Here is a 72089-nt window from a genome sequence, read left to right on the forward strand (position 1 = left end):
AGAACAATTTATCTTATACTTTTGCCTTTAATCTTGTAATAATTAAAGACTTAATCTTTCTTAATTTATGCTAATCATTCCTCAATTTGTGGGTTGTAATAACAAGATTATGGAAAGCTAAATCCTTCTCTACTTGGTGTAATTCTTTCTCTTTGTATGAACCTATAATCCTTTGTTTAATTTAAGCATTTCCTTTGTTCTTATTGTCGTTCATGTTGAATGGATGTGTGTTAGAATTGGCTATTCTCACAAATAGATGTTGAACTATTGCATATTCTAAGCTTGTTAGTCTAATATTGCTTCGAATTAGTAGAAGCACTCTCTTTTGTTGCATACTTTGATTAAAGTTTGTATCTTTAGGGAAGGGTTATGCTTATATGTTCTTGTTATGGTGGTTTCATCTAACTTGGAACATATTCTATCAATAGCTCACTTGGAATTGTTCTTATTGCTCCAGATTGCTTGGTATGTGTAGGTCTTATGCATATTTCCTTTCTAGAAGGGCTTCTTACATGGGATCATGTGTATAGTCATCATCTTGTGAGTTACTATGTTGGATTATTAGAAAAGGAAGAGGAAGAGGGGATTACTAGTTGAGTTTTGGTACAAGGTTGAGTTACACCAAGTCTTTCTCTAATTATTGTCAGAACTTGCACAACAAGTGTTTAGTGAATTGTTTTCACTAGTAAAGCTTTGAACTTTAGTTGTTTCCTTTCTTTCCGTCACATGACAAGCTCCTTTATATGTTCATCCTTGTTTTCCATTGTTCATAACCATAGTTTGTGATCAAGTTGTCGTGTTAATCCTTTGGTTGTTATTAGCATCTTAATTAGTAGTGACATTTAGTTTAAAAATCGAGTCTTTAGCTTAACTTCCTTCCCTTGGGTTCGACCCTTACTTGCACTATATTACTAGTCTAGAGTCTAGTTTGGATTATAAATGAGAATTTGGAGGTTATACCATTTATGTTTAGCATCCCACTGTTATTTTGTCTGCATCTTTATTTGTTAAGAAATGGTCATCACCTTGGATGTTACTGTTGAGTGCTCTTCTTTACAACCCAGAGAAAGAATCATATTTTATAACATACAATAATTATTGCAGACTAACTTTGGGATTTACTTGTTGCAGTTGATGCTTTAATTTCAACCATATTTTGTACTACGTAGTATTGTATTTATACATACACATACTCCATCATCATATTCATCTCCTCTTTTTGCATGTTATACAAAAAGCAAGCAAAAAATGGAGACTACTTTTAGCATCTTGTATCTTTTAATCATATCATTATTCCTCCTAATAATCCCTCCAAATCATTGTTTTCCACAATTAAAACATGATTACTACCGCAAATCATGTCCAAATATTGAGTCAATTGTACATCATGCTGTCAAGAAGAAGCTCAAACAGACTTCCGTCACTGCCCCAGCCACTCTACGACTCTTCTTCCATGACTGCTTTGTGCATGTTAGTTTTCTTTTCTTTTTTTTTTTTTTTTTTTTTTGTTTAATTAATTATCAATTTAGTTGCGAAATCATGCATGTGGGTGTATGTAATATGTATAACTACTTTGTTTCAGGGATGTGATGCTTCTGTAATGATAGCATCTCCAAATGGAAATGCTGAGAAGGATGCACCGGATGACCTTTCTCTCGCTGGAGACGGATTTGACACAGTGATCAGAGCAAAAGCAGCGGTTGATAGTGTTTCTCGATGTAAAAACAAGGTTTCTTGTGCTGATATTTTGGCCTTAGCCACCAGGGATGTGATTCTTCTGGTAATGTTATTTATACACTACTCCCCAGTAATTTTAAGTGTACTTCATTCTAGCATAGAGTATTATTCAAAAGATAGTACCCGTCTTAAATAAGAAATTGTGATTGTTCAATTGAATAGATCGTAAATAAATAATATTGTTGGGTGCAGAGTGGAGGACCAAATTATAAAGTGGAATTAGGGAGAAGAGATGGTAGGATCTCTAGAAAAGCTAGTGTTAAGGGTCACTTACCTCATGCTCACTTCAACTATAACCAACTCAAAGCTTTGTTCGCTACTCATGGCCTTTCTCAAGTCGACTTAATCGCTTTATCAGGTTTTTTAAATTTCTGCAATATTATTATTTCATTGTTTAAAACATATCATCGGCGTGTCACATAACTAATTCGGCACACAATTTCATTGTTAGACCATTATATTGTAGGTAAAAGTCGCATATAATAAAATGCTCCTAATTCCTGCAAGATCTTGCACCAGATTAACTATAACTAATTAGGAGGGTCCATATTAGTGGTATATGACATTTCGAAACTTAACTATAAAAATCAGATATACTTCCAACACAAAATACGGGCAATTCATGTAAGGGATTATTAGGCTCAAGAAGATACTCCGTAATTGAAAGTTTTCATAAATATTGAAATTCAGGTAACACGCATTAATCAATCTTGTGAATAAGTAACAGGCTCCATAATTTAATACTCCATCACAGACTTGATGATGATACATGTGGAATGTGGTAGGTAGTTAGGTACAAATGTAGAATACAAAGTAAAGTAGCAAGCATGCCTTGTCTTTTTGTACATGAATCAGAACATGCCTGTGACACTAGGGAATCTCAAACAGAATTGATTATATTTGGACTCCTATACTCACATGTTACAAAAAAGGATGCATCATTCTTGATTGTTGACCGGCAAGCCATAACGACCGCAGAAAGAGACGATTTTACACTGTTTTGCTAATGCTTATACTATCTAATTTGTATAGGAGCACATACAATTGGATTCTCTCATTGCAGGCAATTCTCCAAGAGAATCTACAACTACAATAGTCAAAGTAGCATTGACCCAACACTTCACCAAGGATATGCTAAGGAACTTCAGCTTAAGTGCCCAAGACATGTGGATCCTAGAGTAGCTGTTGCCCTAGACCCAACAACTCCCCTAGCTTTCGACAACGCTTTCTATAAAAACCTTCAACAAGGCAAGGGATTGCTTTCCTCCGATCAAGCCTTGCTGGCTACAAAAAAGTCCAAAAGGGTTGTCAACGCCTTTGCGTCCAATAATACTTTGTTTGAACGACTGTTTGTTGCTGCCATTACCAAGCTTGGCCGACTTGGGGTTAAGACGGGGAACCATGGTGAAATTAGACGTGATTGTAGGTTCCCCAATTAGATGTCAATTTTTTCGAGTAATTAATTTGTTAGGCCCCTGTTTCGAGTAATCAATCTTTAAAGCAAGGTATTTGCTCAAAACTGTGTGTTAACGGTAGGATTAAACAGACCTAGCAAACCATAACTTATTTGAGTAGCCTAATCCAACAACCTATTTAGACTTGAAAAGAACAACTAAATGTAATCGGAACCCTGATTGACTCGTCTTTGACGATTTTTGGAATCACAACTAACATTTATTTTAACCAAAAATCTTAGTAAACATGACTTGAAGGACCCAATCAAACATGCTTGACCTGACCAGTAACTACTAAATCAAAATAGCCCTACCCCAAGTGGTCGGTGTATATGAAATGTCCTGGTAACATTACTCTCGAAATAAATCCGAAGCTAAAATGTTTCACGCAGCCCCGATGTGTTTTGCACATGAAAATGGCAACTAACCTGAGCCAAACCCTTTGACAGGTCTGGGGCAAGGATGGTCTGAATTTCACAATATAATTACGTGTACTGAACCATGGTCTGATGTTCGAGTTTGACATACGGGGAAGTCTTTGTGACCTCTAGGCTTTAGCCATAAGCTATATCTGAAGTGTTTATTATCACAGCTTGAATAAAAGAAACAGAAGTGCATCATCTAAAACAAAAGGCTAAACAAATTGCCTCATAATCAACATTTACCAAATCTCAGAAACAAAACGGAAAAATATAAAACATGGTAGCTAAAATACTCCATAGCTAGTTTTCATCGTCATCAAAGTTACAAAAATTGCTTATTTTGCAAGTTACTATCAAGGGACTTGGCATATATTAAGTACTCCGTAATTGTTACATGTTAGGACAGGTTTGAAGAGTAAAGCCTAAAACCTGTTAGGCGCTCCAAATCTCTTAGTTTTGGTGTCTACACAGTGTAATGTTGTTGAATGGTGTCAATGTCTAATCCTTTCAGTTTCACGACCGACTCAACGTGGCCTTTCAATGTGTGGAGCTCCCTCAGCCTGCAATTTGTAGCCAGTACAGAAGTGATTTTATCTAAGGATGCAAAAATATAAGATACGCAAAAATTAGTTACAGCAGAAGTTTACCTTGCAACTTCAGCCCTCCTCTTGGCTTGCTCAGCAATCTCTGAGAGTTCTCTATAACTACTCTTCTCATTAACAATAGAAGTGGTTTCAGGAGGTTGAAGCCCATGTAAGGTCCTTTGAGCAGTTGCCCATTGTGCCTCCCTCTCTTCTCTTCCGTAATCCTTCTTTGTCGTAAATGCAGTCTAAGAAACAAAGAAACAGGAAAAACCTTTCATCTATAATGAAATCTCTCATACCAAAAAAAAACAAAGCTTATGTCAATTTTGAATCACTTATAGGCATTAGAAGATGACAGTACCTTGTTTTCCAGGAGATTATTCCAGGCCCTTCCGCTTAGAGCATAACGGATACCAAATTTGAGGATGTCAAGTGGAATGTAGGTGACCAGAGTGTAAACCCATACAGCTACAGCCCATCCCCATCCCATTCCTTCGATTCGTGCAAATGCCCAGTTGGCATACACAGCTATAAGAGTAGCCACCTGTTACGGATTTCAGCATTTCTGTTAGACTAGATTTTACGTGTTACTTAACTCGGGCAAAGGTATCGGATATGGAGACATAACTAGTAAATATACAAGTGTTGTATTTGTATGATCTAGAATGAGGATATAAGGAGACAGAAATATTTGAGACCTTAGGTGTTAAAATTGTCTAAAATCAAAATCCATGCATGCATGCTTCAAACACACGTCTCCTAATCTAGTTTTTGTAATCTGAGTATCCCTTACCATGTCTGGAAGGAGACCATAATTATGATCCGAAAAGGAATTGGAAAATGGTGTATGTAAACACGAGTTGGTACGAGAAACTAACCAGCTGAGCGGCCAAGAAAGCACCAAGCAACAAGAGGCCAGGGCGCTCAGCGAAGGACCAGCTACGAGATCTCGTAACGAAAATGAGAGCCTGGCTAATAACACTGACTTGAAGGTACAAGGCTGCCATTTTCTGACCATGACTTGGAGTCGTCACATGAAACTTATCCTGCAATCCATGTTTCGGGAGGGCAAATATTGTCAGCATTATTGGAGAAGGGAAGGGATCACAGACGGGAAATAGAGTGACTGATGGAACAAAGTATTAACCTGGAAGAATTGTGTGTCTGACATGAGCCAGAAAAAGATTACTGTCATCAGTGCCATGTATCCTCCCAGAACTATACCGGTGGCGAAAATCTCTTTTAACTTCCAACTGTCTGGCATTGGTGATGGTTTCACTCTGTCCTTTGAGATCGTCATGATTGTACCTGGTTTCAGCATCACCCACCAAAAATTAATAGCTTATAAATAGGCTGCCTCAACATTTTGTTTTAGCCCAAAACATTATGGGTGTGTTTGGATTGAAAGATTTGGAGGGAAAAGAAAGGGAGGGAGAGTAGGGGATTTAAAATCCCTTGTTTGGATAGCAAATGAGGGTGGAGGGAAATGGAGGGGGAGTGATTTGGAGGGATTCAATTTTCCTCCTCCAAGCCTAATCAAAATCTCTCCACAATAGGCAAGATTTGGAGGGAAATTGTATCCAAACACTCACTCCCCATTCCCCCTCCCCTTCCCTTCTCTCACTTTCTCTTCCCTCCTTCCCCCTCCCCTCTCTTTCCCTCCACTTTTGCTATCCAAACACACCCTATGGGTATGTTTGGATAGCAAAAATGGAGGGAAAGGGAGGGGAGGGGGAAGGAGGGAAGGTAAAGGGAGAGAAGGGAAGTGGAGGGGGAATGGAATGTGGTTATTTGGATACAATTTCCTTACAAATCTTGCCTATTGTGGAGAGATTTTGATTAGGCTTGTAGGAGGGAAATTGGATCCCTCCAAATCTCTCCCCCTCCATTTCCCTCCACCCTCATTAGCTATCCAAACAAGGGATTTTAAATCCCCTACTCTCCCTCTCTTTCTTTTCCCTCCAAATACCTCAATCCAAACACACCCTATATGTTTTTATATAAACGTGACCGACACTCTGACCATACCACCATCTAGCACTTGCTGCCAAGTTAGAATAGTATAGTTGAGAGAAAGACAACCGTAGCTAAATAGTTGGCATAACAAGTCCAACATTCTTACCATCATTTAGGATAGCAATGATTAGAACCATGAACGGAGCAAAGTCGAACCTCCAAATCAAAGCAATGAACATGAAACCAAACTGCAGCATAGAAAGAAATATGAGAATATGTTGTTCAATAAGTATCATGCATCATACCAGTTTTTGTACTTGAGTAAAATAAACATACCACAATACGGATGGTGATCGAAACTGCATAAATCTGCAAAAAAAAAAAAAAAAAAAAAAATGTTGGAAGCATAGAAACAAAAAAATAACATTGAAATAAATGTGGAGAGAATATAGGAGGTACAAACTGTATAATTTTTCATCCTTTGGAAGATAGCTCTGCTGGTCAGAACAGCACTAACAATGACGCTCAAACCAGGTTCAGTAAGGACAATATCAGATGCGCTTCTTGCAGCATCAGTAGCGTCAGCCACTGCAATTCCAATATCGGCCTTTTTAAGGGCTGGAGCATCGTTCACACCATCACCGGTCATCCCACAGATGTGTTTCCTTTCTTGCAACCTCTTCACAATTTCATACTTGTGTTCTGTGATGAAAGTTAAAGCACAATTACAACTGTTAACCATTCTACTCACCCAAAACAATGCTCAAGTCGATAGAGATGTGTGAACAAGTGTCAAACTTTGGAAAAATGATACCGCCCATACAGGTCGATAGAGATGTGTGAACAAGTGTCAAACTGTGGAAAAATGACTAATTTTAGACTCTAAATGAAGTGTTGAGTGTCATAATTATGTCCGAGTGTCCAGTGTGAAATACGAGTATGCGAAAAATATGAACAGTTGAAGTAACATAAGTTTAGATGCATTGTGAAGCTAGAAGAAGAGAAACATCCAAGTTTCTTAAGGAATGAAGAGCTCATCTCACTAAGTATTCTTTAATGAGACCCTCTCATTGTAATTTTAGGCTCTTCTAGAGTAACCATTCTAAACCTTGAAGGTATACGACTAAGAGGTTATTTCTATGGTTTTGGAACACCACTTTTCATTTCATGCAAGAATTGGTCTCCATAATTGCGGAATATGTGAAAGTGATGTTTCTAACAAAATTTAAGCAAAAGACAAGATTGCAAAGTTAGTATTTACCAGGGAAGACTCCGGCAAATCCGTCAGCCTTTTCAATTAGTTCATCGACAGGAAGACCTGCAACATTCGAGTCCTTATCTTGTCCAAGCAATGAAGATGACGGATACATATTAGTTCCCATCCCTAGCCGCCTTCCAGTTTCCTTGGCGATGGCAAGCTGATCACCTGAAAATTCCAGGGTGAAGAAGCAATGACAAGCCACATCAGGATAAAAGTTAAGTTTGATACCCGATCTGAGTCTGAAAATAACAACTCGAAATAGAGCTCAACCCTTAACCACTGACAGAAATCCGCAATGACTACCAGCCCTGAATGCCCGATATGTTATAACTCTAGATTCAGAAAATATTATCAAATTGTAAAAGGAAATTTACACTAAATAAAGTACCTGTTATCATCTTCACATTCACGCCAAGGTGCAGGGCTTGTCGAATTGTTTCAGCACTGTCATGCCTGGGAGGATCAAATAAGGGCAATAACCCTACAAATTGCCAAGGACCTCCTGGACTTTCTTTTGATTTCTCAGGTATTTCCTGTGGAAACGATAGCAACCAAAGATAGAGTTACACACAAAATTACAATGGCTTGGAGTACTTTGCACACCGAAAGCCTATTTAAGGTGAGAATGTGAAAAACCTGTCTTGCAACTCCTAAAGATCTAAGCCCGCGTTCTGCAAAGTTGTCGATTACTGCATGAGCCTTTCGCTTGACATCCTCCTTGCAGCCACAGAGAGTAAGGATCTGGAGGCAGATATTAGTAACCGTATAATATGACATTAGAACTTGATCCTTTGTCTGCAGCATAAATCACATTACCTGCTCAGGGGCACCTTTACTTGCTCGATGCCAATTTCCGTTAGTATCATAGTATGTCAAAGCAGTTCTCTTATCAACTGGGTTGAACGGAAAGAAATGGACCTCTGTTATTCCAGCTCGTGCCTGAATGATATGACAAACATACGCAATGAACAATAGTGTCAAGGATACATCTAATATCTTAATGACTACGTAAAGTACATGACAGTGATTATTACCCAAGCACGACGAGAAGAGAGTGGTGTGTTTGAACTTCGAAGTCGTGTACTAAAGCGAATGGGTCAGTAAACGGTTTGTGTACTTATATGTGAAATACCAGCTGATCAATGCTATTCTCCGCAAAATCACATAATTTTCACTATGGGTCAGTCCCTCTTAGCAAGTTAGCATTGAACCAACTCAGAGCGCAAGATTACTTACAATTGACCTTCTATACTGCCCCTAAACTGTGAAATGTGAATGATTAAGCCCCATCTGTCCTGACTAAAGTGCAAAAGATGCCGAAAATGACCCGACTGACTCATCTCGTGAGTCGTGCCTGACCATCCATTTGCAAGGTCTAAGTCAGTGTGTATTGAATAAGGGATAAATTGGTACGTCCAATTTGTGATGAGCTTAAGCTCAAATAATTCATAAATATAAACAATGATACTTGCCTCCTTAGGATCTGCAAGCATTCCTACAATGGCAGCATCAATGGCATCTTGATTTTCAGTTCTTGAAGCCCTAGCAGCAAGAAGCATGACATGATCTTTTTCCACACCCTTTGCAAAGACTTCAATCAGTGTTGTATCAACAGTAAGTTTGTTTAACGTCAACGTCCCGGTCTTATCACTACAGAGCACATCCATGCCTGCCATTTCCTCGATAGCTGTCATTCTCTTAGTAATAGCACCCTGTTGAGACAACCTGTGCGAACCAATAGCCATAGTGACAGACAAGACAGTGGGCATGGCTATCGGGATTCCACCAATCAATAGAACCAGTAAATTGTCAATCCCATCCCTGTACTTTCGACGTTGTATAGGATACATGACTATAACCTCGATCAACATTCCGATAGCAATAGAGCAAATACAGAAGTTACCAATTGCTGTGAGAACCTTCTGAAAGTGTCCGACCTGATTAGTACTGTCAACTAGGTGTGCAGCCTTACCAAAGAAGGTATGAACACCAGTTGCGATTACAACAGCTTCAAGTTCACCTTGTTTGCAAGTTGAACCTGAAAAGACCTCTTCTCCGGGATTCTTAGTGACAGGGAGTGATTCACCAGTAAGAGCAGACTGATCAATCTTTAAAGGGTCGCCCTCGAGGAGACGAGCATCAGCAGGAACAATGTCACCTAACTTGATGCTGATAATGTCTCCAGGGACTAATATAGCGGCCTCCATCTCGCCCCATCGACCATCCCTAAGAACCTTAGTCTTAGGAGCAAGGTTAGCCATGAGGGCAGCAGCAGCATTGCCAGCATTATTCTCTTCAATGAAACTAATAGTAGAGTTAATGACCAAGAGAACCATGATACCAACAAAATCCTGCCAGTCAGGAGGCCTGTGATCACCATTAGCGAGAACAATAGCCATTAATGCAGCAGCTTCCATGACCCATGATAATGGATTCCACATAAACCCAAGAAATTTCAGTAGTTTGCTCTCCTGTCACACGAAAATGTCAAATGAGACTTATACACTAAAGCAGATGGAGATGGATAAATGGATGTCAAATGAGACTTATTAAAAATGTTGATTAGTAGCAAAACAAACAAACACCTTTTTCTCTTCCAACTTGTTTGGCCCAAAAAGATCAAGACGATTCTTCCCTTCATCGCTCGAAAGTCCGTTTGTTGAGCATCGTAACTGTTCAAACACTTCATCGATAGGGATTTTCTCCTGGAAATATCATACACACTTGAGCCAACAATCATATGTTTGTGTTCATCAAAATTTCTGACCTTTTATTTGCTCAACACTACGTTTTCAACCAGAGATATTGCATTTCATTTCGGAAAACCGTGATAAGGAGTAGGGGCCATCAAAACCATATATCCAATTTTTTTTTTTATTAAAAGATACTCCCTCCGTACCACACCAAAGTTGGTAACGTAGGGAAAATTAGAGTATTTAAGAAAAAGTGAAAAAAGTAAGGGTAAGGGAATAAATAGGTGGGGTATGTAATTGGTTGTTTAATTGTGGGTTGGTAGGTGGGTATGTAATGGCATTTTGTGTAAATATCAAATGGTTATAAGGATAATTTGGTAATGTTGTGGGCCAAATAAGGAATGTTACCTTTGGTGTGGTACGTCCGTTTATAGTAAGTGTTACCTTTGGTGTGGTACGGAGGGAGTACCAAATTGACTTTTCCGCCAAAACTTGTCAACATTACATACTCCCTCCTATTCACCATTTTCTTCCCCTTTCCTTTTTTGCACAAGAAATAAGAAATTGAATTTGGACCACATAAAACACACTACCCCACATGCTATTGAATTTGGACCACACAAATCAACCTAAAAAAGGAAATAGGGAAGAAAACGTGAATAATCCGTAAAAGGAAATAGGGAAAAAAATGGTGAATAGGAGGGAGTATTAACTAACGAAATGAATGCTAACATGACTTTGTTTTTTGGAAAATGAAATGACGCCAACTAACGAAATGAATGCTAACATGACTTTGTTTTTTGGAAAATGAAATGACGTCACCGTGGCGCCGATTTTGAATACCACTAAGGGTAATTTTATAAATTTTAATGATATTTTAATTATTTTTAAGATTAGTCAAATAAATTACCAAAGGGCAGGAATGGAATACTACATCTTTATGTTAAACAGCTCCTTCAACTTATGCCCCGTAACAACCGCCATATCCATCTAGCTTCGATGTGCCACCTCCGTAAGTTAATAATACACACCATTTTTTATCTTATATATGAGCGAAACAATGCAAATATTAGAATATGTAAATATTCTAGTGATTTTATTTAATTAAGGTTGAACGATGACGGCTGCAAGCGAAAAAAGTAGCGTCTCCAATAATGAAATTCATGGCTAAAGTCTAGTTTGCTTGTATTAGCTAATTGCCTAATTATAGCTAATTCCGTTATCGAGATCGAACGCCATGGTCAGATGGATACCAATCATACGATTGCATAAACCTTGTATGAGGAAGTTAAGAAACAAGCAAGAGGTCGTGGAATGTCGTAACTATGTAAATTCTATGGCTAACATTAAGGTGGAGATAAACTACTTTACTTTCATGCCCTTCCGTTCAATTAGCCAGAATCTAAACAGATTTTAAAATTTGTTATGATTTAATTATTTTAATAGGGTGGCGCCGAGATTGTGTATCACCCGGTGGCGCCCTATTATTGTCCATGTTTTTCCATCTTTAACCTATCTTTCCTAGCTTCCCTCAAATTTATTTCTTTATCCTAATTTTTCATTTCGCTCTATTGCCTTAATGCTTTAGCCGAGCTCGAACCTAATCCGAGCTTTGATTTTTTAAGTTCGGAAAATTCCGAGCTCGGGCTCGCTCAAGTTTCCGAGCCGATTCCAAGTCAACCGCCCCTAGTCTTAGTCATTGGTCATCACATTTTCATATGAGCAATAGGAATAATGGAGGTTCTTAGCATTGGGTTGTCAGAAGGAACCTCTAAAATAAAGTTTGTCAAGGCTGATCTTATTCTAATACGAATGCCAAGGTTGATCTTATTCCAATTTGGGTGTACGGTTTGGACTTAGTTTTATTGTAGGTTCTTTTTATCAAATTTTTCTTACTTATTAATAAAATCATATACTTTCTTTGTTCCATTGAGGATTTGTTTACATTTGTTTTTTACACTAATAGGTGGGGTTATCATGTTATCAATTGTCATATTTACCCTTCCACTATATCCTCCGCTCTTCAATATATATATATATATATATATATATATATATATATATATATATATATAGAGAGAGAGAGAGTCGGGAACTCGTGAGTTTGGTTCTTACGGTGAGTTGTGAGTTTGGAAAATCTCAGCCATTGATTTAAGGGAAACCAACGCTTGAGATTGAAACTAAAAAGAAAAAAAAAAGCCTGACATAGTATATGTCTTTCTTCCCCATAATTCTATCTTCATTCTCCCTGCACCTCCAAAACCAAAAAAAACCCAAATTTAGGTAAAAAAACGATTCTTCAATCATCAATCAAATACAGAATTAAAAAAAAAAACTTTCTTCAATCACATAGAGAATTAAATTCCAATCATCAACCATGTCTTTCAACAACTCGTCGTCGACATGGTTGATATCAGTCGGTAAATGTCAAAAATGAATCCCCAGAATTTCACTCAAAAATGTCATAGTAGCATGATATCTCTTTAATTGATTGAAGGAATTTCAGTCTTGTGATTCTTGATTTTGATAAATTGAGGTTCTATTGTAGCAATATTAGTATTCTATTGTTGTGTTGCGTTGTTGCTCTGACCTGCTCGATGCCAATCTCCGTATCCGTAATCAATGAGATACGAGGGCCTATGGCTGAGATAGACGGGCGGATCCAAGAGCAGATCGCAAAAGAGCTCCGTCCCCATCAGGAAATTGAAGAATGGCAGCGGATTCGATAACGGAGCTTCGATCTCGATAATCAATTTCAGTCTTCCTTCTAGAAGTTTCCTTCACCCCACTCCCCCTCCACCACACTCCCACCCTCTCGCTTTTCCTCCCGGTTCACAAAACCTTTCAGCTAACCCGGCCCGTGGAGTCCGACCCGGAGGAGGGATCCTTCCGATGTCCTGAGTCCGGACATGCTGTTGTTGCTGGGTTTGTTGCTTTTCTTTCCGAATTACTCGAGTTTTCTTGCGAAACCCGGGTTTTATATCGAGGATGTGTTTGTTAGGGAGTGTTATAGGAGAAGGGGGCTTGGGTTTATGCTGATGAAGGCGGTTGCGCATCAGGCGGTTAAGATGGAGTATTATATAAAATACAATACTGTAGTTTTCTATAACACCCAAAAAATTAATATCATAAATTAGATTTTGCTCAAGCGAAAAATGTCGACCAAAGATCAAGAATTCTACTCTAAGCTCTCACTCCGACCATTCGATCCTGTCGCTGATGTAGACGATTTCATGGTATGGGCATCTGACGATCGAGTGACACAATTTTGCAGCTGGGATTCGTACACGGCAAAGGAGCAATCAATCGAGTACATAAACAAAAATGTCGTAAACCATCCATATTACAAAGTAATATGTCTAAATAAGGGCAATTGGTGCTATTTCTGTTATATTAAATGAAGGAAACGATAAGTGTAGAGGCGAGTTGGGGTATGTGTTGGGGTCCGGGTAAGGGGATCGCCACGTGGGCGGTGAAGATGGTGGTATCGACAATTTTTTAGGAGCGTCCGGAGTTGGAGCGGGTTGAGGCTCTTGTCGATGTGGAGAATGTAGGGTCGCAAAAGGTTTTGGAAAAGATCGGGTTTGTAAGGGAAGGTGTTTTGAGGAAGTAGTTACCAAGATGCACCTAGGTGTGAATGAGGTGTGAATCAAGATGCACCTAGGTCAACTGGGAACCCAAATGTGTATAAACCAAAATAGCGGTAAGCGAGTTGGATTTAAGGAAAGGAGTGGTGTGTGTTGGATTGGAATGTTAATGCTATTAAGTTTTATGAGATGATTGGTGCTGATGTTTTGCAAGAATGGTGGATTTAAGATATCATTTGCACCTTGCTCCATATTAAATTATACAATAACATGCGTTAAAAAAAATCAAAGTGACACCGGAATAACATTACAATAACAGCATAATAACAGTAGAATAACAACACAATAACATGCGGTAAAAAAAAAAGAAAAAAAAATCAAAGTGACCGGAAAAACATCACAATAACAGCAGAATAACAGTAGAATAACAGCACAATAACATGCGGTAAAAAAAAAAAAAAAAAATCAAAGTCGTAAAAAAAATCAAAGTGACCGGAAAAACATCACAATAACAGCAGAATAACAGTAGAATAACAGCACAATAACATGCGGTAAAAAAAAAAAGAAACAAAAATCAAAGTCGTAAAAAAAAATCAAAGTGACCGGAAAAACATCACAATAACAGCAGAATAACAGTAGAATAACAGCACAATAACACGTGGTAAAAAAAAGAAAAAAAATCAAAGTCGTAAAAAAATCAAAGTGGCACCGGATTAACATCACAATAACACCAAAATAACAGCACAATAACATGCGGTAAAAAAAGAGTAAAAAAATCAAAGTAGTAAAAAAAATCAAAGTGACACCGTAATAACATCACAATAACAGCAGAATAACAGTAGAATAATAGCACAATAACACGTGGTAAAAAAAAAGAAAAAAAGAATCAAAGTTGTAAAAAAAATCAAAGTAACAGAAAAATAACATCACAATAACAGCGGAATAACAATAACAGCACAATAACACGTGGTAAAAAAAAGAGAAAAAAAAATCAAAGTCGTAAAAAAAATCAAAGTAACAGCAGAATAACATCACAATAATAGCGGAATAACAATAACAGCACAATAACATGTGGTAAAAAAAAAAGAGAAAAAAAATCAAAGTAAAAAAAAGCACAATAACAGCATAATAACACGAGGTAAAAAAAATAAAAGTAAAAAAAAATTCAAGTAAAAAAAATCTGGTACAAAAAAAAAGAAAAAAAGGTAATATCATGAGAAAATTAGAGAAAAACATAAGAGAAATAAAAATCAAAGTTGTAAAAAAAAACATAATAACACGAAGTAAAAAAATGAGATAAAAAAAATTAAAGTAAAAAAAAAAGAGTTGCACTAGAAAAATAGAAAATAAGTAAATAAACAATGATTTTATATGACAAGTAAGATTAGATCTTGGCCTTCCAAGCACAAACTCACAACTCACCATAAGAAACAAAACTCACAAGAACCTAACTCTCTCTCTCTCTCTCTCCCTCTCTCTCTCTCTCTCTCTCTCTATATATATATATATATATATATATATATATCCTACCTCTAAAAGTAAGGGTACTTTGGTCATTTATAAGCTCATAACTTGTAAAAAATAGAAACGTAAATAATCAAAGGGAACAATCCAACAACTCAATGAAACAAAGGAAGTAATCAATCAATCAATCAATCAATCAATCAATACTATATATATATTTCAGAAATCAAGAGAATTCAATGTAATTAAATAAATCTATACAACTTAATTATACTATATAGTTTTAAATCGACAGTACTATGTGATGGACCCGACCAAGGAACTTCAATGTAAATATTATATAATTTTGGTGAAAGTATAAATTTAGAGAGTATCAAAATATGGTAATTTTTCTTAAAATAAACATGTCTCACTTATGTTATTAATTAGTATCATCAAATATAATATAAGTAGGTCATATTTTAGAAACTATTAAAATGTAAATAAATCAAGCTAGATTTCCAAAAGATATAATATTCTATAATTATTTCGATTTGATTTAATGCATATATGTAATATATTTATATAAATATATAACCTCTTAAAATTATATGGCTAGATAGTAAAATTAGTTATGTTAGACTTATCAACCCATCTACTACAGATGGGTAGCCTTCAAAAAGATAATTATGTTAGTAGTGAAAATAATTGTACTAACATTGGATATAATAATATGTTAGTGATCACTCATTTGAATAGTCAAAGTAACTATATTAGCAAGGAGAGTAGTGAAAGTAATAGAAGCAACAACGGGAGTAGTGAAATTATCAATATTCATGTGGCAGTAGTGAAAGTAACAATAATTACGGCGGGAGTAGTGAAAGTAACCGTAGTAATAACATAACGAATGTAATAAAAGTAACAATACTAACAACAAAAGAAAGCACATACGAACAATTAGCTAACTAATCGATTTAAGTAAAATATTAATAACAGGAGTAGTGAATTTATTTGTCTCATAATTTATTTCATCGTAATTTTAAGATATGACATAGAAAAATATATTAAAGATAAATGTATGAGTTATGCAACTTTAAAGTAGTTTTATTGAATTGAAAATAAATTTTAATGGTAAATAGAGGTAGCCCGGGCGTAGCCGGGCACCAATACTTACTATATATATATTCTAGAAACCAAGGGACTTCAATGTAATTAAATAAATCTATATAACTTAATTATACTATATAGTTTTTAATTGATAGCACTGTGTGACGAACCCGACCAAGGAATTTCAGTGTAAATATTATATAGTTTTGGTTGAAGTAAAAATTTAGAGAATATCAAAATATGGTGGCACATTAGCTGCCGCCGTTCTCTAAATCCTCCTTCTCTCTAAAAAAACAAAACCCTAAATCCTCCCCCTTCGCTGCCGCCGTTCTCCTCCTTCCTCCCACCGCCACCCATCAACCCCCTACCATGTCGCCGGGGATGGGGTCTCTCAAGACCTTTCTCCGTGACGACCGTCTCCTCTCTTCCGATTAACCCTCCTCCCTTTCTTACCCACACCCGATTACGGATCGTGCGGTCCGCACGTTCCTCTCGGTCTGCGTGGTGTATGTGGGCTGTTCGGGTCTTATCGGACGAGTTTGTTGAGGTGGTGTGGCAGGGTGGTGCTTGGATCTGGCGGTGTTGTGGGTTGGTAGGGAGGCGGTGGCTTCCGTTTTTTTTCCTGTGTTCCGCTTTGTTTCCTTTATGTTTTTGTTTAATTTCCGCTTTCGTTTTTGTTTCGTCTCTCTTTCTGAGGGCTCTGTCCCCGTCTATCGGTGGTGTCCTTCTCTCAGTTTGAGAGCTTTCATTTTCGGATTCGTTTGCAGTTTTCTAATAAGTCAGCAGAAGATCAGCGTTGTTATAGATCGTTATATGGTTTTACATATTTTGTCCGATTCATGGCTACAATCAATCACGCCAGAAGAAATGGATACTCGTCAAGGAAGATTCGGAGACCCTCTTATGGATGAAAGCCTTTTGCGGCGAATCGATGATAGAGACTCTGTTGCAGTATTTCATTCTTTGAACAAGATTTTATTTCCTATGATTGTAATCGATTTGTATCCGATTGAGCTTGGCATATGTTGTAGATGTCGTATGACTTTTTATTAATGATAATGATCTTTTCTCAAAAAAAAAAATAAAAAAATATGGTGATTTTTCTTAAAATAAACATGTCCCACTTATGTTATTAATTAGTATCATCATATAATTATACAATTATTTAACATACACAAATATAATATAAGTAGGTTATATTTTGGAAATTATTAAAAGGTAAATAAATCAAGTTAGATTTCCAAAAGAAATAATATTCTATAATTATTTTGATTTGATTTAATGCATATATGTAATATATTTATATAAATATATAACCTCTTAAAATTGTATGGTTAAATAGTAAAAGTAATTATGTTAATAGTGAAAATAATTGTACTAACATTGGATATAATAATATGTTAGTAATCACTCATTTGAATAGTCAATGTAACAATAATTACGGCGGGAGTAGTGAAAGTAACCGTAGTAATAACGAACGTAATAAAAGTAACAATAATTACGGCGGGAGTAGTGAAAGTAACCGTAGTAATAATGAATGTAATAAAAGTAAGTAACAATACTAACAACAAAAGAAAACATATATGAAATTATGAACAATTAGCTAACTAATCGATTTAAGTAAAATATTAATAGCTGTAGTAGTGAATTTGTCTCATAATTTATTTCATCTTAATTTTAAGATATGACATAGAAAAATATATTAAAGATAAGTAGTTTTATTTAATTGAAAATAAATTTTAATAGTAATTAGAGGTAGCCCGGGCGTAGCCGGGCACCAATACTAGTACTATATATATAATCCGAAAACGAAGGGATTTCAATGTAATTAAATAAATATATACAAGTTAATTATACTATATAGTTTTTAATCGATAGTGCTGTGTAATATATTATGTAAATATTATATAGTTCTTAGGGATTTGGAGGAATTTGGAGGGATTTAAATTCCCATTCTTTTTTTTTTTTTTGGTGCGAATTTAAATTTCCATTCTAATGGTAGAGGTACATGTATCATGGTCTCAATAATTTCTAAGTCTGATCAAATTCACATCCTATATTGTCAACTGTAAATTTGAATGAAGGCGTGGAGAGCCGGAGTATTATCTACTTTTCATACTCTCTTCTAAATAAAATGACATTTAAAAGACATTTGGGTGAGATCGCGTATTAATTATAAAACGCGCTAACTAATTGTAAAACTTTGTATATATTAAACAATAAACATATTGTTATTAGGGAAATCTCTAAACAGTGAATTTTCTAATTTATCAAAAGAATTGTTTCAACCTTAGCTTTTTCTAGCTAGGGTGGTCAAATATCATAGTGAAAATAATCCAATAAAGAGCGAAGATTAGTACTACGTTGTAACATTAGTTAGTGAATGTATGTGACGCTACCTTGAGTTAATAATGGACTGTCGTCCCAACTCCCACTAATAAAAAACATGAGCTACAACTTTAGTTTGGATTATTAATCTAAGCAGCCCTAACTCTGAAATCTAACTTTGATTAATGCATTAGACATTGAAATAGAAACATAGAGCGCATGCATACCAGATCAACACTCTCATTTTTGATATCCTCAAGGCTGGACGCCTTACCACGGCCGGCCATCTTTCTCCGCTCTGACCCAAACCCGATTCCCTTCAATTAAATTTCACTAAAAATGGTCGAAGATCATTAGAAATGTGAATACTATATATGACACCTACTTTTTTGGTTAATGTATGTGAAGGAGAGGAAAAGAGTATGTATCAGTATATATACCAGAAGGTGGGACCTGCGTTGCAAACTATTCTCCATCGCTCTCTCTTTCTGTACAGGACTTAGGCTCGCATAGAAGTTCAATTGCACTTTGATTCCAATTCTCTGTGTACCTCTAGTAAAAGCTTACCCGTTACACTATACCAGCAGAATCATAGAATTTTAGTGATTGAAAATGACTAGAATAAAAAATGATAACCTATTTCGTTTGATTTGTGTTATAATAATCCTAACGAACCCTGTTAAGAACGTAACCAAATTCGACTACGCTACTGAATAACTGGGACTTAAAATCGTAGCATTACAAAATTAGGTTTAATTTCTATGTTTAGAAACTCTTATACAATATAAAACCTGTAAAATCTTGCAAATGTTCAAGGACACTAGCTAAGGAGTATATATAAGAATTGGTCACATGGAATTATAGGATCTGTATCGAGATTTTAACAAATAATGCTAGTGATAAATCGATAATAATAATTGAATTAAAAACAAGTTACTCAAATTGGGACATAGCGTACGGAGGAAGTACGTATCAATGCGTAATGTGTGTGTTTTAAAAGGAAATAAATAGAGATAAGGTGGAATCCTATTGTGGAATTTTTTGGTTTATTGGTGTTATTTAGCAAAATAATTAGGGAAGTAGTGTTCGTTTGATAGTATTTGGACTTATGGTGTCCACGTCATCACTTGTATTTTTTTTCGTGTTTTAGGTAAAGCCGCTAAGAACCTTAATGCGCTTTACAAAACGTCATCGTCCAAATATTTGTATCTGTTTAAAAAAAAAAAAAAAAAAAAAAAAAAAAAAAAAAAAATCTAGGAAAGCCGCTAAGGTCCTTAGCGTTTTCCACAAATTTTCACAAATTTTCACAAATTTCCAACAATTTTACATGGGTACACTACAATATGACAGTAGGTAAGCCGCTAAGATTCTTAGCGGTTTTGCCTTTTATATAAAAAAAAATCTTAAGTGAAACCGCTAAGATTCCTAGCGGTTTCATATAAAAATTGGAAAAAATTAAAAAGTGATGACGTGGACACCATAAGCCCAAATACTTTCAAACGAACACTACTTCCCTAATTATTTTGCTAATCAACACCAATAAACCAAAAAATTCCCTATTGTGACTTTCCCAATTCCCATGGGTAACAAAGAACCCGGCCTGCTTCAACAACAATTCTCTCCATCACTATTCACTCCCGTAATTGATTCGTTTCATTTATTTGGGTGACTATAGGGCAGGTTAAGATGCGCATGAGATTGCAAGGCAGGTTAGTTAACGGAACATGATTCTGAAAGACAGATGTAAGTATAGAATAGCCTTAAGTTGCTTAAATCCGACGGACACAGTACAAACGATTAGAGCCACTCAATGTTGAGAACGAGCATGATATACACATATGCGGGTGGACCATTTTACGTTTACCTCAATAGGTGATAGAGGTATAATTCTGTATTGTATTGGAGTTATCGCCTTAGCTTCTTACTTTTACGTACAAAAGAGCATGCATGAGCATCATGCATGGTGCCGAATATTGAAATGCCATGTTACATCCCCACCAATTCATTTCATTTACCTAACATACATAGACCACCCGCTATTTTCGTCTTCAACCAAAACTCATCAGCTTAAAACAAACCAATTAGTATATATTTTATTTATGATTAATTAGGTATGTGTAAGTTAATGTACGAATGAAGCATTATTTTAAGTCGCACATTGATGTTAAAAGAAACCTATTTTAAATTAATTTTGTCCTCCAAGTATCTACTATGATATACCCCATTCGACTCAGTCAATAATTTACACTTACTTAATTTCCCCCTCATAAAATAAAACAAGTGTAAACAATTCACTAGGGCAAATAGAGTAGCCTGTAGTATTGTAAATTACAGAGAGAAGGGGTCTCATGTCCTAATTAACAATATGGGTGTGTATGACTAATAGTTGGTGGTTATTAACCACCCGCTATCTTCAGTGCGTACTGGGTAAACCCTCGTATATACGAGGTAGCTTGTAGTATATCAGGTAAGCCAGTCGAGGCTGTCAGGCTCGAAATCTAGAAGGTATGGTCTCAGGCCATAAATACTCTACAAAATTACTCTGGGAGGCTTGAACCTGGGTTCCATGGAAATTCCACCCAAGTTTTAACTACTAGGCTCCACCATTACGGACAATGGTCATTAATAGGGAAATATAGCAAATCACCTCCATAAGTTTGATACTATGTGCAATTAAGCCCCTTAACTTATAAATGTAGCAAATTAGCCTCATACGTTTCTCTCAATGTGCAATTAACCACATATTATTTTTAAGAATGAATATACTAAATTAAATATTTTACTATTATTGAAAATCAAAATTCTTGATCAAATATTAATTCTAAAATTCTTAATTATTAGAATGCATGTTCAATTATTATTTTTTATTCATTTTGGTGAAAAAATATTCATAATATATGAATTTTTAATGAAGTTACAATGAAAAGTTATATGACTAAATTTTTCTTTATATTAAATTTGGTTCACATTTTTCGTTGAATATGTAAATATTGTATTTAATTTTTATTATGTATATTTTAAATGGTTTTTATAATAGAAAATAATAGGTTCTAGTTTAAAAAAATGGTATAAAAATTTGATTTGTGCATTTTAGAAAACTTATGCGGCTAATTTGTTACAAGTGAAACTTAGGGGGTTGATTTGCACATAATATATTAGTCACTGGGGTAATTTTCTACATCCCCAGTTATTACTAACCTTTTCATTAAAATAAAAAAATTTAAAAAAAAAATATTTTATTGAATAATTATGATAATCAAGATATTTGTAATTTAAGTTGGAAAGTGTGTTATTAACTTACTAGTTTAATACCCATGCAAAGTTGCACGGGTATGTGTTAAAGATTTGACGAAAGAAAAATGAGGTACAATGCCGAATAAAAATTATCTTGATGGATGAGTTAGAAAGTAACTACTCCCTCCTGCCCAATCATTAGTTTACCTTTGATAAAAATACGTTTAACAAAGAATAAAAAAAAGTAAACAAATGGATGAGACGGAGGGAATATGTAGTGTACTCAAATGATTGTTTACGTTTGATTATTATTTTTCACACAAAAGAATAAAAGTATAAAAAGCTTTTTGGAGCCGGAGAAAGTCACAATTACATAACTTCTCTTACATATAAAATATGCTGAAAATAAATATTGACATTAAATTGTCAATGCTAATTGCTAAGAGCAAATGCAATGGAAGAAATTCACATAAAGTTCTTTCTATTTTCAAGTCATTTTTTACTAATTAGTAAGTTTAAGTACTTTACACCACAATGGAAAAACTTTTTCTTAGTTCTTAATTAAGACCCACTATTAATTATCTTATCTCCATTAACCTATTTTATTTTTTGGAAACTAACAAAGAACTTGGTTCTTAAATAAGAACCAAGTTTTTATTTTGAATTCCAACCACAAATAGGAAGAACTTTATTTTTGAAGTTCTTATTGACAAACTGAAGAATAAGAACTCCCATTACGCTTGCTCTAAGAACATCTTAAATTTTAAATGTTGCACAAATATCTACAATGGAACCGAATCTTGTTCATTTTAGTGCTTATGTATAAATATCTTCAAAGTACCATTACCCTATAAGTTACGAAACGCTTCTTTGTACACTACATTTTCAGTAGTGTTATTTACACGACGGTTTTGGTCACGAGAATTTTTAATCCCCTTTCACTTGTGACCCTAGATAAGGCAACTTAAAGTTGACCGTGACTAAAAAATGGTCGCGATAGATACTAACCCACATGTAAAAGTGTCTGACCTTGGCTTTTGTTTATCACAAATTCTCATTTGTGACGGGCATATCCGTCGCAAGCTTTCGACGGGTCAAATAATACCCACATGGGGAGATAAGAAAAAAGCAAAGTGCCTAGGGAGTGACATTCTGTTTTATCTTATTTATCCATGTGGGTAGTATTTGACCCGTCGCAAACTTATGACAGATATATTCGTCACAAGGGAGACTTGTCGTTTGTTTATAGTCATTATTGCATAACATAATAACTGGCACTTGTCTCCGTTGGGATCTGATGGGCAACGTACTGGTATCGGACGGACTTAAAACCATCCTAGGAATGAGCTTATTGCCTATGTTTGTTTCAGATATAATGGTTGCTTGGATTATGTGGTTTCCAAGTTGGTTAACCAATAACCCAGAACCGTTGCACAAACCACCAGACTGATCAAGGTTTCTCATGAGCATTATCGGAGCGCCTATCTTCAACTTTATTATATGATTTAGGAGCCCAGAGAAGTTTATAAAGTTTAAGAACTCGAGTTCAATTTACATCTCCGTAATTACCCACATTCCAATCGGCTTTGTTTATACTATCAGAACTCAGCTTGATATTTTTGCAATCAATTTAGCCAAATATGTCTCTAGCCATCCATCCTGAATGCGGCGGCAAGAGAGTTATGTTCATCTTACATGTCCCTTAGTTTAGAGATTACCTCTGAAGTCTGAAGTTATATGATGTGTAGTTATCAATACTATATATTAAATCCAGAAATCAAGGGACTTCCATGTAATTAAAGAAAGTTATACAAATTAATTATACTATATAGTTTTAAATCACTAGCACCGTGTGATGGACCCAATTCAGGGACTCCAATATAAATATTATATCGTTTTGGTTTAAAGATTAATAATATATAAGTGTGCTGTGATACATATTTAAGGAAATCCCACACAGAAATCATTAAATTAAAGTATATAATATAATATAAAATTAATTTACAATTCTTGGTAATTTCCTAAATATTTAGAGAAGAAGAGAATATAGTTAATTACCATAAAATAAATTAATATATCGTAGAACCATAGAGAACTACTATACGTTTAATTATAATTGAAATCAATACTCAAGTAAACTTTACTAAAAAGTTCTGTTATAGAATTAGGAAATAGGAAATCTAATAACACTATATAAGAAATTAAACATCATTGAGACTATTCATTCAAACAGATCTTCATAGAACGTCAATATACTCTTCTCCATCTTTGATCAAATCCCCATTCACGTTTTAAAACCGCAACACCTGCATACTCAACATATTGAAGATGTCAGCTAATCTTGGAAAGCATATGGCCAACACAAACAAGAAAAGGTATCTTATAATAATTAAATTAGACTATTCGTTCTTTCCATGTGATATAGGCAGTTCAATTAAAGCATAAATTTGTTCGCCTTTTTTTATACTAAACAGGCCAAGAGAATCGCTAGATGTATCAACATATGACCTTATAGGAGATTTAGCAAAAAAACAAGCAAGATTGGAAATTAAAAGTAAGGGTGGTTAGAATGTGGGACAATATAACTTGGTTAAAGAAGTTTTTCATGGGAATTGACGTTATCCTTGCTGATGAAACGGTAAGTAACCTATCAACATTTATTACTTTATAAAACTACCATATCAACTATATATTATACAAAAAAACTGACAGCAACATGTGATACAGGGAAACGCTATTCAAGCTTCAATCAATAGGGATGATGCCCCACATTATAAAGAGAAGCTGAAAGAAGGCCACATGTATTTAATCAAGAACTTTGAAGTGAAAGATAATAAACCAACATATAGATGTGTCGCAAACAATCTCATAATAAATTTTATATTTGCAACGTTTGTCCAGCCTTTAGAAGAAGATGTAAGGGTCCCGCAACAAGTTTTTGACCTGGCTCCCTACGACACAATCAAGCTTCGTGCTGATAAGGATATTCAACTAACAGGTATCGTTATCGACATTTGACTATGCTATCTATTATATAATAAAATTCGTTTTTGCTAAAGATTACTTTGTGCGGTAGATGTTATTGGTAGATTGAAGAAACCGGAAAATTGGAAGAAATATGGGGAGAAAGGGAAGGTTCTCGGAAGGGCCATTGACATCGAACTTAACAGGTAAGTTTTACAATTTAAAATAATACATTGTGACAAATAAATTAGTTGTTGTAACTTACAGATATAAATTTTGTGCAGTGGAGATGCATTGAACATAACTCTTTGGTCCAATGTTGCCAAAATCTTCAGTGATCACCTTGACTCTGACACTACAAAAACGAATGTGGTCATACTAACGTCTCTCACAACGAAGACTTTTAATGGTATTACAAAGCTTTGTTATTTATAGCTCTCTTATTTTCAAGACAAAATAGGCACACAAATTGAATAATATGTCTACTGCAGGAAATATTACAATGGGTTCAACAGATCAAACTAGAATATATGGAGATATAAACCTGCCTCAGATAAAAGAGTATATTGAAGGGTAACTAATATTCTCTTTAGTACACTTTTAAACTACGTACTGAAAAATAAACCCCTAACTATTATCTTACGCATACAGGATTGATAATGCCAATTTGAATTTTGAGTTAGACACCTATGGTTCTTCCGAGGACATAGAAAATCCACTCACATTGACAATAAAAGAACTTACCGAGTTGATATATGCTAGCAATGTTGCTGATGGGACAAAGGTCATATGCAAATCGACTATCACAAGAATCAATACAACAAAGCCTTGGTACTTCACTTCCTGCCCAAGCTGTCGCAAGAAGTTAATATATGAAGACGGAGACAAAATATGCCGATTTTGTAAAAATCCAGCAGATATCCCGATCACAAGGTAAGAAACATGTTCTTCCTATTAATTAAAGTAAAGCTTAACATACGAATATATGATACATCTATTCATCATCAACTATATAGGTACAGAGTGGAATTTGAGGTTGAAGATCACACGGGCAACAGCACATTTGTGTTGTTAGACAGATTGGCAGAGAGTGTTATACAAGTACCAGTTACTACACTTTTGAGCGACAACAGTGAGGTATATAACAAACACTCTTTAAAATTTTGAAGTACCTAAATGTTTAAATAAATGAAATTACTAACTAATCATACATTAAACTATTATCAGGACGGAATACCTGAATTACTCCCGGAGCCCATTGGGAAATTGGTCGGAGAAACCCATGTCTTTGAAGTTAAGCTTAACAAGTCCAACCTGATAGAAAAAAAGGAAGGATTCACAGTCAACAAAATCAAAAGTCAAGACATGCTTGGCTACCAAGACCTTGGAGATGTAACTTCTTTCACCTTAATTACATAATAACACTTAATTTAAGCTTTGGCTACTTACCTGACACCGGGATTCTGAACAGGAACCAACAACCTCCTCTGCCGAAGGAAACACGATTAATTATACAAGAGTTCCAAGCTTTCCCCATGCTGATGGAAAAACTATTAATGATACAGGAATTCTGAACTTAGCATATGAGCGTGAGGCAGTACAAGAAGCTAATGTTCAAACACCAAAGAAAAAGAGGTGGTAAATCCTGAATAATTTATGAATAACAAATTATTCATATTAGAAACTAACAAATCTAATAAAATCATGTCTTACTGCAGCAAGAAAGGCAAAAGCTAAAGAATCGCAGGACTACCGTAATCCTTACCGAAGGCACAGATGGAGACACCAACATCAAGTCAACGAAACAAGTTTTTAAGTTTTATTTTATGCTTAGCAAGAATAATAAAAAATAGATTATCAAGTATACATGTATTAAGGCAGCAACAACAAATCAATGAGACAACAAGTTATTAATATTTTATTCTCAAAAGATATTGAAATTGTTTTTTTTTTGTGCGCTAAAGATATATTATAATTGTTAACATGAGTTATCTATAGTAGACAAAGATTCCTATTTAATTAATTTTTGTTACAAGTTTCAAAGAGCCAGTGACTTACAAAGTAAGATAAATCGAGTGACACCACCTATACACGTGTGTTTCAAGACAACCGGTGCAATACAACCCATGAAACGAAATGGAAAACATGCACCAAACATTGAGGATCTTTTTCACCTTCAATGGCTTCACATACACCATATACAAGGTGATCATCCTAAAGCATATTGACAGCTCATTTACTTAAGTATCAAGTTCAAAATGACTAAATTAAACAAGTACAACTTACGCATTTCAAGCCCATAAGAATAACTTAGAAAGATAATTGTTTAGCTTCCTCAGTTTGATGGTTTTACCCTTTCTCCCTTTCACTCTGTACACTTTAAGCCCCAAGAGACACCTATATTACATCTTTCGGCTTAGTGCAAGCTTGGCTTGGTTAAGAGGAGAAATTTTTTTAGGAGAATGAATTCCTTAGCTTGGTTCACATGAGGAAAATATGAAACATATTTTCGTTTTGTAACAAAGAGAAAAAAAAATATTCCACTAGAAAACATGAATAACCTATTTTCCCAACCATCTATTACCTTTGTCACCTTTTCTCCCTATAACGGAGCATATCAGCTTACTCATAAAAAAAAGGACATACCAGGTTAGAAAAAGATTCTGGATAACGAGCTAAAAGGCAGTCTAGAAGCTCAAAGCTAACCTGCAGGAATATATTAAAAATTAGTTATCAGCTAAGACTAAGTAAGACAGATACGATGGATGAAGATCATTAAAAAAATCAACAAGAATCCTCCAACAGAAACTAAGATTTACATGAGTTTAATTTTGAGGTTCAGTACCATCCTATCACGTTGTCCCAAAGATGATCTATAACACTTTGACAGTCTTCTGTAGAAACTTTTAAATCTTTTGGTAAAAAATGCACAACATAAATGAGATGACTGGATACACATTCAATGATAGAAGGTCCCTGCAATCCTCTAGAAAAATACATAAATTTTTAGGCAACTAACAAACAAACTATTAAGGAAAGTGATGTTGATTTAAGGAAACTCTCAGAAAACAAGCACAAAACAGCTAAGCAATTATTTGCAGAGTTAAGGAACTTATTGAATGCACATCAGTGCATATGTATAATCAAACGATTAAGGAAATTAAAGTGATGTTGATTTAAGGAAACTACAGGAAGAAAAAAAAGCATAAAAGAGCTTAGGAAAGTCCTGCAGAGTAAGGAACTTACTGAACAAATAACAGTGTATATATATAATCAAACCAACAGTTTGACAAAACAAAAACAGTCACAGTTCAGATTCAGAAGGACAGCAGAAGAATGGAATTTACAGGAAAAGGAGCGAGCTTCGCTGACCTTAAGAGAGCTGCAAGATGTAGACGAGATACCCAACCGCTGAACCTGGAGAACAATGAGAGACATAACGATATAAATGATAACACCATAGGAAATCAGCATTCAGTAACTGCAGAGCAATTAAAGGCTACAGATCAGCAAAGAAGAGTTATTAACCGCCGGAGAAACACAGGACAGAGGCAACATCCTTATAGAGCGAATCATACACCCGCTACCCCTATTGTCGGTAAGACAGCGGACCAAATTCAACTTAAATTTATATTCACAAAATTTATGTATTAATATTAACCAACTAGCTAAATCTTTGTAGAAAGGCAAACTGATATACTAAACTTTGGAGAGCCAGACCGTGTTTGTAACTCTTGCGGTGCGTTATTTTGGTACCAGGAAAGGAAGCGGAAACAACGCCGTACAACAAACCCAGAGTTTAGATTATGTTGTCAGGGTGGTCAAGTACAGGCCCCATTACTTAAGAATCCACCACCCTTACTAGAAGAGCTTTTAGACTCCAATGGGGGTCGAAGATGCAGGGAGTTTCGTGATAAGATTAGGATGTACAACACCATCTTTGCATTTACATCAATGGGGGGTAAGATCGATAAGTCGCTCAACAATGGCTCGGCTCCTTATGCTTTTCGAATAAGCGGGCAAAATTATCATCTGATGGGGTCATTGGTTCCGGCCGTGGGAAGAACCCCAAAGTTTTTACAGTTATACATTTACGATACGGATCACGAGATTGAGAACAGGATGTCGGTCATTAACAACGGACAAGACTCTACATCAGCAGGATTAGATGAAGATTTAGTTAAAGAGTTACTAGAGATGCTAGATAAAAATAACGAGCTGGTGAAAGTATTCCGCATGGCAAGAGACCGCTTCAAGGAGGATGAATTACTCCCTATTCGAGTAAAGCTGATCGGTAACAGGAGCCGTGATACAAGGGAGTTCAACACACCAACTGCTTCTGAGATTGCAGCTCTCATTGTAGGTGATATAGAAGATACGATAGGATACAGAGATATAATAGTGGACCACAAAAAGGACGGTACTCAACAGATTAACGAAACACACCCAAGTTTTATGTCAATGCAATACCCATTATTGTTTCCATACGGTGAGGATGGATATGTCGAAAAAACCATGTACAGGGACAGCTCAACCAGACCGAACAAAAAGAGGAAGCACAACACCATGTGTGAATACTACGCATTCAGAGTACAACAACGTCGTACCGAAAGCTCGGCTCTGTTGCGTTCAGGACGTTTATTTCTACAATATTTAGTTGACGCATACACGTGCATAGAAGCCGAGAGATTGAGGTTCATACGTTATAACCAGAGTCAACTAAGGGTTGAACTATATGACGGTTTGGTGGACGCTATAGCTCGAGGTGATACAGATGAAACACAGCTCGGAAAAAGATATATTCTTCCGTCATCTTTTACCGGGGGAACTAGGTATAAGGTACAAAATTATCAGGACGCCATGGCCATATGTCGCGTTTACGGAAATCCGGACCTATTCATTACGTTCACAGCCAACACGAAGTGGGCTGAAGTCCAGTCAATGTTAACCGAGATACCTGGCCAGAAGGTGGAAGAGCGACCTGACATTATCGTGCGAGTTTTCAAGATGAAACTGGATGCTCTTATGACGGATCTAATAGAAGGACAACGTTTTGGAAAGGTGAATGCAGGTAAGGGATAAAACAAATTGATGACATATGACTTCTTCATCTAATTACTTTATATAATGCTTACTAATTTACTATTAATAATTATAATTGTTCACACTGCAGCTGTGTACACAATAGAATTTCAAAAAAGAGGTCTTCCACACGCCCATATTTTACTATTTCTTCACCCAGACCACAAATACAAGACTGCCGCTGACATAGACAACATCATCTCTGCCGAAATACCTGACGAGGAGCACGATCCTGAAGCTTATGCTGCAGTAAAGTAGTTTATGATTCACGGTCCTTGCGGTAGAGCAAAGCCATCAGCACCATGCACGGATAAAGGGGAATGCACAAAACATTACCCTAAAAAATACAATTGTCAAAGCACATTGGATGAAGAGGGTTTTCCAATTTACCAAAGGCGTAACAATGGAAGAAAGATTATAAAGAATGGGGTACAGTTTGACAACAGAGATATAGTTCCTCACAACGTTGGGTTGATTGTCAGATATCAAGCTCACATAAACGTCGAATGGTGCAATAAATCAAGATCAATCAAATACCTATTTAAATATATAAATAAAGGTCCAGACAGAGGAACTTTCCTTATTGAACAAACCAGAGATGAAATTATAGAGTACTGTGGGGTAATATCCGTATAAAACCCTTAAATTATAGGACTATAACGTAAATTTAATATGCAATTTATGGTCATAAACGAAATACAACAAAGAAACGATAAAGCATTAGAAATAACCTTCGGTCCTAGTGCAATTCGGCAATGATAGAGATCAAAGTAGATCTCCTCCTAATTGTTGCACCCAAGATCGTCTGAGATTATGCCCTTGTGCTAGAAATGTATTCTCTAATTGCCTTGCAATATTGAGAGAATTTGTTGTGAGTTTCTTTAGATGTGAGATCTAAAGTTTTGAGAGAAAATGTTTCTCAAAACCCTAATTTTTGTTGCAAAATGAATTAGGTTAACAAGAAGGAGAGGCTCTCCTTTTTGTTCTTTGCATTCGGCCAAACCGAGCCCCTCATGGGGAAGTGGGCTTCCACTTCCTCTTAATTTTAACTCGTGGTCCGGCTCGAAAAATGCTAAATGTATATGACGCGGTTTTATTATAAATCGTCATCGGTTATCGGTTATTAAAGCATCAACTAATAACACGGATTAGTTGAATTATTAATACATGTCCGACAAAGACAATATTGTATAATTAATTCAATATACATCAATTAAATATAATCGTTAATATTTAATTTACGAATTAACTGTTTAATTCGTTTTAGCCATTATTATTTAATCTGGATTAAATAATTATCTCAACATCGCGTTTGACTAATTATTAGTCAATGACTCCGACTAACTGCTTAGTCAACTTTGGCATCAACATGACTGTATTTTCATACCGTCACATCTCTCAAACGTATCCTATAGGTGTGACTTTTAGGGACCAGTTGATCACCGCCATCTGTATGACAATAACGTCAAACTTATCGAGCAAGCCAACCGTTATTTATAAACGTGGACCAACTGATTATAATACAAAAGTATACCCTTTGATCCTTTTAGAGATTTAAATGTTATTGCACTAACTGTAGAGGACACCAGCCCAACAAGCTCCCACTTGTCCGTACAAGTGTATGTGTAATAACGTTATCCGCACTAACTGGAGGACACAGCTCCAACAAACTCCCACTTGTCCGTACAAGTGTATGTGCGATAACCGATTCTCATATCCATTTAAAATTTCTCCCACTCAATGTAAAACAATTTGCAGATCCGGATCCGCAAAGGTCGTATTTTACAATCGATCTGTATCAAGAGTGGTTTCCCCGACTAGAGAGTAACTTAACTGATAAAACGAATTCGTATTCGAGCATGGCCATGCATTTCGATTCTGACTCCTCGAGTGGCCCTGAGAAATATCGAGTAACTGATAAAGGCTGAATATTTCCTTCAACTCGACTCCTTCCGAACTAAGCACAAAGATAAAATGACCCAGAAAAAATCTACTTGGCCCCCTGTTACGGATGACCGTGAGAAAGAAACCAAAGTCACCCAAAATCTGCCTTAATCTCAAGAGACAGTCGATAGTCAAAAGAATCGACTCTTGGGATCACCATGGAGGTCCTATCCACGACCGGGCACCGAATGTTATAAAACATTTACGACTCCACGTCGATGTCACAATTGTGTCCTACGAGATATCCGTATAAATCGCCTCTGTGATTGGTCAGTCAACCTTTTGACTTATGGCTCGTTGAACCCACCATCAACCAACGTCACAAAATAATTACCTTGAGTTATCAGCTCACGTGGGCAATTAAGGACCAAAAATATAATGTTTGTTCAGTTCACTTTGTGGTGTTCAAAATTGTCGTACAAAACCACATGAAAAACAAAATATATAAATATCAAAACGATGATGTCGTATAGAGTACATAAGGGAATGAATCTAATCCATAAAAGAGTACTACAACTTAGGAACACGTTTAATTCCCATGGAATTAACATGCCCTTCATGCTTATCTTGTCGTAATGGTTTAGTGAGAGGATTTGCTATGTTATCATCTGTAGCAATCTTTTCTATCACTACTTCCTTTTGCTCCACGTAATCTCGGATTAGATGAGCTTTCCGTTGTACATGTCTAGACTTGTTGCTAGACTTTGGCTCCTTAGCTTGGAAGATGGCACCTCTATTGTTGCAATAGATGGTGATCGGGTCATTCGAACTAGGCACTACAGATAGTCCTTGTAAGAATTGACGCATCCATTTCGCTTCCTTTGCAGCCTTCGACGCGGCATAGTACTCGGACTCGATCGTAGAATCTGCTTTGTAACACTTTGTTTGGAACTCTTCCACTGATCGCAGCGCCATTAAGAGTAAAAACGAATCCAGACTGAGATTTCGAGTCATCTCGATCCGTTTGGAAGCTAGCATCTGCGTAACCGGTTGCGCATAGCTTTTGATCGCCTCCATAAGTCAATGCCCAATCTTTAGTCCTCCGTAGGTACTTAAGAATGTTCTTGACAGCCATCCAATGTGATTCACCTGGATGCTGTTGGAATCGACTTGTCATACTCAATGCATATGCCACGTCCGGACGTGTGCATATCATGGCATACATGATTGATCCTATAGCCGAGGCATAAGGAATCCGTGTCATGCGCTCTTTCTCTTCCGGTGTCTCTGGTGCCTGAGACTTGCTCAAATGCACCCCTGGAGCCATAGGAAGAAACCCCTTTTTGGAGTTAGTCATGTTGAATCTCTCTAGGATTTTGTCTATGTAAGACTCCTGACTGAGAGATAACATCCGACGTGATCTATCTCGATAGATACGGATGCCCAGAATTCTTTGTGCCTCACCCAGATCTTTTATCTGGAAATGGTTCTTCAACCATACTTTTACCAAAGTTAAGAGAGGTATGTCATTCCCAATCAGGAGTATGTCATCGACATACAATATTAGGAAGACAATCTTGCTCCCACTCAACTTGATATAAAGACATGGTTCCTCGACCGATCGAGTAAATCCATTTTCTTTAATCACTTGGTCGAAGCGATGATTCCAACTCCGAGATGCTTGCTTAAGTCCATAAATGGAACGCTTAAGCTTGCATACTTTCTTAGGATGTTCAGGATCGATGAAACCTTCGGGTTGTACCATGTACAACTCTTCCTCCAAAAAGCCGTTTAAGAAGGCGGTTTTCACATCCATCTGCCAAATTTCATAGTCATGAAAAACGGCGATCGCTAAGATAATCCGAATGGAACGCAACATGACTACGGGTGAAAAAATTTCATCGTAGTGCAAACCTGGCACTTGGGTGAAACCTTTAGCAACTAGTCGTGCTTTATAGATATCTTGTTGACCTTCCACAGAATGCTTTATCTTGTAAAGCCATTTGCATTGAAGGGGACGAACCTTAGCAGGTAAGTCAACAAGATCCCATACGTTGTTCTCATACATGGAGTCCATCTCGGATTGCATGGCCTCAAGCCATAGCTTTGAGTCAGAACTAGTCATGGCACCTTTATAGGTTGCGGGTTCACTACTCGTTAAGAGTAGAATGTCATCTATGTCATGTTCCTCGACCATACCAATGTATCTGTCTGGAGGAATAGAGACTCTTCCCGACCTCCTAGGTTCCTCAGGAATATTAACTGCAGCCGGGATTAAAGGAACTGGTTCCTCCAATGGTTGCTCGGTATTTGGTTCTGGAATCTCCGACAGGTCGAAGGTTCTATCACTCTTTGCATTCTCGAGAAATTCCTTCTCTAAGAATGTCGCACTAGCCGCAACAAAAACACGTTGTTCGGTTGGCGAATAGAAGTAATGACCAAGTGTTCCTTTAGGATAACCTATAAAGTATGTCTTGACTGATCGCGGGCCGAGCTTATCCTCGTGTCTCCACTTGACATAAGCCTCGCAGCCCCAAACCCGTATAAAGGACAAGTTGGGGACCGTTCCCTTCCATAGTTCATATGGAGTCTTGTCAACAGCTTTAGACGGACTTCGGTTAAGTATTAGAGCAAATGACGAGAAGAGCATAACCCCACAATGAGTCAGGCAACACGGTGTGACTCATCATGGATCGAACCATATCAAGTAGAGTTCGATTTCTCCGTTCGGACACACCATTCAACTGAGGTGTTCCAGGTGGAGTTAACTGTAAGGCAATCCCACAGTCTTTAAGGTGTTGATCAAACTCGTGAGAAAGATACTCGCCACCACGATCCGAACGTAGTGTTTTAATCTTTCTACCCAAAGAGGTTCTCGTACCCTATTCTGGTATTCTTTGAATTTCTCAAAGGATTCACTTTTATGCTTCATTAAGTAGACATAGCCATATCTACTTAAATCGTCCGTGAAAGTGATGAAATACCTATAGCCTTCTCGTGCGGTGATTGACATAGGTCCACATACATCCGTGTGTATGAGTCCTAATAGGTCAGCACCGCGCATTCCAACACCTTTGAAGGAAATCCGAGTCATCTTACCGATGAGACATGATTCACACGTGCCAAATGATTGAAAATCAAAGGCCGAGATAGCTCCATTCTTTATGAGCCGTTTTACGCGTTTCTCATTAATGTGTCCCATACGGCAGTGCCATAGGTATGTTTGATCTTTGTCACCGACCTTTAACTTCTTATTCATTACGTGTAATATTTCGGTGGTCCGATCTAAAACATAAATTCCGTTCATGGAGACTGCCTTGCCATAAATCATATCGTGTAATGAGAAAATGCAAGAATTATTCTCTATTACAAATGAAAAACCAAGTTTGTCGGTCAGAAACCGAAATAATGTTTTTAGAAAGACTGGGTACATAATAGCAATTATATAAAAATAACTCAAATCCGCTAGGAAGCTGGATCACGTATGTTCCCCTCGAGACGGCGGCCACTCGTGCTCCATTCCCGACACGCAGTCCACCTCACCCTTTACGAGGGGTTCGATGTTTCGGAGCCCCCGCACATGATTACACAGATGAGAACCACAACCATTATCTAGTACCCAAGTTCCGTAACTTGCGTGGTTAATCTCAATCATATGAATAAAAGTATAAGAGGAAGAAGACATACCAACGGGTTTAACGCGACCGCTTTTATGTCCTCATGATAAACAGACATGTGCGCCTCCAATGCCCAGTCTTGTGGCAGTGATGGCATTCCATGTTTTCGGTTTTGCTCTTTGTCGCGACTGATGAGTTACTTGCCTCACCAGGCCCACTCTTACCTGATCCCGACTTCTTAAACTTCGGTTTACCTACCGCTAGGTCTGCTTGAGCTTTGCCCTTACCGTTGCCCTTGTTTGACACAACGAGAACATCCTGTTTCAAGCTCCCACTGAACTTCATGTCCTTCTCGGTTTGTACGAGAAGGGAGTGCAGTTCATGGGGACTTTTCTTCAAATCATTCATATAGTAATTCGCTCTAAAGAGCGCAAAACCATCGTGGAGTGAATGAAGCATGCGGTCAATCACAATGTTCTCGCTGATTTTACAATCAAGCGCCTCCAGTCTCTCGACATTCTCAATCATGCTGAGAATGTGTGGGCTAACTGGTTGGCCCTTCTGGAGTCTCGCATCAAAGAAGCGAGTGGTATGCTCATAGGTCACGATTCTCGGTGCTTTCGAGAATTCATTAGTGAGCGTGGTGAAAATCTTGTTTGCACCTTGGGCTATGAAGCGTTTCTGCAAATTGGATTCCATTGCAAAAATGAGTACGTATTTAATCGCACCCGCTTCCGTGACGAAGTCGCTATACGTGGAGATCTCGTTAACTCGAGCCGTGGGGCCTGGGGCTGGCGGGAGGGGCTCAGTCAGATACTTGAGCTTCCCGTCAGCAGTGGCAGCATTCCGTAATGCCGCCTCCCATTCCGCGAAGTTTGATCCATCATTCTTCGATCTAGTAGACCGATTCATCCGATTCATGAAGATCCGGCCGGACTCACGGTCCAATGTGGCACTTGGCATTGGGTCATCGAGGATGCCAGCCATTATGTTATTAGCAGTTTTAAAAACGTGATCTACGCTGAAAAAGAAAGAAAAACAAAAACGAAATAAGCAACTCATCGAGGTGATTTAAGTCTATTTAAAATTCATTTTAATCGTGTAGACTCATTGCACTTGCATAATTGATCTCCCTCAAGAATAATACAAGTGATCCCAAGACTCAATTTCCGTAAATTGATAAGCCAACTTTTTAGCTAGTTCTTCCGTAAGAACTCTTGGTCGATAGATTTCCGTAAATCCTATCTATAGTCCACCATAATCACAGGATCGTACGAGTGACCATGGTGTTGAGATAAAATAAGTCAATCAGTTCCAACTTACCCGACGTAGAAGGGGTCATATTATGCCTACCGACGAAGAAGGGATTCATTGGAGTTTGACCTATAAAGACTATTCTAAATTTTTGGTTATACGAGGAAGATCCCATCAACTTAGTTTTAATTCATTTTAAGTGAACGAATAACTAGCATTACGTGAATGAATTAACTTAGGTGATGGCTTAAAATTGATCGTGTGACATAAGAATGTCAAAGAAAACTAACGCGTGACCTTTATATGTGTCAGTTTTCATGCAATTATTAGGTGGTTTGGTTTTTAGGCGGAATATGATGCAATCTATCGTTACGATAAAATAAATAAAAGAATGCAAAACGTAAATAAAAATTCCTAGTGTGGCCTATCCTAGTAAAAAGAACATAATACAACTTTGGAATCCACCGTTGGACCCGAGAAGCTTGTCTTGATGTTCCATCTTTGTCCATGCAGCGGGAGTGAGCATCTGATCTCCATCTTTGGTCTTCTCAAAATTACAATTAAAATTTACAAAATAAACCTATTTACATTCTAAATAAAAACTGTAATTACAAGAAAAAAAACAAAATGGAGATACGAGATCTCAAAATACAACCAAGACCGTATTCCATCATTACGGTAACACGTTCTACTAAGGCCACACTAAGTTACAACCGTTTGTAAGATTAAATAAATACGTAATTATAAGCATTCAAGGCATTCAACAATAACGATAAATAAATGCATCAACTAAAACAAATTCATTCGAGACATAATTCCGTAATTATGTAAAATTTATCCAAACCACCTCTAATGATTAAAATTATGTGACAAAACCGCTTTAATCAACTTAATTTTAATCCGTGATAATCCGTTACTTTAAATCGCTTTAAAATAACTAAATGGTACGTGAGTGAACCGTTTCACTATCAAGCGAATGCATAAAATCCGTATTATGCACATGTTAAGGCAAAAAAAAAAATAAAACACAAATTTTTTTTTTTTTTTTCTTCACGTCTGGCCGTGAACAGTACCCAATTTTTTTTTTTTTTTTTATTTTGGAGCTGAAAACCGAGAGCTCAAAAAACAAAATAAATTCCTGCGGTACACATGAAAACCGAGAGCCTCAACAATCAAAAACAAGATCGATTTGTTAAAACCAATTGCAATTTAATCTAATCCTTATAGAATTGAAACTACAATTGATGAATCTTTAACATATTGTTATGAATATCGATTACAAGAACAATATGCAAAGAACAAATCGAATACTAAACATCGTCTGATTAGCACGGTTTACAAAAACAACAACAAAATAGACATGGCACGGAATTCAAGAAAAAGCAGTAAAATCAAAAATCAAGACACGGTTTTAAAAAAAAAATTCAGCTGTGCAAAAAAAAAATTTTGAGCCGTGCATCAAAAAATCAGCCGAGTGGGTTTTAAGCAACAAAAATTATCGATTCAATCCGTTTGATGAAAATCACATAGAAAAATTTACGTGGCCTCGCTCTGATACCACTTGTGGGGTAATATCCGTATAAAACCCTTAAATTATAGGACTATAACGTAAATTTAATATGCAATTTATGGTCATAAACGAAATACAACAAAGAAACGATAAAGCATTTGAAATAACCTTCGGTCCTAGTGCAATTCGGCAATGATAGAGATCAAAGTAGATCTCCTCCTAATTGTTGCACCCAAGATCGTCTGAGATTATGCCCTTGTGCTAGAAATGTATTCTCTAATTGCCTTGCAATATTGAGAGAATTTGTTGTGAGTTTCTTTAGATGTGAGATCTAAAGTTTTGAGAGAAAATGTTTCTCAAAACCCTAATTTTTGTTGCAAAATGAATTAGGTTAACAAGAAGGAGAGGCTCTCCTTTTTGTTCTTTGCATTCGGCCAAACCGAGCCCCTCATGGGGAAGTGGGCTTCCACTTCCTCTTAATTTTAACTCGTGGTCCGGCTCGAAAAATGCTAAATGTATATGACGCGGTTTTATTATAAATCGTCATCGGTTATCGGTTATTAAAGCATCAACTAATAACACGGATTAGTTGAATTATTAATACATGTCCGACAAAGACAATATTGTATAATTAATTCAATATACATCAATTAAATATAATCGTTAATATTTAATTTACGAATTAACTGTTTAATTCGTTTTAGCCATTATTATTTAATCTGGATTAAATAATTATCTCAACATCGCGTTTGACTAATTATTAGTCAATGACTCCGACTAACTGCTTAGTCAACTTTGGCATCAACATGACTGTATTTTCATACCGTCACATCTCTCAAACGTATCCTATAGGTGTGACTTTTAGGGACCACTTGATCACCGCCATCTGTATGACAATAACGTCAAACTTATCTAGCAAGCCAACCGTTATTGATAAACGTGGACCAACTGATTATAATACAAAAGTATACCCTTTGATCCTTTTAGAGATTTAAATGTTATTGCACTACTTGTAGAGGACACCAGCCCCAACAAGTACTTGAATTGTCGTTACGTTTCAGCGTGTGAGGCCGTGTGGAGGATATTTCAATTTGATATAAACTATCGCTGCCCATCAGTTCAACGACTAAGTTTCCATCTCCCGGGTAAACAGCCGGTTACCTATAGAGACCACCAGCAAGTAGAAACGGTACTCTCTAGAGATGACATAGAGAGGACAATGTTCACTGAATGGCTTAAAGCAAATGAGGAATATGAGGATGAGGGTGCTAAAGAGTTGACATATACAGAATTTCCTGAGAAGTTTGTGTGGCACGTTGATGCAAAGGAGTGGAGGCCAAGAAAAAAGGGTAAGTCCATTGGTAGAGTAGTATACGCACACCCAACTTCAGGAGAACACTTTTTCTTGCGTATGCTATTAAACATAGTGAGAGGACTTACATCCTATGAAGAAATAAGACACTACAATGGCATCACCTATCCAACGTTCAAGGCAGCATGTTACACAAGAGGGTTATTAGATGGAGATAAGGAGTGGCATGACGCGATACAGGAGGCCTCGCGGTGGGCTACTGCAGCACAGTTACGCCAACTTTTTGTAACTATGTTGTTTTTCTGCGAGGTTAGTGATCCATTAGAGTTGTGGAACGGTAACTGGCAAAACCTGTCAGATGATGTCTTACATAGACAAAGATCAATCCTTAGATACCCGGAGCTCCGAATGTCAGATGACCAATTAAAGAAATATGCCTTATTCGAAATTGAGAAGTTACTATTAAAAAGTAGGAGGTCACTGAAGGATTTTCCGCCCATGCCTTTACCGGACAAGACGCTACTCCAGAGCATCAACAACACGTTGATAAGGGATGAACTTCGAATAAATAGCGAGGAGGTTCTCCATGAACATAATCGACTTCATGCAGGCTTAAACACAGAACGGAAAATCATATACGAGAAGGTGATAGCAGCCACATCTACAGATAGCGGTGGGCTAGTTTTCATCTACGGTCACGGAGGCACGGGGAAGACATATCTTTATAAGACAATAATATCCAAGTTACGTTCAGAAGGTGAAATAGTTCTCGCAGTAGCATCATCAGGGATAGCGGCTTTGCTCCTACCGTTGGGAAGAACCGCGCACTCGAGGTTAGATATCCCTATGAAATTGACGGACACGTCAACATGCAACATAGCACAGGGTACACCTCTAGCAGAGTTATTGAAAAAGACAAAACTCATAGTATGGGACGAGGCTCCAATGACCCACCGGTATGAGAACTAAAAAATAAATTCATTTAAGAAGTTTTCTGAATTTAATAAAAAAATAATTACTAATAAACTTTGCACATGCAAAATGACAGGCATGCATTTGAGGCTGTCGACCGAACATTACGTGATATGTTGCAGTTTACACACGAAGACGCTGGAGGAGCTACTTTCGGAGGGAAGACAGTACTACTAGGTGGAGATTTTAGACAAATACTGCCTGTGGTAACAAAAGGAAGAAGGGAAGAAATCGTAAGAGCGTCAATTAGCAAATCAAAATTATGGGAACGATGTGAAGTCTTCACTCTCAGCCAGAACATGAGATTGGCTCAAGCACAAGACCATGACAGGGAAAGTGTCGAGGAGTTTGCCAATTGGATCCTCTCTTTGGGAGATGGAACATTACCAGCAACAGTGGGCGGATTAGAGGAGGAACCATCATGGATTGAAATTCCACGGGATCTACTGATAGATCCCAAGGATGAGCCGCTAAAGGAAATTGTGTTTAATGCGTATCCGGATATACAAACGCGATACACAGATCCCGTTTATCTTAGGGATAGGTGCATCCTGGCACCGAGGAATGAAACAGTAGATGATATAAATAACTACATAATGAATGCTCTTCCAGGCCAAACAAGGAGATACAAAAGCTCTGATTCAATATGCAAATCATCAGGAGATGTACATGATCAAGATATTTTATACCCTGTTGAGTTCTTAAATAGCTTGAAATTCAATGGCATGCCAGACCATGAGCTACATTTGAAAATCGGACTCCTATTATGCTACTAAGAAACATCAACTAGACACAAGGATTGTGCAACGGAACAAGGCTTATTATCACTCAGCTAGCGGAGTGGGTAATTGAGGCAGAAATAATGACTGGTATAAATATCGGCACAAAAGCCTTTATCCCGAGAATAATGATGACACCTACTGAATCAAAATGGCCTTTCACTTTTAAAAGAAGACAGTTTCCCATCAAGACGTGTTATGCAATGACAATAAACAAAAGTCAGGGGCAAACACTTAATCATGTCGCATTATACTTACCACAAACAATTTTCAGCCATGGACAGCTTTATGTCGCGGTATCGAGAGTTACATCACGCCAGGGGCTTAAGATACTCATCAACAACGGAGGTACCATGCCATCCAACTTCACAAGAAACATTGTGTACAAAGAAATATTTGACGATCTACCTACAGGTAACCATAAGTAACTATAAATATAAAAGAAAGTAGAACTTATACTCCACATAATTATAATACTTAAACCATTTTTTTTCATGTAACAGATATGGTGGCTCAAACAGGGCAGCAAGAACGAGGGGATGGAGAAGAAATTTATACAGATATCTAAATTTAAATTCCTACATAGCAAAGTGTATACACAATTATTCTCGCATATATATTGAATTTAAAAACAATTTATGTCATCGGATTCACAACAGTTTCACAAATTTCCTCCTTGAACACTTCAAAAGACGATGGAGGTTCGACTGAGATGAAAATGGAGACGGCAGATGTTGAGGCTGTACAAGCTTGAGCTTATTCTTATATCAGAAAACATTAGTGAAGTATGGTCTATGGAGTATTAGTTATCTTAATTATTTAATTATGCTAATAATGCAAAGTTTAATGTATGCTGAAATTTGGATTTGTGTGAATTTTGAGTTTTTCACTATTATGTCCAATGAAAACTACTTCTCATCCAAAAGATCAAGATCCCAGATTCCAGAAAAATAACCAAGGTTCTATAAATATATATTTTCGGGTGTAAAGAGAGCCGCTACGTCCGTTTTAATGCTACTGGTATCGAACCCAGTCATCATAAGGTACCACGGTTCACTAATGGTACCGGTTAAGGTAGACGACATCAGTCTATAAAATGAGCAAACAAGCATTTTACTTGAATTTCAGTCCCTTAATTTGGTTGGACCTTGGTCACTGATAGACTGATGTCGTCTGTTATGCTACTCAAAGGATTTTACTTGAATTTCACATAATTGATATTTTTTTATCGTTCAAAAAACCAATAATGAAAATAACAAATTTATAATGTAACATGATTGATCAGAGAGCTAGCCTACATAGCAAAGTGTATAGAGATCTCTAAATTTAAAATCATACATTTAAAAGCCTACATAGCAAAGTGTATACACAATTATTCTCGCCTATATATTGTATTGAAAAGCAATTTATGTCAGCGGATTTACAACAGTTTCACAATTTTCCTCCTAGAACGGAACATAATATCACAAGCTCTAACATGTACTAAACAAAACTCAATTCAAACACATAAAATAAAAGATCAACTCAATTATTAAACATAAGGAAGAAATGGAGAAGAAATCGACTTACCAATTGTTTTCGTCAACTTGACATGCAATCTCGAACGCTCCCACGAGATAATTCAATTGACAATTTGGGAAAAGCTAGACGACAATCAGGTAAATTATAGGGTAAACAGCGGGACCGTAATTGTTTTTCTTTACCTGATGACTATCTCCGTCTCCTTCGATCAACAATTAAAAATGGTTGGACAATAGAATAATTGGGGGACCAGATCTATGTGTAAAGACAAATTGAAAACAAAAGCAAGAATTAAGAGAGGGATGATGGTAACTATGCTGAGGAAAGGGACGATTGAAAAATGAGGGATGTTGATGACTATGGTGAGAGTAAGGGAAAGGGATAATTGCAATAAGGTCAACACGCAGGAGTTGCTCCATGTTATCATTTTCAGATTAATTTATTTTTTTTCCTTTTTTTTTTGGTTTATTTATTAGTTATTTGCCATCAGTGTAGTAAAAAATGGTCTCTCCTAAGACTTATCTAATTTAAATAGATTAGATAAAAACTTACACAATCACAATATACAGTGTTCATTTTTTTCAACTGTGATTTTTTACGATTTCATTTGTACGGTTGTACCGCTTACTTAACATTTAAAGTTTAATTTAATCTTTTTATTTTTAGTTAGTTTTAAGTTTATTTATTGTATGTCTCACATTAATGAACTGAGCTAAACTAATAACCGTTATTAAGCTTATTTATCCAACTCGAAGCCGACTTGAACCAAACCAAACCAAAACGACCTGACCAGACCCTGGACCTGATATTGACGACCCAATGGATGACCTACAATGACCTGACTTAATAATGGTTAAACAACAACAGATTGATATTTTCGGATCATTTAAAAAACAAATAATGAAAATAAAAAATTTATAATGTGACTTAATTGATCAAAGAGCTAGCCCGGGCGTAGCCGGGCACCCAACCTAGTGCTATAAATAATAGCAATACCTTCACCAAATAATGTTAAATCAACTCCTTTCGTTCGTAAGAAGGACAACAATATAGGTTAGTGGATGTATATATATGTTGTCTAAATTTAACAACTAATGGCAAGATTACATCATTAATTACCATCTTGTAGTTCATCATTTCATCTGGAATATAATATACACATGTTATTGTCTATTGCCTAGACACTAAACTAATAGTAATATAACCCTGCTATAATCAGGGTTTTTTGAGTACCTTCTTAAACAAAAGGTTTTATGACTATTACCCCCGTCGTCATTATCGTCTAGCAATCCATGATCTTCTAATTGTGTTCTATATTAATGATATAGTTGGTACCTTCTTCTGCAACATTGTGTGTCGGACATAATTTATTTTAAATCGTCAGTATAACACATTAAGACTTTCGAATACATTTTTTCGTATGTATAAAAAACATTATCAGAGCTAGTAATTGTTCCATAACAAACTGTATAATAGGAATCAATACTATATATTCATTCCAGAAACCAAGGGACTTCAATGTAATTAAATAAATCTATACAAATTAATTATACTATATAGTTTTAAATCGATAGCACCGTGTGATGGACCTGATGAAAGGACCTCAATGTAAATATTATATAGTTTTGGTTAAAAGTATAATATAAAGATGCCTTGATGAAGAATATTTATGGAAATTACATTAAATTAAAGTAATTAAATTTAGCAAACACAATAATATAGTGATTTTCCTTAAAATTAGCATGCCCCACTTATGGAATTAATTAATATCATCATAGAATTATACATTAAATTTAATGTAGTAAAAGTAATACTAGCAGCAACGAGATTAATAAAATTAAGGGTATTAATGTGGGAGTAGTGACAGTTATAATAATGATAGTGGGAGTAGTGAAAGTAACTACGAATGTAGTGAAAATAACAATGGTAACAATGAGAAAAAGTATGAATAATTAAATAAACAATCGACTCAAGAAAATATTTTATTTATTTAAATATAGGCCGGATAAAATTAATGGTAATAACGAATTTAACAGGAAAAAAATAGAGGAATTAGTAAAAGAAACAGTAGTAACCATGGGAGTAGTGAACGTAATGATATTAACAAAGAATGTCGTGAAAGTAATAATATTAATAGCGGAGTAGTGAACGTGTCTCATAATTTGAAAATAAATTTTACATTTCATCATAATTACAACATATGCCGTAGAAAAATATATTACAAATAGTAAACGTGTGAGTTAGACAACTCCAACATAGTTTATTTCATTGAAAATAAAATTTAACGGTAAATAGAGGTAGCCCGGGCGAAGCCGGGCACCAAACCTAGTAAATATAATAGTTGGGTCTCAACCATCACCTTAAGGTTTTGGTTGAGATGGTTCATCTATCATGGTATCAGAGCCAGTGTGACCAAGAGGTCACGGGTTCAAATCCTGGTAGCCTCCAATAACTCACGAAATGGAAATTCAGTGATGAGTCATAATTATATGCATATTTATGCCTCCCCTTAATTGCTTTTGATACGGTTTTCGTGCTAGTTTATATCATTTACATGCCTTTTATGTTAGAATGTCGATACTTCTGCCTTTTGATGTTTAATGCAGGAATGATGCATTTAAGGAGCAAAGGAATGAAATGGGCATCGCGGAGTGGACATGAAGGGATACACGAAGTATGGCACGAGAATCCATAAGAATGAAGGAAGAGAAGTTAAGAAGAAAATACGAAGAAAAGAGCTTCTTATTACTAGTTCCTACTTTGAAGAGCCATATTTAGAGTTCTACAACAGATTTTCAAGTGATTCTAACTGGAGGTGAAAGCTTATCTTATTAACTTTCCAACGCCACGAAAATCGCTTGTTTCTGACAAGTAACGAAGAAATGACGGTCGTTTGAAGTTCAGTGCGCGAAGTAGGAACTTGGTTCCTCGATCGAGTCCAGCCAGGCTCGATCGAGGAACCAACCTAATCAACTAAATTTCGAAATGTCGAGAGTTGGGGGTTCTTGAACTTTGGTGCCTCGATCGAGTCAGGCCAGGCTCGATCGAGGAAGTGGTTCCTCGATCGAGTCCACTTAGGCTCGATCGAGGAACCTTCCAGTTTTATAATTCCCGCAAGTTTCCTTAAGTCGGTTATGTATTACTATAAATACCAAAACTCGTACCCTAGGGTATTTATGCTTTATTTTACGTAGGTTTAGTATAGCTACCTTAGAAAACTATCTCAAATACTTAGTTTAGTTTATTTATTGTTCTTCCTTCTAAATCTAAACATTGCTATTTTACGGTATTGTTCTAATCTTTCAATAATTACTATTTCAATTACTTGCTCATCTTTATTATTGTTCATCATGTTTTCCATTACTATTATTGTTGTTCTTACCTTTAATATGAGTAGCTAAGCCTTTAATCTAGGGTGAAAGGGGATCTAGGTTGTTAGAAAAGGGATTATTATGAATTGATTGTTAAACTGCTTTCTATTGTTGTTCAATTATTGTTTTACCTCTAATTAGTTGATTACTGACCAGAATTGATTAATTAGTCTTGCATAAACTAGGATTATCACCGATCGGGTTAAGACTAGTATAAGCCACGATAATTGAATTAGACCGACTTAATAATAGCGATTGCATGTTAAGTTAGATCTAAAAAGACATATTAGAATCAACTGATCTTATGACTTTCAACAATATAAATGGCTCAATCAATGAAAATCCTACCCTTTGATGACTACCTAGTGAACCAAAATCCCTAGACTCTTTAATATTATTGTTTATCATCTTTATTTAATTTACTATTAGTTGTTAGAAATCAAACCAATCAAAACCCCATAACTTGTTACCTTTAAAGACGGATTTAAATATAAACAAACTAGATAATCACCGCCTCCCAGTGGATTCGACCCTGACTTACCGCTAGCTATCTTGTTACTAGTAATATAGGATTTATTTTGACTAAGGCAAACGACTGAAAATAACCTTATCAAATTTGGCGCCGTTGCCGGGATTTGTATATGCATCAACATTAGCTCTGAGTTGTTTATTTGCCATTTGTATGATTGTATTTTGTAAAAAATATGATGCTTTGCTTGAGGACAAGCAAAGAGATGGTTTGGGGGAGTTTGATCAGTCATAATTATATGCATATTTATGCCTCCCCTTAATTGCTTTTGATACGGTTTTCGTGCTAGTTTATATCATTTACATGCCTTTTATGTTATAATGTCGATACTTCCGCCTTTTGATGTTTAATGCAGGAATGATGCATTTGAGAAGCAAAGGAATGAAATGGGTATCGCAGAGTGGGCATGAAGGGATACACGAAGTATGGCACGAGAATCCATAAGAATGAAATTGGGCTCGGTGTCCCTTAACTCATCGTTCTGTCACTGGGTGGTTTGTTTTTCTGGGTCACTCTCTTGTCTCATGGAAACCAAGAGGCAGCATACCGTCTCTCTTTCTTCGGCTGAGGCAGAATATCGCGATATGGCCTCCGTTGTCTGTGAATTAAAGTGGCTAAAAGGCCTCTTTACAAGCTAGGACGTCCCTTTTACATGTCCTATGCGCTTATTTTGCGATATTCAGATTGCTATTAATCTTGCTCAGAACCCAGTATTTCATGAATGGACGAAGCACATTGAGATTGATTGTCACTTTGTTAGGGATGCTATTACGGAAGGCTTGGTTGCACCGTCCCATGTGCCTACAACCGAGCAGTTGGCCGACATCTTCACTAACGCCTTGGGCATCAACCAGTTCACTTATCTACTCCGCAAGTTGGGCATTCTCGACCTCCATGCACCTACTTGGGGGGGGGGGGGGGGGTATTAGGAATAATAATATCGTATAATACCGTAGTCATATAATATCGTAATATGTGCTAATATTGTTATGGAGGTATTCTCTCTGATTTGGTCCTCCTTATTATAAAGATCTTTGTAACTATTTAAGTCACGATTTTCTAACGAGAAACAAAACTTCCTCTTTCACAAATCTTAACAAATAATGTGGTATTGAACCACTCACACGAACATCCCCAACTACTCTTAATCCGTTATGATAGCCCATCGTCATTAATTGCTTATGAAAATTTACTCTTTGTATAAGACCGTATGTCAATTATTGATTCAACAATATGTAGCAAACATGTTATTTGAGTGATTTATATAATTGTTTGGGTGGTGCTCATTCATGTACGAGTTTTACTCATTCATGGACGTAAATGACCATAATACCCCTTTTATTTTTTTTTTCAGTCTCTCTCTTCTTCTTTTACACTTTACTCTCTCTAACTACAACCATTAACCACTACCCGGCAGGCGGCAGCCACCATCCACCACCCTCAACGCCGTATCCCTTGTGCCACCGGCCAGTCTTGACGACCTCCTCAGACCGGCCATCAGATGATCTCACAGATCCGCCTCCCAACGATGATCTTAATCAGGTCTATTTCTCGTCACTTGTTTATTGAATTCGGTTCGATTCAATTCCAGTTGTTGTTGTTATTAGATATATATGAATTTTTTGCTTATTTTGACCAATTGAAGATTACTGAATTAGGTATTTCAAATTTTCTTTGGATGAAATTTCAGCTTGAAACTAACTCAATTAATCATGATTTGGAAGCAGTAACTAAGGTTTCAAACAAAGGGTATTTAATTTCATCAATTACACACAACTTTCATCAAAATTTTAGCACAAAAATCATAAATTCCCCTTTTTTGTTTATGATTTTTGAATCTCTGGTCTTACTGGTAAGCTAACTAGTGAGTACGATAGTGTTGGTTCTTCACCTCATGCTCATTTCCGTAGTTTTCACTGCGGTGATCAAAGTGTTTTCATCTCTAAGAAACACCATTATGTTTGGTCTATTTGGAAAAGGAAAGACTGCTTACATCCATGTGCCCTTACCTTGACATAGGCGGGGCTCATTTGAGCCACTTTGGTGCTGCTGCAAACGGAGAAAGCTGACTGAATGTTTCCTCCTAACTCATATCCCTTCTCTACTTTTTTAAATAGACCAGATAATGGTGTTGGATGATAACTTAGAATATCGTATACTTGTATATAACAGCTCTGAGCACCCATCGTCTGTACTTAGTTGTTATGCCTACTACCCTATTTTGTCCCTCAGATATGCCCAGCAGACAGATGCATGCCAGCTTACAAGGAGTCTTCTTCTTGTGCCACATAAAACAATAAATGTCAAACCAAATCCCCAAATTATTGCAGATGATGTCAAGTGCACTCATGGAACAGCAATAGGTGACCAAAAAGACAACCAGCTCTTCTATTTCCTGGCTTGGGGTATCGACTTGGAAACGACGAGAAAGGCTCTTATTTTCTCTTTCAGAGCCGAGGTCATTGAGCGCATTCCTTTTGCTTATGTGAAGGAGAAGGCAAAGCGTCATATTAATGAGTTGCTCACATCAACTCTACACGAATAACATTGGGAGAGTGTTGTATGCACAAATCATCAAAATTGTTCAATTTTGACATTGTATCTAATATATTCAGTTACATCTCGCATGTTACTATCAAAATGACGTGACAAAAAGTTGTCATTCTCATATTCTGTAAACATTTGTAGCATTGACACTTCAATAGTATGATTTTGGTTGCATAATACTCATCCTATTTTAATCATTAGACGATTTTACTTCAAGACGAGTCATTTTTCGTTACAGTAATATATTGACAGTGAACATACTTACTTTCGTCGATTCAAAGAACTACTTGAACATTAGAAATTCATATAGTAAACCAAGCGGCAACAAGGTCAAAATGTAAATTTAAAAGTTCATCCAATGCCCTTTACTCTATTTTAGACTGAGCAACATTATAATAAGATACATTCAATTTGCATTCTATAATACTTGCTGAAAAAACATTGCACCCTACAAAATCTCAAAAGTATAATCAACTGCTTATTCACAGATTAAGCAGTTAATGCCAGAGATGAATCCCTAGATTATACCCATGATACTAGCTCATCTCGAGTAGCTACAAAACAATATGCTCTATCTTCACTCAGCCTAAATGGTGCTTTCAACCCCTCTACATGAGAAGCAAAAGCACTAGCTCGACCTTGTGAGAATTTGTGAGTTATTCCTGTTAGAATTCATTAATCTCATTAATTTACATATTCATATATGTTCAAATTTATTTAGTCATAAAATAAATGGAAGATCTTATGCATGCAAACTTAAACAAGATAAGAGAAGAAATCGTCAATCTTACATTGAGGTTTCGAATATTAGGGCACCAACAAGATCTCCTTCTTGTTAGTTCTTGAGCTTTTCTAATAATGGATGAACAAAAGGTCCAAAATAGAACCTCTCCCAAAAGTAAATACCCAAGGAAAACCCCTAATAACTAATATTATTTTGTACTAGAAATAATACAAGTCTTACTTAAAATTTGACACAAAATAATTTTGTTCTCTCTTGTATTTTTCGGCCAAGAGAGGAAAGATTTATGAGGATTTTTATTTCTCTAAGTTTTCACAAGGTTAGAGAGAATTAATATTTCTTCCACTAGAAATATGTTAGATGAAGTAGTGAATGAAAATTAGAGGAAACCATTTTGTTTCTCATAGTGGAAAACCGGTGGGAGAGGTGGTAGGGGAGCCAATGCATGGTGCTCATTTTCTTCCCAATAAAAATAGGCTTGCATGGCTACTAGTTAGTTTTAATCATTGTGTTTTCCACTAAAAATAATAACACAATTTAAACCTTATACTCCCTCCATTATTTCGGCACTTTTAACATAAAATGGATGGTCCATTTTATATTGTCATTTGTCAATTGTGACATATGTGACATGTTACTTGACATGTGAAATTGCAATGTATTTTTAACATATTAAAAATCAACATACTCATAAAATATGTCATATACAAAATCGACTAGTAATTCATAATTACTTATACCAAAACGGTTTATCAAATTATAAATTACAACGTCTTGTATTTAAAATAAATTATTCATGCAATTTCAATTTCAATTGTTTCGTAAACAATAATTTTATCTAAGTAATAAAACAATTTGATTACTTAGACCGTATCTAATTTAATCGAATTATAATAAGACACGTTAATCTTACTCACAAATCATCCGTCAATTTTAAGCAATTTAATTAACCCGTATCGGCATACGATTAATTAAATAATCAATTAAGAGTATTTCCCTATAGGTATGACCTAAGGGGATCAACTGATCACCATCGTTGCATGACAGTAATGTCAAACTCTAGACAGCCAATCATTACCGATATGTGTGGACCAGTTGACTGTAAATAATTATATCCCACATGTATTCTTAAAATGGGATTTAAACATGTGATCATTATGATCAAAAGTTGTGAACGCATTATTGTCGGAGGATACATATTCCAACAATCTCCCACTTGTCCTCGACAAGTGTGCGTCACCAATTCTCTTGTCCTATTACTATCTCCCACTCAATGCAAGATGTCTTTCAGGTCGTACTTGCAAGTGATCATATCGAGAGTGGTTTCATCGATCTGGAGAATAACTGATTGAACGGAATTATCTACCATAGATACCTTCCGAGCGTGGCCACACATTTCCAGTTCATTACTCCTCGAGTGGCCCTGAGATATTGTTATAACCCTGACAAGGGGTGAACAATTCCTATCGCACTATTCCCTTCGACTGGCCACAACCATCATAACCCAAAATATGCCCATTTGACCCCATTTACGAAGGTCGTAGTAACATAGATCAAAGTTAATCTGAAACTGTGCCACCTTAGGCGAACAGTCTTTAGTCAAAAGAATCGACTCATTAGAATACTATAGTAGCTCTCGCCACGACCAGACTATATAAATTTTCCAGAACTCTATAAGCGGTCATTAGCCCGACAAAGTGTTCCTAACAGTCTGCCTATGTGATCGAATAGTCATTCTTATATGACTCTATGACACTTGAGCTTGCCATCAATCGCATCACACTCTAGTCACTTCGAGACGTCACCTCATGTAAGTGACTATGGGCAAATACAATGCTAATCCGTGTTCACTTTAACGGGGTTCAAATGTCTCTACAACCCGTTTGGATGTAACAAATTATAAGGTGAGTTAATAATAACTCAAACGACAAATGTGGACATCACATTCGGGTAGTCAATACCATATTACCACCTTGTGATGTATATTGTAAGTGTGTAATCACTAGTCGTTTGCAACATGAGTTTAACACACCATGTGTCCATGTGTTCAAACTCTTGAATTGCATTTTCCTCTATTTTCATTTTTGTCTTAGATAGCATGAATCTCACCAAGTACATATCTAGTTCCCAAACTAGGTTTAGGTTCTTTACTTTGAGAGAACTTTCTTGTTGTTTATCACATAACAAACGAATTATGGTGGACGACATAACTCACACTAGTCAAGTGTTCTTCCAACTCATAATGTACCAGGTATATGTTTTGTAGGATCTTGCAACAATTGTCAAGATGATTAGCCTAGCACTTCTCATAAGTCCTAGCAAATTTGAAAATACTAGTTTTGAGTAACTTCTTACTATAACTAAGTATCTTTTCAAACTTCTTATTTCTCCTTTTAGCTTAAATAGCTTAGGATTTTCATAAATCCTTACGCATTTTCGAAGCTTCAATATGTGTAACTTCTTGTCACATAACAAAGTGTTCTATCAAACACCAGAATAGCTCATTAGTTCTCCTCGAGAATTCATGACGATTCTTCTATGGCTTACCAATGACTCATCATGCTCTTAAGCATATGATTCATAATTGGACATGTGCATGATTATTCTAATGGCGGAAACATTAGTAATCTTTAATCATGTGATCAACCATTCTTAGGTTCAATGAATGACCATGACTGCTTATGGTAATTCCATTTTCGTCGATATGAATAACCTACGTTTCTCGTTGATTTGATGTGCGTATCTCAATGCCTATCCAACATCCCATGATGTGATTGGATTCATCTTAGTCCATTTTCATCCAGAATTGAAAACTCAAATACTTCTTTGTGAAAGATAGTACTAGCTCGTCATTCTCAATGAGTAATGAGTTATAAATTTTACAAGATGATTGCTCCCACTAAATTTCATGTCTTCACATGATAATTTCAAACTCCCACTTAATTCCACATGTTTCGTCATTGACTACTCAATCGAAATATTTCAAGAATTGAAATACATTTTGCTTTGCCAAGTTATTAAGATAAAACCATATATGTTCCCAACATATCTTTTCAAAATACCTATTTTGAAAAGGTTTCATTCTTAAACTTATGGAAAGAGATTTTAATCTCTAACTCATTCATTTTTATAATGATGCGTAGCAATATCATTACTTAAATGTGAAATCTCATTTAATATACGTCCTTCTCAAAATACCCTTTTCGGAGGAGGTTTAACCATTTCATTTTCATAATGAGGTTAAGTAATGACATTAGCGCGGTTAACAATTAACTTAGCTCTTGTAGACATCAGCATATCTTTCTTTGCAACTTTTAGTCATAAATCTCATTTATATTCAAGGATGCAACTTTGTTTCATTTAGGCTCTTAAGTAAATATCAATATTGAAACTCTTATTCATATGTAGTTCATAAACTAGCAAAATCTCTTGTTGACACTTTTCTTTAGTCATTTTCTTTCAAAACTTTCTTTTGGTCTCCTCGTGTAGTTATCTTAAGAACATATTCTTTTGATTACTTCACTTGGTCTCTTTTGTCATGTAGATCTCATCTACTCAAGACCATAGATCTCATCTATTCAAGTATACTATCTATATTGGTATACAAATCATTCTTCCTTTTGTAGATCTCATTTACTTAAGCATACAAATAATTCTTTGTATTCTTTGTGTCTTCATTTTTCTCCCACTCTATCTTTAGAATAAATACACTAGATATTCAAAGATAGCTTATGAGACACAAATAATGATTTTGAAGTAGAAGGAGGATTATCTCATAGATTGACTAATAGATTTTAGATTTGATGAGTGTACTTGGTAATTGACATTCCTTTAGGAGAGTTTATCAACTCAACATCACTTTATAATTGATCATACACAAGCCTCAAGCTTGTGGACATATAATGAATCCTATCATTATGTTGTCTATGGGATCATCTTAAGTAGATGATCATATGTTTCTATGTGCAAGCATGTAAAGACGAATATTTAGAACAAACAAATACGATAAAAGGGGTGACTTGGGTTGCAAGCCAAGCCACCATAATCCAAAATACAAACATTGTTTAGAAAGGATCAACCATTTCCATATCGAACACGGAAATCAAAATAGTTCTAAAATTCATAACTTTAAAATAAAGACAATAATAAAAGCCAAGCTTCATTGGTAGCTACTCCTAGCTCCTTCATGATTTGTCAAGCTTGCTTCTCTTTTCCCTTGTCTTTGCTTGGAGGAGGCCCTATTTACAATAAAAAGGGGATACATTATCACAATTTTGTATCAAAATACCATAGTTGAATTAGAAACATAAAAGAAAGGATAGTCAATTACCTACTGGAGTGATCTTTCCAGCTTTGATGTCACCAAGATACTTGGAACAATTCCTCTTCCAATGACCAACACCATTACAATAATGGCATTTATCAAGAGGACCCTTCTTGGTCTTGGAAGTGCTAGCTTCAAAAGTCTTAGCCTTGGTGGACATGGAAGCTTGCCTCTTACCCTTTTTCCCATTCATCTTGAACTTCCCCTTGCTCTTAGTGCTTATATTAAGCACATCCTTAGGTGGGCTAACATTTAGCCCCATGTCTCTTTCGACTTGCACAAGTAACTTGTGCAACTCTTCAAGAGACACGTCCTTGTCTTGCATATTGAAATTCACCCGGAATTGTACATATGCTTTGACTTTGGATAAGAAGTGAAGAATCCTATCAACAATGAGCTCCTTGGGGATTTCAACCTTTTGAAGTTTTAATGTCTCGACTAGCTCCAACAATTTGAGCACGTGAGGGCTAACCTTTTGGCCCTCCTTGAAATCGAGATCAAAGAATGTCGAGGCCGCCTCATATTGGACGATCCTCGGTGCTTGTGAGAACATTGTCACAAGTTTGGAATAGATTTCATAAGCGGTGTCCATTTTAAAGGCTCTCCTTTGGAGATCCGCCTCCATAGCAAAAATCAACACATTTTTCATAGCGGCGGATTCTTTGTGGTAAGCCTCATATGCTTCCCTAGTGGCGGCACTCGACCTAGCATTAGGTTCGGGTGGAGAGGCCTCAGTGAGGTAACGAAGCTTGTCGTCACCTTGAGCGGCTAATTTGAGTTGGGCATCCCAATCGGAGAAATTTGACCCATTCTTTTCAAGTTTACAACGATCCATGAAGGATCGGAGCCATGAAACATTAGTGAGAGGTGTGGCGTTGGTGTTTGGTGCGGCCATTTGTTATGAGAAATAAAAGTTGTCTACAAAACAAAATAGAAGGAATAAAACACTTGTCGTTTTCAAAATAATAATAATACTCATAAAATTTTAATTTAAACAAGTTTTATAGCATTTATCTAGTGACCTCTACTCAACTTGATAAATGATTCCAAGATCCAAATTCATATTAACTTGGGCACGGTAGGGCCGATTCATCCCTTATCAATATAACTCGGTGGATTAACTCTTTAATCGATTCTACTTTTAGAACTCTTGGTCGATAAAATTACATTAATATTTATCTTTAGCCCAAAACACATCCGACAATGGTCGAGAATACTTTTGTTGAGTTCAACCCAAATTTCGAATAAATGTGTCCATGATCCAAATCCACGTCAACTTGGGCACGGTAGGGCCGATTCATCCCTTATCAACATGAATTCGGTGGATAGACATTTATCACCCACTTCCCCTACGTAACAAGGTTTGTTTCCCCGGTGTGGCCGAGCGCACTCCCTCATGAAATAGGTTTTCATGGTTTCTACTTTTTGGTAAGGCTAAGTCTCAATTGTTTATTTTAGCGAGAGGTCATGTCAATTTATTATCTATCACGTTTTAATTGAACTAAAGGGTGAACTACGATAATTGTAATTGACACGGTCGATAAACTCGATTTAAAATGCATGTTTAGTTATGGCGATTTAGCGATGCATGCAACATATAAATAAAATGCAAAGCATAAAAATAAAATCCTAGTATGGCCTTCCTAAAATAGTAAATCTAATAAACTATTACAAATTTGGAAACCAACTCCTTTGGTCTCTTGAACTTCGGTCTTGGCACGCACTTCAAGGTAACATCGTCTTGATGGACCGCTTTCTCGAATGGCACCGTCTTCAAGGAACTCCGGAATAATTAAATTACAAAATGAATTACATAATTTCCTATTATACATTTGTAATAAAAATAAAAATAAAAATATTAAATTACAAAACGGTGATACGAGATCACAATAATTACATCCGAATCGATATTCCCATAAATTTCGGGTAATACCGATTAAAACTAAGGCCATACTAAGTAAAATTACATAATTCAAAATTACATAAAATTAAAATATGACAATCATAAATAAAATGCAGCATTATAATATGTATAAACATGCTAGATTTTAAGCTAAATCGCCTTTTAAGAGCCAATATCATATATTAATCGGTTTTTACGGATTTGCGTGATTTAACTTATTAAAATCACAATAATTACATAAATTCATATTTATGTACAAGTTAATTACCCTAACCATCTTAGGACTCAAAATTAGTCTCCACTAACATTTTGACAATAATTAACCTTGATTTCTTAATATTGTTCATGAATGGACCCAAAAATACAAAATTATGCGATAAACTTCAAATTAAATTATAAAAATTTCAAATAATTTTTGAAATTTGAAATTTAAACTCATGAACATTCTGGAAAAATAACATGACACTCATAATGTTCAAAACTTAGGTTAAAAATTTTGAAAATTTATCGAGAAAAACAATGTTTCGGTTTATCGATTTTAATTATGACCATTAAATATGAGAAAAATTATTTTCATCAACTTTTTACTTTTAGATCTGAAATATATGATAAAATGCAACATGTGACGTTTTTCCTTTAGTCATGAAGTATGTTTTAGCATTATTACTAATTATAGTCACTATTTATGTGATTTTTCATAAAAAATTCATAAATCATGCATAAAGACTTCATTATAGCCAAATATTTTAATCATATCTTATAAAATTGCATGTGACAACATACTAAATTTCCATGATCAGATTCGAAATATAACTCATATTAACCTATTTAACCATTTAAATACGATTTTAACTTGAAAAATCCATATTTCGAGCAAAACAACTCATTTTATCATGAAACTTTACAAGCCATCAGTAGATAATATATGTGAAAACATATCCAAAAATAACTGAAAAAATCGAAGTTTAGCTAATTTTCGTCCAAAAATGACATTTTTATCATAAAAATCACATTTTAATGCCAATATTATATAAAATGAACAATAAAATCCATAAATAAACCAAAATGTCCTAAAAATCACTTAGGACCAGAAACTTTTAACATGCAAAGTTATTTTAAGGTTTATCTTCATAAATCCAAATTAATTAGTTTTGTATGTTAATCCTATAACTCGGAAAAACTATAAACCGATTTGCATGCAAACAACCTAAGGCTCTGATACCACTTGTTAGAATTCATTAATCTCATTAATTTACATATTCATATATGTTCAAATTTATTTAGTCATAAAATAAATGGAAGATCTTATGCATGCAAACTTAAACAAGAAGAGAAGAAATCGTCAATCTTACATTGAGGTTTCGGATATTAGGGCACCAACAAGATCTCCTTCTTGTTAGTTCTTGAGCTTCCCTAATAATGGATGAACAAAAGGTCCAAAATAGAACCTCTCCCAAAAGTAAATACCCAAGGAAAACCCCTAATAACTAATATTATTTTGTACTAGAAATAATACAAGTCTTACTTAAAATTTGACACAAAATAAATTTTGTTCTCTCTTGTATTTTTCAGCCAAGAGAGGAAAGATTTATGAGGATTTTTATTTCTCTAAGTTTTCACAAGGTTAGAGAGAACTAATATTTCTTCCACTAGAAATATGTTAGATGAAGTAGTGAATGAAAATTAGAGGAAACCATTTTGTTTCTCATAGTGGAAAACCGGTAGGAGGGGTGGTAGGCGAGTCAATGCATGGTGCTCATTTTCTTCCCAAGAAAAATAGGCTTGCATGGCTACTAGTTAGTTTTAATCATTGTGTTTTCCACTAAAAATAATTAACACAATTTAAACCTTATACTCCCTCCATTATTTCGGCACTTTTAACATAAAATGGATGGTCCATTTTATATTGTCATTTGTCAATTGTGACATATGTGACATGTTACTTGACATGTGAAATTGCAATGTATTTTTAACATATTAAAAATCAACATACTCATAAAATATGTCATATACAAAATCGACTAGTAATTCATAATTACTTGTACCAAAACGGTTTATCAAATTATAAATTACAAAATCTTGTATTTATAATAAATTATTCATTCAATTTCAATTTCAATTGTTTCGTAAACAATAATTTTATCTAAGTAATAAAACAATTTGATTACTTAGACCGTATTTAATTTAATCGAATTATAATAAGACACGTTAATCTTACTCACAAATCATCCGTCAATTTTAAGCAATTTAATTAACTCGTATCGGCATACGATTAATTAAATAATCAATTAAGAGTATTTCCCTATAGGTATGACCTAAGGGGATCAACTGATCACCACCGTCGCACGACAGTAATGTCAAACTCTAGACAGCCAATCATTATCGATATGTGTGGACCAGTTGACTGTAAATAATTACATCCGACATGTATTCTTAAAATGAGATTTAAACATGTGATCATAATGATCAACAGTTGTGATCGCATTATTGTCGGAGGACACATATTCCAGCAATTCCTGCACCTATATAAGCTGAAAATAACTCCGGCAATGCTTCTTGGCACTCTAAAACATTAGATAGGCTTGTCATCCACTCTTCAAAAGCCGTTTGAGATGCATCAACTGATAGGGACGACCTAACATTCAAGCTTCACTCACTACCGACTTTTTTGTATAAGCCGGGATACAACCCGAAAACAAAACCTAAGTTCAGAAGCTTGTGAGCTCGTTCTTCTATGTTCCATTTCCTACAAATGTCAATCAAGCAGTTACAGAAGGGTCTTCAAGAATCACTTTGGGTGTTGGTTAGTATAGCCTTGAACTCTTCCTTCAATGTCTCAAATTTAGTTCCTTTGGCATTAATCATGCTAATAAATGCAACTAGTTTCGGGTTTGATTATTCCAAACAACCAAGAACACCTTGTTAGCATCTTCTATATTGGCACACCAGAAGGACACAACAGATAAGAGGCAGCCACAAAGCCTATCATCTGGCTTGATACCATTTTCAATTGAAACTTCGAAAATTCTAACCAAGTCATCTATTCGTTGAGTGCTTCCTAATCATTGAATCAAACAAGTGAAATGCAGCACAACACGTAGTTCCTATACTACGAAAGTCACCAGTGCACCACCACTACCCACACCCCTTCCATGCCACCACTATCAGGCTGGCTACAACCCAGGCGCCATTGCCGCCGGGCCGCACCACCCCTCAATCCAACGTCGGGCGTCCGTCACTGCAAACCAAAAAGAACGTCCATCCCTGCGCTACCCCATACCTTGCCAACACTAGCGTAACCGCCACAACAAACGACGGACGCCGTGCCTCTACCCAACGTCGGCAACGGCCGTCAGCCTTCACCCCAACGTCGACGCCAATTTAAACAAACACTAATTAAATTAGTGAAAAACAATTTATTAACTTGATATAATATAATTATTAGAATTATGAATTAGAATTATTATTTGATCATACGAGAATTAGCATCTATAATTGTGTAATTTGACGGAATTTAATTAATTTTGTAGATTTGATTAATTCCATGAGGGAGAGAATTAGAGACTTAGAGAGAATTAGGTAAATGGCATATTATGGAAAAATAATGAAAAAAAGTACATGAAAGAGTAAAACCGGTCCATGAATGAGCAACTACGTTATTTTTATTGTGATTGGGGTGATCTAATTTTATCTTATATGAAGTTAAATCGTACATCCATATGCTTTGTTTTTGGGGGTAATGAACTAATAATGATGGGGTGATTTAATTTAGTTGTAATAATAATAATTAGTTTTAAACCCGTGAAATTCACGGGCTGTTTTATACTCTGTGGTTAGATGTTTACCTTTAAGTTAATACTTCAAATATTGTTAATAAACTTAAATTCATACGAAAGTCGATATTATATAAATGTAAAACACAACAAATTAGAGTTGGTTATTTGTTCAATTCGTATCCATATTATTTTAACTAAATGATAAGTTATGAGTTTAAGACATGACTGAGATATAGACTTGTCAAATTTCGACCCGACCCGACATCATCCATTTTTTCCAGGGTTAAAACCCGAAAATCTCGAGCAGTAACCCGTTGGATCTGGAACCCAAAATGACCCGTTAATTTAAGTGAAACCCGACCCGAACACGTCGACCCATTGAGTCAAAGATAAATTTAAATAATTTTTATTAAAATTTTAATATTTATTATATAATATATTTGAAAAATAATTAAAAAACTAAACATTGAATATGATTAAAATATTAATATTAAATATACTTTAGTTTCTAATAAATATATTTCCGATCTATAAAAGGCGTTAGATACTAATTGTTTACCCGCACTTTTCCCCTAGTAACCTAACCCATAACCCATGTTATTCGACCCGTATTTGACTCATCGTACCCAACCTGTATGATCCGGCCCGCTTAACCAGTTTGAGATATATATAAAATATAAAGGATATATAACCCCACTTAAATGGTGTAAAAAATTATCCGAATAATAACCTCAAATGAAGCCCGCCTTCTACCCTCCTATACACATTAAAAAGTTTCCGAAAAAAAATAATAATAATAATAATGCTTGTAAAATGTATTCATAAATTATAGGTTAAGACAATTTCAAGTATGAACTGTCCATTTTTGTTAATAAACAAACGTTTAGTTTTCTTATTAAATTAATAAAAAAAAAATGTCTTTTTATGTAATGAGTTAAAAATTATAAAATAAGAGGGTCTCACACCAAGAGACGGTCATTTTTATAAAAAAAAAAAAGAAAAAAGAAAAAAAAAACTATTCATTTATTTCTAACCAATAAGTTGTCTTTCCACATTATAGAACCGTCTCACAGTATAAGACCGTCTTAATTTTATATTACTGACAACCACAATAACTGATGGAGTATTTTTTTTCTTAACATTCCTGTAGTTTGTAGATTTAACATCGTTAAAAGTACGTTTGTTTTTGGGAAGAGTACCATCACTTTAGAAATTTAAAATATATTCCGTAATTTTGGTTATAAATAAGTTTTAGAATCATATATTCCGAAATTTTGCTTATATAAATATATTCCGTAGATTTGCTTGAAAGAATATCATATAGCTATTGACCTATAGTATATTATTTTATAATCTATTTTTTCAATTGATTATCTAAACTTGAAATATTCGTGAATTTAGGGATTAATTGATAAACATGATTTAATTCTGGTAAATATGATATGTTTTATATTTTGCTTCTTTGATTGGTTTAAGTGTTAGGTTAAACTTTCCTTTTTTTTCCGTGATATGTGAAATGTTCATATTACTCAAAATAACTCAAAATAATTATAGAATGCCACGTAAGCATGACTGAAATATTAGCATGCCATGTGGCAGTAGATCTTTGAAGATTAATATATATATAATGATAATTGGAAATACTCGTAACAAGTATCATTCTAATGTAGATGACGGAGGAGGAACAAAAATCTGGACTTAAGAATATGAAAGGGCAGAATTGGAAAATTCATGTCATAATTTGGGCGACATTAGTAAAACTCGGGCGATAAAAAGTAGATCCCTTTTCTTATCATATTTATAAAGATGAATCAAACAAGATCTCACATGACTATATTTTTTCTAATAGATTGTCGAGAATATTGAAAATTCTCCTGAGTAATGAATAGTGCCAAAAACACAAATTGTGTGTTTGGAGTTGAATGGAGGGAGTACTTGTTAACAAATGATAGGTAAACTTTAGGTACTTTTGGGCAAAAAAAATAATGTTAGGTAGCTACGTGCAAAATAACCTAAATATTAGGTACCTTTTTGACAAAAAACCTCAACAACATATAATAAGCGTTGGCAAACATGTAAAAGGAAAATGATAAAAATCAGCAAGTCTCTCTTGTGACGATATCCGTCACAAGCTTGCGACGAGTCAAGTAATACTCACGTGGGTAAATAGGACAAAACAGATTGCTACTCCCTAGGCATTTTGCTTTTGTCTTATCTATCCAACATGGGTAATACTTGACTCGTCGCAAGCCTGCGATAGATATGCCCGTCACAAATGAGAATTTGTAAGCTGGTATAGACACATCTGTGAATTATGGCCTCCATTTTATTACGGACCAATGCCTTTGACAACGGTCTACATGATTGTCATAGAAAAAGTAGATTCCTACGAACATTTATCATCTAGTTGAATATGATACAATTATGACAACGGTCTACATGATTTTCTTGATTTTTGTAACAAAAGCAAGCCGACAATTCTTCTATAGGACCGTTCTATAGTATAGGACGGATCCAATAAAGAAAATTAGCCCAACTAAAATATTCCAGCCACCCACAAAAGAAAGAAATTTCACAACTTTCAAATCTCCATAAATTACAGCCAAAAACCAACGTCAACACTGTCTCCTCCATCATGACTATTTCATCCGACCATCTCCCACCACCTCTGCATCCATCATCCACTATCTTTGCGGCACCGTTCACTTTGTTTAGCGATTTTCCAACTCGATCTCCTTCCTCCATTCCCCATTCATTTAACACAAAACGAATAAAAAATGCTTTACAACCACGGTGAAGTTGATCGCCGACAAGCCAGTTTGTAATTTGTTCTTAGCTCAGATGGACCAGGCTTTCAGATGAAAATTTAAGAATCAAATGTTGGAAATAGGGACATTTAACCAAAGTGAGTGTTTTCCAATTGTCCCACATTGGTAAAGAAGTGTGAGTTTTATGGGTTTATATAAACCTTCACACCTTATACTATCATTAGTGGGTCAAAGGAGCCTTTAACCAAGGCTTGCGAGGTGCTTAATTCACCTCGCGCGCGCCATGCCCGAGCCCAAGCCCGTGCCCCAGCCTGGCTCGGCCCAATTCGGATTCGGGATTTGGTAATCACCTGCGGCGGGCTGTGCCTGTCTTTTTGGGCCCGAGATTTTTGTTGTTTGAACTGTCTAAGTTTATTCAGTTGTGTTTAACAACCCAGTCAATTGTGACTGTTAGTGGGTGAGAGTAATGCTCCCATATTTGTGCGTTTGACTGTTGCTAATAAGGAACACGTTTTTTTGCTCCCTTAACTGCATCAGTTCGACTATAAATACGAGGCTCACTTCAGCTATTAAATACACAACAACAATCTGATCTTCCTCTCTGCTTTATTTCTCTCATATATTTTTCTCGGTAAAGATATTTCAATCATTCCAATGCTCTCAGTTTCAAGTGGGTGTGCCTGAGTGCAGTAGTGTAAATCCTTGGGGAACTACCGGTCAATTGCCGATCGCCACCACGGTCGTACCGGAAAATAGTTTTTAAGGCAGTGGCTCTCTTACCACGTCACTATGAATCGGGTTATAATTTTCTATTCTCTCTTTTTCATTGTTACTGCACTTTCGTGATAACAATTTGAAAACTATTTTATGTTGTAACAATGTCTGCCTTGTCGAAGATTATTCCTGATCTATCTAAACTCGAACCATTAGATGGAAATAATTACAAACGTTGGTCACGGAAATTGTTAATGTTTTTTTAGCAGTTAGATGTCGACTATGTTTTGTTTAATGATCCACCAAAACTTATTGCTGCTACTGATGTTGAGACTACACCTCCTCCTGCTACTGTTGTTAAGTCTAATGAATATGTTGTGAAAAATTTCGAGAAAGACAACAAAACTATTAAATGTCATTTGTTAAACCACATGACTAATATCCTGTTAGATTTGTTTGCACCCAATAAATCTTCTAAAGTCTTTTGGGAATCTTTAGAGTCGAAATATGGGTCTAACGATGCGGGGAAAAAGAAATATTGGTTGGTAAATGGCTCCAAATTATTATGGAGGATGGTAAACCAATCTTGGAACAAATACGCATCTATGAGAATTTATGTGTTGATGTGATTAATGAAGGGATGAGATTATGTGACGTATTTCTTGCTAATGTGCAGTTGGAAAAATTCCCTCCTTCCTGGTTTGACTATAGAAACCATCTTAAGCATAAGAAAAAGTTCATGTCCCTCCAAGAACTAGTAGGACACATGAGGACTGAGGAGGCTAATCGCCTCAAAGACAAACTTGTTAGTCTTTTGTTAATGCTGATAACATTAATATGGTCGTGGTTGAATCTGGTGGTCCATCTAATGCTGAAAAGTATAAGGGTAAGGGTAAGGACGAGGTTGGTTAGGCTAAGAATCAGGGTCTTGTGAAAAAGAATGGTCCAGGGAAGCACACCAAGCCAGTTGCTAAAATCCAGAAACCAAAGGGTCCTATAGTATGTTACCTCCCTGGAAAAGCCGGTCACAAAGCCTACCAATACACTGAAAGGAAATCTGCTGAAGTCAATGTCGTTGTGACTGATGATGTCAATGCTTCTGTAGTTGTGGAAGCTAATCTGGTAGGTAATGTTGTTTAATGGGTCTTGGATACTGGTGCCTCTAGACACCTCTGTGCTGATAAGGGGTTGTTTGCTGAGTTCGAGGAAGTTGCTGATGGGGAATGTGTCTACATGGGTAATTCTTCATCCGCATTGATCACAGGCAAAGGCAAGATCTTTTTCAAACTCACCTCGGGGAAAACACTTGCTCTAAACTATGTTTTGTATGTGCCCTCATTGCGTCGAAACCTCGTGTCTGGTGCCTTATTGAACAAAGCTGGTTTGAAACTTGTTTTTGAGGCTGACAAGGTTGTAATGTTACGTAATGGGGAATTTGTGGGTAAGGGTTATCGTCTCAGTTTCCCGAGGTAGTGAAATCGGAGATACAATCCAAGAACAATTTTATAAATAGAATGTTTAATGGTTTACAACGAATAATGAATAATGAAAGATTACAAGTCATGACTCCTAAACTAATCTAATCAAACATGTCTGACTCGGAGATCATCAAGCCTCGTCCCTTCTCCCGCGTGCTACCAAAGCTAACCTGTAAACAACTGCTCCCCATATGACCGGAAATATCATATGGATCAACACAGGCCACCCCGGAAATAGGTGACATTTACACGGACACAACAAACGTCAGTTTCAATGATAAATGAAAGACATGACATAATAAGGAAATATGAAACATGTTGATTATATGAATGAGACTCGAATAAATCAACATCATACCTGTACCGAACACGCCCAGACATACCGACCATCACACTAGGTACCGGGACACGCCCAGACATACCGGGTCCGGAAGCCAACCGAATCCCCTGCCAGACATCGTGTCCCTCCGTACTCAAGTCATTAATGTGCATATTCCCCATGGAGTGGAAAGCTGCAAGGGGCGACCCGAGCGTAAGACGGTTTCCCAACTGTCTTACGTCTCCTCAACAATCAAGTACCACCATAAAAAATTCCCAACACAACACAAACACAACCATACATGACAAATGGAAGAACAACACTTAACATATGACCAAATTCATGAATTCCATCCCACATGTTATGAATATCAACCCATCCAATACCCACATGACATACTAACCGATTCATGAATGAATATGACAAGGAAAGACACATAAACATGCTTATACAACATTGAAACCGAGTAGGATAACCTGCCTTTAAGCATAATCCTCAAACTAATCGAAATCACCAAGTATCCAGCTCATAAAACTGTCTCATCTTGCATAAATCATTTAATAACTATCACAATCCACTCTATACTAGATTACAACATAAAATCCCTCATTATTAGTCACTAATTATTCACTTTACATAATTAAATACTAACTAACCTCTCTTAGTAAACCCTAACTCGAATTTACTCACAAGACAAAGAGGAAAGGATGAGATTTCTACTTACAAAGGTAGATCGGGGCATAGGAGGCATGTTCCACCATTAATCCAAGCTTGAAGGTTGAGGGAAAGGCATTTAGGGTGTTTTAGAGAGAAGGGAGAGGGTTTTAGTGTAAGAAGGAAGAAGGAGGAGAATGAATAGGATAGGGTTGGATAGAATGAAAATCCCGAAATATCATCTCTCGGGTACAGCTCAGCACACTCGACCGAGTGGCCTGTGTAACACCCCCATACACTAACTGCCTTACCAGGACCACCCATTGCATGTGAATGCTACCATCTCGGTTACCCGAGGCAATGTATATCAAATAGATAATAAAGAAGCGTACTTTATTAAATAAATTTAAAGCGATACATGTCCAATACAATAACTATTAAAGAAAATACAATTGTTTCCCAAAAAATGTCAAACCAACTAAAGTAAATAAATGTTTAACGACACGGCGGAAGACTTCTAGACATCTCGTGATGACTCAACCCAGCTATCCATGCGCGTCTATCTCATACTTATTCAATAACTACTCACCACCCCCGAATGGATCACCACAGTTTTCAAAACATTTAATCGGGGTCAGTTACTGATTACACAAAAACAATACAACATAAACAATACAACAATCACCAAATCTCCATCATAACTCCACACACCTGACTACACACTAAAGTGTGTAATCCTGCCAGAATACCCATCTCAACAAGTATTCCACACCGCCAGTGGGGGACCGCAGTCGTTCCCACCTAAGCCCCGCTCATCTCATCCGAGCGATAACCCATGTTCCTTAATGTGCACATCCCCTCTATCGCGGGTTCCACAGAGGACGAATCAAGGGCGTGAAGCCACTCCCGCAAGTGACTCCACTCAGCCGAGGATGCACCTCGAGAACCACAGACAAACAATCACAACCAACTACATTATACAATAACAATCACCAATTACCAATTCCAATATGATATGAACTAACAACAATAAACAACCATCAACAACATCAAGTAATCAATAACCGAGGAGGGAAACCCTACCTGGAAAAGCAATCACCAAGATCGTCACAATCAGCTAATCAAAACCGTTCTTCAACGAAATCACCTCCTATCAAACATACAATCATATAATCACCATCTAATAAACACAATACTCCCAAAACCCCCAATTTACCCAATTAGGGTTTTAACCAAAATCAAAGAAACGATATAAAAACTATACTAGAATCTTACCCACAATATGACGGTCTCAATGGCGTAAAGAACACAACCATCCGACGACTCCAGCCCTTAGGATTTGATAGAAATGCGAGAGAATGATGCAACGTAGTTTTGTTTTCTTTTGAGATTTTAAAACAAAGTAGAAAGATAAAAAAAGCTGACGGAAATCTTTATATAACTTTTTCACGCATTACTGTCAAACCCGGCAAAACCCGTATAACTCAACTTACTCGATCGAGTGAGTCACTTACACGATCGAGTGACACCTACTCGATCGAGTACCCCACTTACTCGATCGAGTACCCATCAGACAGTACACTGTTTCAAAACCAAAACTTACTTACTCGACAGAGTAAGCCTTACTCGATAGAGTACTTAATAGTACAGAAAACCGTAGTATTACAGTCTTCCCTCCTTATAACGAACTTCGTCCCTGAAGTTCAAACCCAACCTATAAAACATGAACTCCTAACACTAACTCCACCAACTATGCCTACCTCCACAACATGGCTTACGATATCGAATCAACTACATTATAGCCTCTCGACCGTAACTCCATACACTATGGAATACCATCCATAAACGCCGCTAGCTCCGTTTCATTAACATATTATCCACTATCAAATCCAACATCAAGAATATCCACCAAGCCAGATCAACCACCAAACGTAATGTTACATTCTACCACCGTTAAAATGAACTTCGTCCTCGAAGTTTACTAACACTCATAAACATCATCATCTAACTGTCAACACTATCGAAGTTTACTCATACTCCTAAACATCATACTACTACAAGCACGACCACGACCTTTAATAAAATCAACCACAACAAAGATCCATCCTTTATGCTACACCAACACTCTACTTCCAATTATACTACAACATGTATAACCATCCAACTCTCTTTGTCGCATCCTGTAACACCCCTGATTCTCGGCTAAATATAAAACTAACTTTTACATATAAAACTTTGCCGAAATACAAGGATATTAAAATTAATATACAAAGTCTCTTATTACAAAATGAATTCTCTTTATACAAAATGAAAAATAAAATAAATCAAACTTTTACAAAGCTTTAAATAAAATCTTTTCTTGAAATAAAATCCTTTTTCGAACAGCAGCGGAAGACCTGGAAGCAAAACAAGAAGACAGAAAGGAACTACCCCCATGACGAGTAGCCCCGAAGGGAGAAAGCACGTAAGCCGAAAAGCTGAGTAACAGATAATACCTCAATATAAGCAGCTTAATTTTTGTTCATGGCGTGTAAACACAAACAGGTAAAAATAAAAATAAACACAGAGAATAATAAAAACACCCTCCATGACTAATCTGACACTCTCATCCCAATAATTAACTCAATCTCTACTTGTTACTCTATCTCACTCAATACTCCGTCTTACTCATTACTTCGTCTCACAACATAATACTTCCAAGTAACTAGACATCATATTCTCATCGTCGAACCTAAGCCAAGGACAAGGGGTGAGTGAACTGGCGGATATGATCGCAAAACAATATTTTCATCTCAATATCGATTTCAAACTCAAATAACTCAATAACCATGGTCACGCTGAACCATAAAGATAACTCGGCTCAATGGCCCCATAACTCATAACTCAATATCAGTAACCAATTTCCATCTCAATTTCAATATCAATATTGTCAAAAGGTTCAAAGAACCGTGCTCAACAATTAGAGTATAAACTCAAAGCTACTCACCCACGAGTCGAGGTCAGAGGAACGACAATTTAAACACAATACAAAGCCAACGAAACTCCATACGTATAACACAATGCCAACAAAACCACTTTCGGCATAATCCAACCTCTGCCCACTGATGCACAACTTAACGACGCACGAGTTCCAAATTACTACCATAATCAAGTTGCAAAACTACACCATCCAATTAACATATTAAAGCACTAATCCAATTTGTCATTATGGTCATAAACTAATTTCTCTTCTACACAACTCCGAGCATAAATTTCGATAGCCACCCGAACTCCGACTTCAAAAGTACGAGACACAACAAGCTATGACCCAATTTCATCTCAGATTTCTAACCCATCCTCAATGTCAAACACAAGAAAATAACCCATCTCACAAATAATATAATAAAATTATCTTATCAATAGAAAATATTAACTATCAATATAAATAACAAGTACTAGTAATTCAATTCAAATAAGCACATAAAAATCATAATAAACTAACAACTAACATGTAATTCACATATCCTTGAACAATATTAATAATAATAGGATCGGTAGAATCGTGTTACCTTAGCTCGTAAGACCCATCCAATGGATAGTAACATGGTGCTCGGAAATTGACTCGTGAAATTCACAGCCCAGGAAGTAGAGGGGCAAAATTGATGACGATGCATGTTGAGGAATCAAAATACTAGACTAACAATATAATAAGAGCGCCACTATTATGTATAATTAATGATGGGAAGATTAATTTCATATATGGTTTAAGGTGGTAATTGAAGGATCATTGCACAAGTATAGAGACGGCTGAAGAGGCAGGGTTAAAAAGAAATTAGGAAACTTAATAAGATAGATATAGGGATGGAAACCCGGCTTTATGGATACAAGGGTTTATATACTCTTTTTTTTCCTTTTCTTTTTTTTAAATATTATATAAAAAAAGTAAAATTAGTAATAGTTACAATATCAAATATATTTGGGGTATTACAATCTTTCCCCCTTAAAAGGAACTTCGTCCCGAAGTTCGAGTTTAGAAAATATTAACACTATAAAATTTGAGTGGTATTACACTCCACCCTCCTTAAAAATAAAGTTCGTCCTCGAACGTTAAATTTTCAAAATAAAGAAGAACTCAATTTTTTTTATTTTGAAAAGTTTAAAATGTTAAAACAGTCGGTGCTAAGATGTGACGATCTCAACACCTAACCAAGAAAGAACCGACAGCTCTGATACCAATTGTAACACCCCTGATTTTCAGCTAAATATAAAACTAACTTTTACATATAAAACTTGCCGAAATACAAGGATATTATAATTAATATAAAAAGTCTCTTATTACAAAATAAATTCTCTTTATACAAAATGAAATATAAAATAAATCAAACTTTTAAAAAGCTTTAAATAAAATCTTTTCTTGAAATAAAATCCTTTTTGAACAGCAGCGGAAGACCTGGAAGCAAAACAAGAAGACAGAAAGGAACTACCCCCATGACGAGTAGCCCCGAAGGGAGAAAACATGTCAGCCGGAAAGCTGAGTAATAGATAATACCTCAATATAAGCAGCTTAATATTTGGTCATGGCGTGGAAACACAAACAGGTAAAAATAAAAATAAACACAGAGAATAATAAAAACACTCCCCATGACTAATCTGAAATTCAAACTTTGACACTCTCATCCCAATAATTAACGCAATCTCTACTTGTTACTCTATCTCACTCAATACTCCGTCTTACTCATTACTCCGTCTCATAATATAATACTTCCAAGTAACTAGACATCGTATTCTCATTGTCGAACCTAAGCCAAGGACAAGGGGTAAGTGAACTGGTGGATATGACCGCAAAACAATATTTCCATCTCAATATCGATTTCAAACTCAAATAACTCAATAACCATGGTCACGTTGAACCATAAAGATAACTCGGCTCAAAGGCCCCATAACTCATAACTCAATACCAGTAACCAATTTCCATCTCAATTTCAATATCAATATTGTCAAAAGGTTCAAAGAACCGTGCTCAACACTTAGATTATAAACTCAAAGCTACTCACCCACGAGTCGAAGTCAGAGGAACGACAATTTAAACACAATACCAAGCCAACGAAACTCCATACGTATATCACAATGCCAACAAAAGCTCTTTCGGCATAATCCAACCTCTGCCCACTGATGCACAACTTACAGACGCACGAGTTCCAAATTACTACCATAATCAAGTTGCAAAACTACACCATCCAATTAACATATTAAAGCACTAATCCAATTTGTCATTATGGTGATAAACTAATTTCTCATCTACACAACTCCGAGCATAAATTTCGATAGCCACCCGAACTCCGACTTCAAAAGTACGAGACACAACAAGCTATGACCCAATTTCATCTCAGATTTCTAACCCATCCTCAATGTCAAACACAAGAAAATAACCCATCTCACAAATAATATAATAAAATTATCTTATCAATAGAAAATATTAACTATCAATATAAATAACAAGTACTAGTAATTCAATTCAAATAAGCACATAAAAATCATAATAAACTAACAACTAACATGTAATTCACATATCCTTGAACAATATTAATAATAATAGGATCGGTAGAATCGTGTTACCTTAGCTCGTAAGACCCATCCAATGGATAGTAACATGGTGCTCGGAAATTGACTCGTGAAATTCACAGCCCTGGAAGTAGAGGGGCAAAATTGATGACGATGCATGTTGAGGAATCAAAAGACTAGACTAACAATATAATAAGAGCACCACTATTATGTATAATTAATGATGGGAAGATTATCTTCATATATGGTTTAAGGTGGTAATTGAAGGATCATTGCACAAGTATAGAGACGGCTGAAGAGGCAGGGTTAAAAAGAAATTAGGAAACTTAATAAGATAGATATAGGGATGGAAAACCCGGCTTTATGGATACAAGGGTTTATAAACTCTTTTTTTTTCCTTTTTTTTTTTTTTAAATATTATATAAAATAAGTAAAATTAGTAATAGTTACAATCTCAAATATATTTGGGGTATTACACATCCTACTCCTCTTAAGATAAAGGTTACGTCCCCTTAACCCACTAATACTAAATCCTTAGTTGTATCTTCTCATCACCACCACATGTGAATGATAACCGCCTATAAACTCCACACTTACAACCATTCCTATATCCAAGGCTCTCTTACTTTAACAGTTCTCATACCTCAATTTATTCGGCACATAACCTAACCTATACCACAGAATCCTTAGCATAACAGATACTCCAACTCTTCCACATTACC

At 36.0% G+C, this 72089-nt stretch overlaps 2 protein-coding genes, 1 long non-coding RNA gene and 2 pseudogenes across 4 annotated transcripts; 3 read left to right on the plus strand and 2 right to left on the minus strand.

The window, feature by feature from the left end:
- The first annotated feature begins 990 nt into the window (after positions 1–990).
- LOC141600141 (peroxidase 16-like) lies at positions 991–3256 on the plus strand. The gene is made up of 4 exons (XM_074420325.1): positions 991–1470; positions 1583–1780; positions 1930–2095; positions 2770–3256. Exons 1-4 carry the CDS (start codon positions 1249–1251, stop codon positions 3174–3176), a joined length of 993 nt encoding a protein of 330 aa, XP_074276426.1. The 5' UTR covers positions 991–1248; the 3' UTR covers positions 3177–3256.
- A 611-nt stretch (positions 3257–3867) lies between these two features.
- On the minus strand, positions 3868–19029 carry LOC141600140 (plasma membrane ATPase 4-like). The gene is made up of 15 exons (XM_074420324.1): positions 18800–19029; positions 10000–10119; positions 8887–9885; positions 8231–8353; positions 8051–8155; positions 7803–7947; positions 7415–7579; positions 6617–6855; positions 6490–6522; positions 6320–6401; positions 5345–5505; positions 5076–5243; positions 4559–4741; positions 4261–4442; positions 3868–4173 (listed from the first exon to the last, which is right to left on the minus strand). Exons 1-15 carry the CDS (start codon positions 18857–18859, stop codon positions 4077–4079), a joined length of 2862 nt encoding a protein of 953 aa, XP_074276425.1. The 5' UTR covers positions 18860–19029; the 3' UTR covers positions 3868–4076.
- On the plus strand, positions 11842–14826 carry LOC141599596 (GCN5-related N-acetyltransferase 8-like; annotated as a pseudogene).
- On the plus strand, positions 13241–13923 carry LOC141598332 (uncharacterized; annotated as a pseudogene).
- A 4736-nt stretch (positions 19030–23765) lies between the features above and the next one.
- Positions 23766–43113, minus strand: LOC141600139 (uncharacterized). Of its 2 annotated transcripts, none has more exons than XR_012524211.1 (13): positions 42915–43113; positions 42750–42823; positions 41439–41588; positions 28143–28187; positions 27616–27754; positions 27332–27476; positions 27057–27240; positions 26829–26984; positions 26220–26308; positions 26008–26084; positions 25515–25622; positions 25036–25125; positions 23766–24112 (listed from the first exon to the last, which is right to left on the minus strand). It is a non-coding gene; the product is annotated as an uncharacterized LOC141600139 (long non-coding RNA). The 2 variants fall into 2 exon arrangements; XR_012524212.1 differs by having other exon boundaries at positions 27590–27754.
- Positions 43114–72089: the final 28976 nt, after the last annotated feature.

Source organism: Silene latifolia, chromosome 9 (assembly GCF_048544455.1).
Source record: "Silene latifolia isolate original U9 population chromosome 9, ASM4854445v1, whole genome shotgun sequence".
NCBI lineage: Eukaryota > Viridiplantae > Streptophyta > Magnoliopsida > Caryophyllales > Caryophyllaceae > Silene > Silene latifolia.

Bases quoted from the DNA above. Each gene is read 5' to 3' on its own strand.
- LOC141600141 (XM_074420325.1), top strand. From the start codon at position 1,249: ATGGAGACTACTTTTAGCATCTTGTATCTTTTAATCATATCATTATTC. The intron at 1,471-1,582 runs GTTAGTTTTCTT...ACTTTGTTTCAG, and splicing joins TCCATGACTGCTTTGTGCAT to GGATGTGATGCTTCTGTAAT. The intron at 2,096-2,769 runs GTTTTTTAAATT...TAATTTGTATAG, and splicing joins CGACTTAATCGCTTTATCAG to GAGCACATACAATTGGATTC.
- LOC141600140 (XM_074420324.1), bottom strand. From the start codon at position 18,859: ATGGCCGGCCGTGGTAAGGCGTCCAGCCTTGAGGATATCAAAAATGAG. The intron at 10,120-18,799 runs GTATGCATGCGC...TGATATTTCCAG, and splicing joins AAAATGAGAGTGTTGATCTG to GAGAAAATCCCTATCGATGA. The intron at 7,580-7,802 runs GTACTTTATTTA...TGGAATTTTCAG, and splicing joins GAATGTGAAGATGATAACAG to GTGATCAGCTTGCCATCGCC.